At 46.6% G+C, this 57,504-nt stretch overlaps 2 protein-coding genes across 2 annotated transcripts; both read left to right on the forward strand.

Moving 5' to 3' along the window:
• Positions 1–174: 174 nt before the first annotated feature.
• TAPBPL (TAP binding protein like) lies at positions 175–3,915 on the forward strand (the record flags this gene model as incomplete). The annotated part of the gene is made up of 5 exons (XM_067550789.1): positions 175–454; positions 1,184–1,525; positions 1,739–2,068; positions 2,814–2,909; positions 3,406–3,915. Coding segments are annotated over 5 exons (1,089 nt in total), but the record flags the coding sequence as incomplete, so codon positions are not given.
• Positions 3,916–15,712: 11,797 nt separating this feature from the next.
• LOC137154942 (antigen WC1.1-like) lies at positions 15,713–57,024 on the forward strand. Its single transcript, XM_067550786.1, has 16 exons — positions 15,713–15,716; positions 27,320–27,634; positions 35,618–35,932; positions 36,377–36,688; positions 40,132–40,449; positions 43,311–43,439; positions 43,917–44,245; positions 46,336–46,375; positions 46,462–46,776; positions 47,198–47,233; positions 47,325–47,462; positions 53,002–53,097; positions 54,077–54,160; positions 54,865–54,954; positions 55,375–55,527; positions 56,867–57,024. The coding sequence occupies exons 1-16, from the start codon at positions 15,713–15,715 to the stop codon at positions 57,022–57,024; spliced, it is 2,832 nt and encodes a 943-aa protein (XP_067406887.1).
• Positions 57,025–57,504: the final 480 nt, after the last annotated feature.

Here is a 57,504-nt window from a genome sequence, read left to right on the forward strand (position 1 = left end):
CTTCAATAAGCAAGCTGAGAGACCAGTGTTACATGCTCTTGTGTTTATGTAGTTGTAGCCTGACCCCAATTTATACTGCTGAGCCTTGGTGTCTCACCGGATTAGGTCCCTACTGAAACCTGACCTTCTTTTTCCTGTTCCATTCATCACACTCCATGTCTTCCCCTTCTCATTACAGCAACGTCGGTACCCATCCCATATGCGGAATCACTGCTGCATGCAGACTGTGCTGGGGAGGAGGTGACCTGTGAGCTCTCTCCATACAGCCTACACCTGGCAGATGAGGGGCCCAGCCAGGCCTCCTGGTTCATGGGAACCCTGAAGCTGTCCAGTGGGATCAGCATAGCCCTGGTGCTGAAGGTCAGCGGTGACAGGGAGGAAGATGAGAGAGTGGCTGTGCTGCACCCGAGGCTGAAGGTCCCTGTAAGCCATGCGGGGACAGTGCTGACCACAGGTGAAAAAAGCGGAGCATGAGCGGAAAAGACCATAGCGCTGGAATGCAGCTACTACACCAAGGAGCACTAGGGGAGCCAGAGACCCCAGGACTGAAGGCTCTGCACCAAGGAGTGCTAGGGGAACTAGATACCCCAGCAATAGCACCCCACGCTGTAGTCAGGGGATTAAGGGCATCAGAGATAGAAACTGCACATACTGTGAGGGGAAGGTCACCGGCTATGTCAGCAGGGTAGTTAGTCCTGCCCTCCTGGGGGGAGGCTCAAATGTACAGGGCCCTCTGGGCCTCCTGCTGTCTCCAAGACGTAACCCCTGGGCCACCAGTGTGGCCCCATTGGCATTCTGCCCTTCCACTTCTGTACCCTTGACTCCCCAATTCTGGCCCTGCTGTTCCTCCCCACCCCTGTCCCATTATCTGCCACACCACTGTGATCCTTGGCCAGTGCTTTGTCTGCTCTGCAAGAGTTTGCTGTAGCAAGTAGAGCAATGTGCACCTACTCCCCGTACCTGCTAATAGCTCTGCAGCTGGCAGGATGGGGGCTTCCCTGGGGGAGGCACAGCTCACACCCTTCAACCCAGCATGGCCAGTCTGTCCACAGCATGCTGCCTCCAGGGGTGGAGCGTGTTGTGACCCAGTCCCTGTTGTCCTGCCAGGGAAAGTCTTCCATAACCACATATGTCTAACCACATATATCTGTTTGTTTGTCTTTCTCCTTCTCTTTGTTCCTAGTTGAATTCCAGTTGTCATCTCACACTCCTACTTTGCGTGCCCGACTTGGCAGCTCCGTCACTCTGGACTGCAGCTTTGCCTTGGCTCCCAGCTCTCCACTGGTCTCCCTGGAGTGGAGGCTGCAGCACCGAGGCAGTGGGCGTAGAGTGTTCCACTACCAGGCAGGGGGCACGGCCCAAGCAGAACCGCCAACGGGTCACGTGGATGTGGTGCAGCTGCAGGAGACTGGCGATGCATCACTCAGCCTGCATGAAGTGGGTGTGGGGGATGAAGGGACGTACATCTGCTTAGCAGCTACCCCCCAGCACCAGGCCCAGCACATCATCCAGCTGCAGTTGGTCGGTGAGCCAATGGTGCTCTAAGGTTACCTAGTCAGGGAGCAAAAGGGGAGACAGGCCTCATTCACTGGAATCTGACCCTTCCCGGTATCTCTCTGTTCCCCTCCTTACTTCCCCAATCCCACTCAGCGCGGGTGAGGGACTCTCTGTGCTACTCCATCCCCTCAAACACAGTTTCTCACTGGCTGGATTTAATTTCCTGTTTACCCCCCTCCAGAGCCCCCAAGAGTCCGTCTGTTCCCAGAGTTGATGTCACGAGAGGGGGATGGAACCACTACGGTGACCTGTGAGATCTCTGGCTATTACCCCCTGGATGTGTCGGTGAAGTGGACACGGGAGGCCCCTGATGAGAAGGACACGGTCCCCAGCTCCATCTCAGGAACATACTTCTCCAGCCACAGGCAAGCCCAGGATGGCACCTACAGCATCAATTCGTACCTGAGTATCAACACAGCCACAGAACCGGGACCTGTCACTTACAGCTGCCATGTCTCACACCTGGCCCTTGAAGAGCCAATCACAGCTAGCGCGCAGCTCAGGGCACCAGGTAAACAGGGGGAAAGGAGGGTGAGTGCTCCTTACTGCCCCCACCTCCCAGCTTTTGCTTCAACTCTCTGATCTCCGCGCTTCAGCTCTTCCCTCACCGCTGAACTGTGGGGGTACGATAGCCCCACCCCATTTGGAGCATCCTCCCGTTTCTCCAAGTCCCCTTCCTCCCCTCCTCTCCTGGCTTCTCAGTCTCACTTCCTCAGCTCTTACTTCATCCTCGAAAGCCCTTTGTAAAGCATGTTCTCTGCATCATGCAGCTCCATACGCCGTACACTCAAGGGAGCAGAAAGGCAGCACTTGGGCCCTGATCCTGTTAAGCAGACTCCTTATTGGGAACGCAACCATGTCCCATGGACCCCTATACACTGTTGTCCACAAGGGGACCATGTCCTTCTTTGCCTGCACACCCTTCTTTCTCCAGTAGAATCTCAGCAGTGCCCCTGCTCTCTGTGGCACTGGGCTACGCAGTGGGAAGCCAACTCTGCCTGATAGTTCACTCTGCCTCCCCCCGCCACACACACACACACACACACACACACACTTCTTCTCCCAATGGGACCTGATGATACCCTATGGACTGTCACTTCTCCCTAAGGAGATCCTCATCTTTCAGCCAGGAGCCTTCCACATCTCTCCTCCAATAGGATCCCAGCCCTGCCTTGGGCTCTGTGGGAAGAATTTTAGCTCTCTGAAACAGACTCGGGTGAGTATCAGATCGCTGACTCCCCCGCTTTCTCCAACAGAGCAAAAGACATCTAAAGGGCTTGTGGGAGCCTTCATCGCTACGTTCATCTTCCTTGCTGCTCTTGTTGGCCTTACGCTCAGGAGAAGAAAAAGAGGTAAGAGAGTAAAACACTTTAGCCCTCTGCCTAGCCTGAGGTTCCACAGTCAGAGCTGCTCTCCTGTCCTTGCAGTGTGTCTGGCTGAGGGAGGCAGAAACGAGTAGTTTGGAGCACTGCTGGCAATCTAATTACAGTGCTTCCTGTAGGGAGCAGCATAGCTGGAAGCTTCTCACAACCAACTCTCCTGCCTCCTCCCATACAGCAGCCTTGCGGGGAGAAGCCTGGGCTGGAGTATTTGGGAGCTCCCCTCATAGCTAGTGCTCCTACCTCGTTTCCACTGTGCCTCTTTCAGAGAGAAACTGGAAACGGAGTAGCTGGGAGATTTCCATAGCTAGTGCTCCTGCTTCTCTTCTGACAGTGTTTCTTGTTGGGGGTAAAGGAGGCGAGACCTTCTGTTTCCTATCAGCCCTTGGTAGCTGCAGAACAGGGAAGGGAATGACATTTTATGATCGTTTTTGTCCCCCTAAATCTCATTATTTTTCTCTCTTTTCAGTTGATCCAAAATCTGAGGAATCTCTGGAGACTTCAGAGTAAAAGGGACAGTTAACTCAGTTACCCTTATTCCTCTGCCACCTCTGACGGACCCCATCACGGACGGAGACCCAGCCACTCAGAAATTAGCCTTCCATTTTACTTGATAGCGCTACCACCTGTCCCAGGGACCCTCTTGCAGCTCTGTAGGAAGGGATTGAAGGAGCCATGTGACCCTGGAAAGGTGGAGTCAGAGAAAAGGGGGTGTCTCCATCATGTGGTTGTGGGTAATATCCTTAATTTCACTGTAACACTCTTCTCACACTTTCAGGTGCACAGAGCTAGATCCACAAAGGGATGTAGGCATTTTGGGTGCCTAAGTCCAACATTTAGGCACCACTGAGATCCTCAAACCTCTGCTCAGCTGGTGCCTAACTCTGTAGCTGCCTAAATTCCTTAGGCACCTACGTTTCTGCCGGAAAAGTCCCCTAAGCCCTTAATTTCCTGCCTGTGGGCATACGCAAAATCACGTAATTCCTGATGCCACTGAGCTGCTTGGTTCCCGAGCTCATGCATAACTCCTGGTACAACTGTCAAACTAGGCAATACCCTGCCTTTGTCACCTGCAGGGCATGTGTGTGTGTGTGTGTGTGTACATGATGATCACAATGTTATTCTGAATGCTTCTGCAAAGATCACTTTCCTAGTCCGTCATTTTGACCACGTCATCCCTAACTTTCAGTCCCTCCACTGGCTCTCCCTTCTCTATCAAATCAAATATAAGCTGCTTCTATTCACCTTCAACTCCCTTCCTGGCCATTTCCCACCCTACCTATCATCTCTCATTTGCTATTGAACTGTTGATGCTCATTTCTGGTCAGTCTATCATGCCAGCCTCCATTGTCCACTTGTTAAATTTCCACACGAGCATCTTTCTACTTTCTCCCATGCCGTCCAGCACACTTGGGAGGGGCTCCCTGTAAACATCCCCAAAGCATCCACCTTCAAATACCTCGACAAAACTCTCCTTTGCCGTGATGCCTGTAATATATTGCCAATGATTAGAATGCCTATCATCCTCACCAGTATTGTTTCATTGTTTCCTTGTATTCTCCAATCTGTAGTTTCTTGTCTTACAGTTAGATTGTAAGCTCCTTGGGGCAGGAACTGTCTTTTTGTTCTGTTTGTACAGTGCCTCGCACATCGAGCTCCTGGACCACAACTAGGGCTCCTATGTGCTACAATAATGCAACTAATAATATCCAGTAGCCTAGTGGGTAGAGCACTCCCTTGCAATGTGAGAGACCCAGGTTTGTATCCTTGTTCTGCCTGAGTTGGAGCAGGAACTTGCAGTCAGGTCTCCCACATCCCAGGTGAGTGTGCTCCCACTGAGCTGTTGAGTATTCTGGGGTGGTTAGCTCTCAGTCTCTGCTGCTGAAACTGTTCCACTTGATGTAAATAAAATATTTTTGGAGCAGGGAACCTGCGTGTCCCACATCTCAGGGGAGTGCCCTGGCCACTGAGCTACAGAGTCGATCTGCTTTTTCTCCTCTGTCTTGCCCAATGAATATTTAATTATTTATTCGAAGAGGTGTCTCGGCAGGAGAGATTGAGAGCCAGTAAGATCCGTTGTTAATATCTTGCTGAAAAGCTGAGTTTGGGAAGCTCAGGGTGGAGAAGGGCTCATTCTATAACGAGCTCAAACAAGACTTGGCATCCACTGTACTTTGTGCTAATTTGAATTTGGCCTTTGAATAAAACCCCATTGTTATTTTTCTAATATATTGCCACTTTAACTCCAAACACATCTGAATTGGAAGGTCTGGGGGAGGGGGTATAATCTGCCACTACCTCTCAGCAGAGGTGAAATTGCACAGTGACAGATCACAGTAGAGATTTACAGGTTAATATACAATTCTCTTGGTTGTACTTTTCTGCAAAAGTGATAAGGTAAAGAAGAACTATTTCATTCTCAGTCTTGCTCTGGGAAGGGCAATATGGAGTGTAAGCCATAGAAAACAAACTAGGGTGAAGGGAATGTCTCAGTAATGATCCCCAGCCCCATGTGGGTATTTCAACCACAGCACTAGAAAGAAAACTCAGCAAAAAAGACAATGAAATTAGACAGAAAATGTAACCTGATTATTACATTCTTTATGGGCAAACTGAGGACATACCTGACCATTGTATATACTAGGTGCTTTGGAAGGGATTCTTTCCTAAACCCAAGGAAAATTATGAGCAAAATTGATTGGGAGGAAGCATTTAGACAGAAAAATGAAAATTGAGTTGTTTAAGAAGTGTTTACTGGATAGCCAACAAGCCACAATTCCACAATCACTAAAGAGGACAACAAGGCTTAAAAACCCATTATGGTTCAAAGCAGGGTCAGAATGAGCTCTCCCCTGGCATCTAGGGATGAACTGGGGGGGGTGTGTAGGGGGGAAACTTCAGGACCAGATCGTATTTGCATACACCCACCTACTCTGCCTAGGTATTCAGCAGACGCTGAGTTGCCAAAGAGATTAACTGTGGCTGCGTTTGGGTTCAAGCTGTGAACGTGCTTGCGGTATTTTGTTATTTAAAGTGCGGTGTGTCAAGCTAATTGTTTTTCATCTGTATCATATCTGTATGTACGCTGATCATCTGTATGCATGTATGTTATGCTTGGATGCCGAGAAACTTGTTTAAACTCTGTACCTGATCTTTTTTTCCTTTTTTTTTTTTTAAAGTTATCTTGAATAAAAGTTTTTAAATTTGAATGCAGGGGTAATGAAATGTTAACCTTATTGTATGCGTAAAAGGCAGCAGAACTGTGCTTAGCATGCACTGATTGAGCGGGTTCACTCTAAACTCAACCCCACTGGCTAAGCAGGGGGGGATCAAATCCCCCTGAAAGTAGAAGGGTTAGGTATAGATGTTCTTATCTAGTGGTGTAGACTTTGATTTGATTTTCTCCTCTTTAATGTTCAAAGGGAGAGCTGAGTAGACTCAGTTAAGAGTTCTTGTTTCTGTTGAGTGATTACTAGAGCTGAAATCACTGATGAGCAGCTCTAAGCTTTAGACCTGGTGTGGAGACAGTATTGCAATGAAAGAAAAGAGGTAGAAGCAGAGGTTCCTCGCCAGCCGGTGAAATCACTAAAGCAGGGTAAGTGGTGGAACCTCAGAATGGGGCATTGCAGAAGTGTCAGCAAGTGACAAGCAGCAGCGATGACAGCAGCAGAGCTGAGTGGTAGCCAAGATAACAGCAGCAAAGGTGGTAGCAAGTGATCAGTGGCAGAGTACAAGTGATGCAGTGCACAAGTGATCAGTGTGCAGAGTGCAGTGGCAACAGTGAGCCAGTTGCAGAGGCAGCAGCAGCAGCAGCAGAGGCACTGCTTGAGAGTCCCCCTCCCTTTTCAGGGTGGGAGGTGAATCCAGATGAATGCATCTCTGAACTATGGGCCTTCACTGTTCAAGGACAGCCAACTGTGAGTAGAATGCAATGCTGGGAGAGGGGAGTGGTGTGTTAAAGGGACATTTATTTGTCAGACTTTCATGCTGCAAGGTGGGAAACTGAGGCAAAGGACACTGCCCAATGTACTGTCAGGTGAGTTTTGCTTATGGTTACATGCTTTTGAATTGTGGTTGTGGTATTTCCCCAAAGTAATGCTGGGTTCCTTTTAATAGAAGGTGTCTTTTGTTATACACACACTCAGTGTTTGTGAGAGGGAACGTTTTATCTATTAGAGGTGCCATTGGGTGCTACTTAGTTTTATCAGATTGTAAATTGATAAAGAAGATAAAACACATCTGAGAAAAATCCATGGCTGGCAGAACTATGGACAGTAAGGAGGGGTTTTCAAGTATACCAGGAACAAAAGAAATCCTTATAATGGTATAGTCCCATTACTAGATGAAGATAATAAATTGTTAATAAAATGAAACAGAAAATGCAGAACTGTTTAATAAATATTTCTGTTCTATATTTGGAAAGAAGAAGGCTGATGTATTCTGATTGCATGAGGATGATGAACTGCTTTCCTGACCATTAGTAGCTAAGAAGGATATTAAACAGCATCTACTAGGGATAAGTATTCTAAAAGCATCAGGACCAGATAAGAGCCCTAAAAGAGTTGACTGGTGAAATCTAGACGATATCAATAAAACTCGTGCTATACGGACAGATGTAACTGTAACTCCATGACACCCTCTTTATAGTAATTTCATATTGACCATATTTCCTTAGTTTGTTAATGAGAATGTCATGTGGGACTGTGTCAAAAGCCTCACTGAAATCAAGGTATTTCACTTCTACTACTTCCCCCTCCATCCACTAGGCTATTAACACTGTGAAGGAAGGAAATTAGATTAGTTTCACATGATTTGTTCATGACAAATCCATGTCAGCTATTACTTATCACCCTATCATCCTCTAGGTGCTTATAAATTGATTGTAGTAGTGGACCTACACTTCCCCTTGTCTTTCTCTTGCTCCTAATGTATTAATAAAACCTCTTTTTATTGCATGTTATGTCCCTTACTGGGTGTAACTCATTTTTGTCTTAGCCTTTGTGATTTTGTTCCTATATGCTTGTTTTTGTATTCACCTTTAGCAATTTGTTCATGTTTCTACTTTTCGTAGGACTCCTTTTTGATTTTCAGGTCATTAAGAACTCCTGATTCAGCCATACTGGCCACTTTCTATTCTTCCTATCTTTCTTTTGCATTGGGATAGTTCACAGTTGTGCCTTTAATATTGTCCCTTCGAAAACCTTTCAGCTCCCCTCAGTTCCTTTTTCCCTTACATTTTCTTCCCATGGGACGTTATCTATCAGTTCACTGAGTCTGTTAAAGTTTGTTTTTTTGGAAGTCCATTGTCCTTACTCTGCTGCTCTCACTCCTTCTGTTCCTTAGAATCATGAAAGTTATCATTTACTAATCACTTTCACTCATGTTGCCTTCCACCTTCGGATTTGCAACCAATTCCTCCCTGTTAGTCAAAATCAAGTGTAATATGGCTGCTCCCCCTCCGTTACTTCCTCCACATTCTGAAACATGAAGTTATCCCCAACACATTGCAAGAACTTATTGGACATTTTGTGTTTTGTCTTTATTACTTTTTCAACATATGTCTGGGTAACAAAGTCTCCCATTACTAGCAGGTCTTGTGTTTTGAATGTTTTTTCTATTTGCTGTAGAAATACCTCATCCATCTCCTCCTCCTCATTTTGTGGTCTGTTGTAGAACCTTACCATGACATCTGCCCTGTTTTTGCCCCTTTTATCGTCAACTAGAAAGATGCACTTGGTTTGCCTCTCTCCTCCTGGTTCTCAGAACAAGTGTATACATTCTTGATGTACAAAGTGATACCCCCTCCCTTTTTTCCCTGCTTGTCTATTTTTGAATGGGCTATATATCTCTATACCAATATGCTTTAGTTAAAAAAAAGTTTTTGGGCTCAGTATAGGGGAAACTCTGTTCCTAAAGGAAGACAGACACATCACCTAGAATGAAACAAGACTAACATTGTACTGCCACCTGTAAAAGTAAACTGTTGTTTGATGAAGCAGTCATTGAGAACTAAAACGCTGATCTCAAGAATGTAAGACATTGGTTTCACTTGTTTGAGTGTCTTATATTAATTTAGTTTAAGTTGGTAAAACGAGGGTATTGCATCTATTTAATTACATTGGTTTAGGTGGAATTTATGCATGTAGACAGGATCTCAGTTAAATACTTTTCAGAGACTATGTACATCAGCTATAAAAAGATGGTAAATGATCCGTGCTGGGAGCCCGGATTCTCTCCATTCTCTCTTGGCTTCGGAAGAGGAGTGGGGCTAGTGGTTAGAACGCAAGGGCTGACAGCCTGGACACCTGGGTTCTTGCCTGGCTTCAGGAGAGGAGTGGGGCCTAATGGTTAGTGCGAAGGTGTTACTAGATAATCATGCGTCAAGGAAAAACAGAAAGTTTCGAAAGCTAGACCTATGGTTACCAGAATACTTAATTAGTGAGGTACAGTCTGACAGATTTGCATATCTTGAGGCTGGGACAAACATCTCCCACAGGGGATGCATAAATAAGCTTATTGGTCTTTTCCTGAAACACAGATCCCAACACGTCCACCAGAGCAGCAGGGAATGCCTTCTGGATACCTGTTAGCATAGCTGAGGACGACGAGTGTGTGTTGGTGCCCCTGAGTCGTTTTTTCCAAGGGACCCACTAAATCCATGGCAATCCATTCAAACAGGATTTTGATGATGGGGAGGGGCACTAAAGGGGCCCTTAAGTGGGCTGGGGGCTATGTAGCGGGCACTCGGGGCAGCTCACACAATAGCACCGAACCTCTTCATGTACTCCTGGCCAAAAGAACCTCCTCAGGGTCCGGGCCAGGGTTTTTTCTATGCCTAAGTGTCCTCCAAAGAGGTGGCTGTGGGCCAAGTTCAGCACGGCCCTTTGGTGCTCCCAGAGCACCAAGAGCTGAGGCACCGTCTCTGTGTTCACCTCCGTGACCCGATACAGCAAGTCCCCCTTCATCATAAAATACGGCCCCGGACACCAAGTTTTTCCCTCTACAGGCACTCCATCCTTCTCTGCCACTTCTGCTCGGGCATTGTCATATCTTGGGTCCTCGGCCTGATCTCAGCTGAAGTTCTCTCGTACCGGGATTACCTTTCCAAACTCAGGTAGGCCCAGCTCCACCCCTTCCTCTGGGCTGGGGAGACCTGGCTCGGGGCCTACTTTAGGTCCTTCCTCTCCTGGGCAGCTTCTCTAACTGCGGGCTTTAAGCCCTAGGTCAAAATCCTGGTAGCCAGAGCCTTAGCTGCCCTCCTTTCAGCCCTGGTCTTTCGGCCCCTCCCAGGGGTTGGGAATAGATCCTGGGCTATCTTGGAGAATATCGGGGGATGTCTATCGAGCGGAGCTAGCCCAGTAGTTTCAGGGTCCTCCCCTTCGCCCAAGCCCTCCGGGGGAAGTAGGGTTCCAAACCCCAGGAAATCTCTTCCTATGAGGATGGGATACAGGAGCAGGGGAACCACCCCCGCTATCACCCTTGTGACACCTTCCTGAATCTCGATATTTACTGGGATGGTCGGGTAATAGCTAACCACCCCATGGACCCAAGTTACTCCTGTGTGCTTGACCTGTGTCAGTTGGCTACGCTTCACAAATTTCCCTGAAATGAGCGTGATGGCGCTCCCGGAGTCCACCAATGCCAGGGTCTCAATTCCATTTAGCTTTACGGGCCTTGTATATCTATGTAGGGTTAGTGCTACCCCCAGAAGGTGGATTAGGCTGCAGGAGTCTGCCCACTTTCCCAGGTTACAGTGCATGGGCTCCTCCACATTGGGCTGCTATGTGCCCCCACTCTCCACATGCATAGCACTGGTAGGGAGCTCAAGGTACTGCTTTGTCCTTTGAGCTAGGGGGTCTGCCCCTGTTCTCCTTGCCTGAGTGGACCCATCCCTTAGTAGCCTCCAGTGGGCTCTCCGTTTCCCCTCATCTTCCCACCTGGTCTTCCCCGGGCTCTCGGTCCTCCGGACCCCAGGAACTGGGGTTGGTCTTTGACCCGGGGTAAGTCCTCTCTGGCTGGTCAGGAAAGGCCCCTGACCATTACCCGTCTTTCTACTATGGCAACCAATTCATCATAGGAAGAGGGGTCATTCTGACCTACCCAAGCACGGAGGTCTGGTGGTAACCCCCTCATATACCGGTCGATAACGAGAGTTTCTAGGACTTTCTCTGGCCGGTGAATCTCCAGCTGCAGCCACTTCTGTGTGAGGTGGGTGAGATCAAACAGCTGCGACCTCAGGGCCTTGCCTTCCTGGTACCTCCAGTCGTAGTACCTTTGGGCCCGCACAGCCACTGTTACGCCTGATCGAGACAGGATCTCCATTTTCAATTGGTGATAATCAGCTGAAGCTACTGCGGGTAGGTCATAGTAGGCTTTTTGGGCTTCTCCATGCAAAAAGGGGCCAAGGATACCAGCCCACTAGGCCTGGAGCCAAGCCTCACGTGCAGCTATCCTCTCAAAGATAAGGAGGTACGCCTCCACGTCATCCTCGGCAGTCATCTCTTGCAAATAATTGGTGGCCTGTAGTGTTCGCATCCCATCAGGCCCCAGAGTCTGGTAGGTCAGGGTCTTCAACGGGGCCACCACCTCTCACAAGAGGGCTCAATCCTGGTTGATCAGCAACTTGTTGGTCTCTTGCTGGAGCTGCACCGATTCTTGCTGGGTGGCCACGTCTTCCATTATGGCAGAAGGAGATAAAGAAAAACTCCCCTCTCCTTTTTTTTTTTTTTTTTTCTTTTTCTCTCCTCTCTCTCTCAGCCACTGCACCTATTTGGGTGAGGTCACCCCACCTCTATTCCTTCGCTCAGTTGTCTGAGCAACTGGGTCCTCCTTCAGGCCTCTGTGCCTATGACCATTGGCCCTGCCCGGACAGGCTTCTCCTTAACTCCAGTATCTTTCATGTTGTGGTAGCAACAATAATCACTCTAAGGTCTATAGCAGCTCCGCTGTGCTCCTCCTCTCAACTCCTTTCCAGCTGCCCCTATCTGCCTGACAGGGAGGCTTTTAACTGCTGGGGCAAGCTCCTTAATTGGCCTCAGCTGGCCTAATTGACTTGGAGTAACCCCAGCTGAATCACCCAGAGAACGCGGATATGTAGATCCTGGGGCTAATATATATCCCCTCCACTACTCTCCTATAGCGATTAGGTCTGGCCCTGTCACACTAGTCACAGGGACAGAAGAAAAAATCATATCAACCTCCCCCTCCCCACACGCATTCTCTATATGGTGGCAAAGTCCAATACACTTTCTGATTTAAGGTACATTCTAGACTCAGTGCCATTCACGAGAGCTCATTAGCAGGACCCTATGGATATTTTGTGCGTTCTGGCAGTGTGCTGTAGGAGGTTTCAGGACTTCTCCCCACACTTCTGACCCAAGATCAGTCGTATCACAATGTGCAGTCCAGTACAGGACCCCATGGCAGGGCAGTGCTACCACCCTGCCTCAATTACCCCTCTGTCAGTTCCATAAAGTGCTCACACCCCATAGGGGACAGTTAAGGTCCCCTGCATTGGGCACTTATAGTACAGAAATGTATTCCCTTCTTCACCCCCACAGCAGTGCTCCCATAGCTTCTCCCTTCAGCCCTTCCCAGCTACACAGGGGGCAGGGCTTCACCAACCCATGTGGCCCCTTTCTCAGGGTTCCACAGCTACCGCTCACGCCCAGACTTCTGGTCCTGTTGTCTCATCTCCCAGCACAGACTCACTTGCCATCCCCTCCTCCGGCTCCTGCCCCAGCTCCCCTCAGGAAAGGAACTCTGTTGGGCCCTCTCCAGACACTGGGCTCTGAGACCTGCCCCAGGGCTTTCCAGCCCCTACTCCCCACTGACTGGGCAACAGTCCCACCTGGCTGTTTCCTCCTTGCTTGTGGAATTAGCCATGTGACATGGTCACCCCCATTCCCAGTGTGGCCCGTGTCCTGCTCGGGCAACTGCAGGACCTAGGACACCTGTTCTGAAAGGGGCGGCCTTGGAGCAGCTATCAAAGAACTGACATCTCGGGTGAGCTGCACCCAGTCATGGGATTTCGGTGGGAGTGGGGCCCAGCCTGGTGATAATGTGAGAAGCTCCAACCCCTTAGTAAATTTGAGCCCTCTGGCTGGCTGCCTGCCCCACTTGCCTGCCTCCTGGGGCAGAACAGCCCCTCGTAGCTGCTGCAGGGAGGACTTCTCACAGGAGGGAGAAGGAGGACTGTGCCTCTCAGCTCGGGACAGATCCACTCCCTCCTCCCCTACGGCGAGCAACGGAGGGGAGTCACCTGCTTCTCTCCTCCCCCCACCCACAGCACCACCCTAGGTAGAGGCAGAGGCTGGTGAAGAGCCCTTGGAGTTGCCCCCTCATCCTTGAAGGTGGAGGGGGGACCCTGCTGTAGGCCCCAGACTTGGGTGATGGGTAAAGAGCCCCAGGGACTGAGGGGGACCAGAACTGACGGGGTGAGGGGAGCAGAACTGGTGCAAGGACTGGAGGGACAGGATTGATTTGGAGGTTGGGGGCAGAATTTTTTGCTGGGCAGGGAACGGGCAGATGTGGGGGTGAGAGCTCCTGGAGCAGAAGCCAAAATCACCTTTCCCAAGAAATTTGGGAGATGGTAACAGTAACTGTCTCTCACACACTGGGCATGGGCAGCGGCAGTGCAACAGTCAAAAAACATACCAAAAACCCAACAAAGTCTCGTTTTTCATTTTTACTCGTGTTTTTTTGGATCAAGTTTGTGATTGTGGGGGAACTGACTCATGCTATTTGATCTCTTGAAGTGTGCCGGATTGAAACAGGGTTGGCTGACCCTGCACCACACCTCCCCGAAGGGGACAGATTGCCCTGTCCCGAGCAGGAATTTGAAAATCCGGCTCCTGGTTCTGAGTGTCTCTTTTATGTGAAGGATCCAGAGGATCCCACCAAGGATCAGACGTGGATTGAACAACAAGGAGAGCCCCAGTGACAACAGTAAATACGGTGACATCGGGCGTGTTTGTATGAATGAGGAGAGAATGTTTGTTTAAAACCCCAACAGACACTTATAGAGGCCAGAGCCCTCACACAGCAGCTCCGCCTCGCACACAAGAAAGAACGGTCACTTACCTTGTAGTATCTGTGGTTCTTTGGCACGTCCTGTCCGTGTGGATCCCACTGTCGGTGCCAGGGCCCCATGCGTGCAAGTTCTGAACTTTCTAGCAAGCTGTGTCCATTGCCAGCCCCCTTCTTCAATTATCAGCCAGTTCTTCAATTCTCTGACCTGTGTTGTGTTTACTCAGGGCCAGGGGCTGCAGTGAGCTGTACTGGCTCTTTCACGGTGAGCCATTGATGAGGACTGTATTTAAGGCAGAGCTGGTGTAGTTGCTTCATGGTTCCCAGCCTTTACTGCTCTCTGGACGGATGGGCGAACTTCCTGTGCTGACTCAGGGTTCTTGGCACTCACCAGGCTGGAGTTTGGCTGGGGAAAGAGCCTGTTGTTCATTGCCAGGGAGCTCACCCTGTAGCAGTTTGGCCTTCATGAAGTGGGGGTGGCAAAGTGTGAGAGTTGCCTGTGTTTGAGCTGTTTCCTACAAGGCCACCTTTCTGTTTGGCACCACAACTGCTGTGCTGGGCTGATTTAAAATTCCATGCTAAACTCCTCTGGGTTAGGCCTGTTCTGACACACACCTACACACGGCTCCTTCAGGCTGGATTTTACCTTTGATTTCCCCTCTCCCCCACTACGCTGGCTATGTTGTTTTTCTGGTTAACTTGCTGCTGTCTTCCGGGAAGTTCATGTCACATAGTCAGCATGCTGCTCTTCGCAGTACAGAAGAGATGGGATTCAACTGTGCTGACTGTAAGGGAGATTCTCAATTCAGCTGGATGGAAATGGACAGGACCCTGGGGTTCTCTCTAGCTCCCAGGATAACTATCGTAGCCTGTGCTGTGTAGTTACTACACAAGGCAGCCCTAACACTGGCCTGGATGGAGAATCCTGCAGTGGGTTGCTAACTACACTGTGGTATCAGTGATAGTCAATCAGCAAGGATTAAGAACAAGCTCTAACAGGGTGAACAACAAAGCCTCTGAGACTCTGCTGCCACTGATGGTCACATCTGAAGAAGGAAGTTCCATGACATACTCCTCTCACCAATGTACCACTGCCGTTCCCACTCAGTTCAGGAAGACTTGAGCACTCTAGGTACAACAGAAGGAGCAAAGGTTGCCTTCGTTCAGATACAGCTGACCCCAGTGGTAACATCCTAGCGGTGTGGTTTTAGTGGCATGGCTACAGTTGGCTACACAGCTTTGTGGGGTTCAATTTTAGAGGTTTATTTTTTACACGTTTGTTTTCTTAATTAGTTAATCAAATGAGGAGCATTCAAGGCTCCACATTTATTTTTCTAATAAGACAGAATCATTTTTCATACTGTTCTGCCCTACGCCAAGGAGGGCGGTTACATGATGATCTGAGACTGAAGGAAACGTGACATCAGAAGCGGACTCGTCCCTCATATATGGTCACAACCAGAGCTTTAGAATTGTATTGGGTGTTTTAGCTGCGTGAAGTTTTAGATAAACCCTCTGATAATGTCTAAAAAGGTGAATGTTGTTTCCATTGGTTCCTTCTGGCAGCTGGTGCCAGCCTCTGAATCTATATATTTCCCTTCCACCGCTTTGTTGTCACTTGTCAGACACAGAGAAGCCCTGGCAGAGTATCTCAGTTCAGTGGCAGGAGAGAACAACAAGTCCGGCTGGCCATGAAGGGACATCTCTTCACTCAGCTGCTTTGGTTACTCCTCTTTCTTCAGGACACTATGGGTAAGTGCCTGCTTTATTGCACTTTAACTGGGTAGAAAAGAACTAGGAGGAGGGTTCTGAATCCACTAGAAATGGAGTTTTAATTCTGAAGTCAATGAAACAAAGGACAGGAAGGCAATTGAGTTGAAGTAAATTTGTGTTTCTGATTATCTCCTGTAGATAATTCTGAGGGACGAGGTTTATATATTTAAAATAATCATAGATTTGATCCAGTCCCAGACTGTGTGTACTTTATAAAATACCCCATTCTTGTAGCGCTGTGAGTGCACCATTGGTTTTAGTGAACTAATGGCTTCAGTGCTTAGAAATTCCTGAGAAACAAACTAAGCACAAGAAAAGCAAAGTGGGTTTCAGTACTGTGATTTCCAGCCTCATCTTCCTGTCCAGCTCCGTGCCTGTGTATGGAAGCTGTGAATAATTCCAGATATATGGTCCATACAATTTAAAATAACACTGCTGCTCTGTGCATTTCCAACATGCCAAGCCAACTTCATCAGGATTTGAATGATCCACTTGTTAGGACATTGAACTGTCCAGTAGCAGCTTGTTTCTGTGAGTTGCTGCAGTCTGTGATGCTGCTTTTCTGTAGCTGAAGTATGAACGGGTGAAGCTGAAGATGAAAGTCAGATTTTAGAAACCTCAAATATTTTGCCAGAGGCAAACTGTGGTATCACAGCTGGTATATACAGATCTCAGATAGTGCAGCAACGTCTCAGTGACTGGGAGTGTAGTTGCTGGGAATTCCAGAGCAAGATTATTTTATGGAGCAGCTAATGTGGGGTTTGTATCTGAACTGCCCAGGAAATTCAAATTCAATTAGTTGGAGTTTGATCTCATGATAAAACTGACTTATAAGAGGGATACAGCAGAGAATGCCACTGGGATTCCTGGGTAAGCAGGCTGATATGGCATGGGCAATGCTTCATCAGAAATCATGGGGCCCTATTCTCCCCACAGAGTTGGAGTGACTCCCTTTAGCTATAATGGGCGTCTTTTTTACCCTACAGAGAAAGGAGGCAGCTGTGGTTTCCAGTGATGAAGCCAGGTCTACAATCATCATCACACTTGTGTCTAGTTAAAAGTTCATACTCCAACAGATCATGAGCAGGTGGCACTGGTGATGTCACATTTGTACTATTATATCTACTTTTGGGTCCCCCACTACAGGAGGGATGTGATCAAATTGGAGAGAGTCCAGCGGAGGGCAACAAAAATGATTAGGGGGCTAGATCAAATGATGTATGAGGAGAGGCTGGGGGAACTGGGCTTGTTTAGTCTTCAGAAGAGAAGAATGAGGAGGGATTTGATACTGGCCTTCAACTACCTGAAGTAGGGTTCCAGGGAGGATGGAGCTAGGCTGTTCTCAGTGGTGGCAGATTGCAGAACAAGAAGCAATGGTCTCAAGTTGCAGTGGGAAGGTCTAGCTGGGATATTAGGAAAAACTTTTTCACTTGGAGGTTGGTGAAGCACTGGAATGGTTACCTAGGCAGGTGGTGGAGTTTCCGTCCTTAGAGGTTTTTAAGGCCCGTCTTCACAAAACCCTTGCTGGGATGATTTAGTTGGTGTTGATCCTGCTTGGAGCAGGGGGTTGGATTAGATGACCTTCTGAAGTCCTTCCATCCCTAATCTTCTAAGATTCTGTGATTCTATGTGTATGAACTTGAATGAAATAGCAGCTTAGAAAAGCTCCTGAGTTCTCTGCCACCCTCCCTCAGTAAGGGTACTTTCCAAATCTACAAATTACCATCTACATGTGAGCCAGATTTTGACTCCCTCACTGATGGTGGGTAGTCCCTTCCTCCATGAATAGCCGCACTGAGTTCAATGGGACCATGTGTGGAGGTAGGTGCTGCTCAGTATGAGGAAGGATGTCAGAATCTGGCCATATCTGTCTAAACACAATCCTGCATCAGATAGCATCGACCTAATATAGATGAATGTTATTGGGGATGCTTACCCTTATTGTACAGAGTACCCTAGAAAAGCCTGTGTAGTAAGAATCCCGAGCAGATTAACACACTGAAAACATAAAATGCTGAAGGGCTTTAAAATTCAAGCACGTAAGAGCTAAAGTGACTCAGCTATGAGCCAGTTTCCTTTGTGTGTTTGTGTGAAGGAGTGGTGGGACAGGCAGAGTGAGTGGAAGAGAGGTTGTGGGCTGTGTTGGGGGTGGGAAATAGGGAGAAGTGGTAGGCAAGTCTTGGATTGGTTGTTTGAGAATATTTGTATTTTACTAGATCCTGGGAGGAGGGAAGGAAGCAAGTGGCTGCCTCCTTATCTTGGGGTTGATTAATGTGATATTTCCAAATATATATGGCATGGAGATTTAACAGCAACAGAGTACTTTGACTGCTTAGGGAAAAGAAATAAATGCATTGCTCGGATTTCCAGCATGTGGTTTCTAGGTAATTCCTGGATCACAAATTTATAGAAGTTTGTAGGAGAGCAGAGAGTACACCACAACATGGGGATTGCTGGCTAGAGGCTGATTGGGTTGAGAGAGATGGTCTGTGATGGCATCAAGTTTGCCCGCTTTGCAGCATCTAACCATTGACAAAAGAGATTGTGATCTATCAGACATTGTGGTGATTCACATGGGCAGAAATGATCTTGGTCTTTTTCCTGGTGTACACCTCATATGTTGTGTGGGCCGCATCAGAGATTTGTGTCCAGGAGCTGTGGTATTTTTCTCTGATTTGGTTGAGCATCTGCATCTTTATTACAGCATCAATATGAAAGCTAAATATTAATGAATGTTGGAAGAACATTAATCAGGGAATTGGAGCGTTCATGGCTGACCCATGACCAAATGGCTGACATGGCAACATTCAGGGGGGATATCTCCATGCTCCCTCCTGGGTAGCCGAAGGCCCATGGCCTGCCCTCCACCAGGAGTGCGCTGGAGACTGGCCAATGCATCTCTGCTATGCCCTGACTGTCCAATCAGGGAGCAATGGGGTGTCACGTGCTCTCTCTGCAGCCCAATCAGAGGGCAGCACTCTCAGGGCCCTAAATCAATCTCTTCTCCGGTTTCCGTGGAGATGGCAGGGATGGCCTGGCCATGAAGCTGCAACTCCTGGGCATCAGGCACTACCAGGCAACCCAGCTGGTAAGTTCCCTGCTGGGTTACGCAGAATCTGTATATGCCGGGCCACAAAGCGCAGCACTGCACCACCCCGCACAAGACCCTCCCAGCCTCATGTCCCCCACCCCCAGTGTTACGCGGAGTCCCCCACACCCGCCTCATGCCCAGCCCCCAAGCAGTCCCCAGAACTCCCCACCCCAGCCTTGTCCCCCTGCCCCTGAGTGTTTCTGGAAATCACAGATAGGAGGTATATATATATATATATACATCCAAGGGTAAGAAACAACAATGGGGAGGGCAAGTGCTAACAAAGTCAGTTCAGTTAGAGTAGATGAGGCCTGTTCACAACCGTTGATTAGAGGGTGAGAATGTGTGAACAGTGACAATTTCTTCTTGTAATGAGATAACCATTTCAAGTCCCTATTCAGACCCAGTCTGATTGTGTCAAGTTTGCATATGAGTTCCAGCTCTGCAGTTTCTTGCTGAAGTTTTTTGTAGAAGTATGGCAACTTTCAAGTCAGCTACAGAGTGTCCTGGGAGATTGAAGTGCTCTCCTACTGGCTTATGGATGTTACCATTTTTTATGTCTGATTTGTGTCCATTTATTCTTTTGCGTAGTGACAGTCCGGTTTGGCCAATGTACATGGCAGAGGGGGATTGCTGGCACATGATGGCATATATTACATTAGTAGATGTGCAGGTTAATGAGCTCCTTATGGTGTGACTGATGTGGTTCGGACCTGTGATGCTGTCGCTAGAGTCGATGTGCGGGCAGAGTTGGCAACGGGGTTTGTTGCAGGGATAGGTTCCTGGATTAGTGTTCTTGTTGTATGGTGTATGGTTGCTGGTGAGTATTTGCTTCAGGTTCCTATCCTATCTGTGATTTCCACTTCATGCATCTGATGAAGTGGGTTGCAGCCCACGAAAGCTTATGCCCGCAGAAATGTGTTAGTCTTTAAGGTGCTACAGGACTCTCGTTGTTTTTCCTGTAAACTGGAATCATATATCTCAAAAATGATTCTGTCCCTGATTAAGGAATCATGCAGGTCTCCAAAGTTACACCTGTATGCCAGAGTTCTCAGCTCCATAACAAAGTTTCTATCCCTTCTTCTTCTTCTTGGTTTCACATTCAAAAAACCCCAGTAAGTCTCTCATTATGTCTGGGCTTGCAAAGGGGATGATATGAAGCACCACAGAAAAATATTTAAATAAATTCAAATAAGTATTTTTTTCCCAAGTCTGATACATGCATTCCCATAGAGAGGGGAAGGGTCAGAAGAGACACCAACTTAATTAACCTGACTCAGGGTGAGAGAATCAATCTCCTCAACAAGAGGGACATTGAGGTAAGTCCAGAGCTCCTATACTCCCCATAATAGTCACTGTGCTCTGGGTAGAGGGGTTCAGCTACCTCCAGGCTTGGTTGCCTACCCTCACTATGAGCTGGGCTGCATCCAATAAGCCCTCACTTAGTAACTGTGTGCTCCCGGATTGGTTAGAAGAGCCAACAGATCACCATTTAAACCCTGTAGCAAGAGCAGCTCAGTGACTGCTTAATACGTCCCATACCTGCAGCTGTGCCAGACCTCCTTCCTATTCCATCCTTACTCCAACCCCTGTCTGCTCTGCTGCAGCCTTAGTCCCTGCCTGCCTCTGAACTCCTCATTCCTGCCTCCTGGCTGTGACCACTGGCTTGCCTCCTGACCACAACTCCAGCCCCACCTGTTGGTTTTGCACCTTGGTGTGTGACAGGGAGTGGTTTTCGCCATCAGATAGCAATGGCTATGCAAATCACAGGTGACTGGGAGGAGAGTCTAAGGAAGTGGAGATCAAAGTAACCTTGGAAATGCTTGACTTGCAGACAGGAGGGTGGAGGAACTTCCCAGGGGTACTGAGGGAGAATAATCCTTGTGTAAGGGACAAGTGTGAGAGGAGCCAAAGTCACTGGGCTTTGCTAAAGGTTAACATGGGATTTCTTACCAAAACTGTTTCTTTTCTTTTATTTCTTACCAAAACTGTTTCTTTACTCTGATTTTCTGTGTCTCTAATCAATCTTGTTTTAAGAAAATCTGTTGTTGGGGTAATTTCCTGCCCTTTGTGCTCAAGAGACAGGAGTCACTCAGCCCTTAGGGGAGAGGAGTTTCTGAAGTCTAGCCCACCCCACCCCGACTCAGTCTCAGGCCACAGGCAGGGAGAGGAGTGTCCTCCCCCATGGAGCAGTCTGGCAGAGTTCAGAGGTCAGGTGCATACAAGGGGAAAATCCAAAGGACAACAGTGTGTGGTGCAGGTGACACCCCTCTCTGTAACCCCTGATGGGACACATTTACAGATCTGAAGCTAGTGGATCAGGGTCTGGGGGAGAGGGGAGCTGAGGTGAGAAGGAAGATGAGCTCGGTGGGCACTGAGGGGGCAGCAGCACTTTGTGGGGGTGGGAGGAGGACTAAGAAGATATGGCTGGTTCTCCTTTACAGGTGGTTGCACATGCTGGAAGGAGCTGGTCTTCAATAGGATGTGGGGCATGTTTTCCAGGGAGTTGGTGGGGAGAAGGATCAAAGGATGGGAAGTGGGCTGCTGAGGGAGGGGAAGGAGCCTGTCAGGGAACTGCTGCTCTGAATACCTTGTGCTTCTTCCCCAGTGACAGGCCTGACTGCTGGAGCAGGGAGTAAACCCCAGGTCCCCTCAGAAATACTGTCCAGGCCTGAGAGATTATTAACAGCCATGGCTCTGTGCTCTCTGTAACTCTGCTCTCTGTCTGTTCAAAGGTGCAATTGAGCTGAGGCTGGTGAATGGAGGAACACGCTGTGCCGGGAGAGTGGAGGTTAAATACCAGGATCAGTGGGGGACGGCGTGTGGTAGTAACTGGAACATGGAAGGTGCTGTGGTGGTTTGTAAGCAGCTGGGATGTGGCTCTGCTCTGAGTGCCCTTAACAGAGCTCATTTTGGAAAAGGAACTGGAAAGACTTGGCTGTTTCGAGTTGAGTGTAGTGGTGACGAGTCTGCTCTCTGGGACTGCAATCATCCCGGATTGGGTAAATTCAACTGTGATCATGCGTATGACGTCGGAGTGATCTGTTCAGGTAAGACGAAAGAAAAGGGACTGAACTCAAAGTGTGTGACAATCCCGGTGGCTCTGAGCTGGATCGTGCCCTGCACTGAGGTCAGAGTGGAGCTGACCAGTCTTTCCTGAGCTCCCCGGGCAAACTGGAGATGAGCAGGTTGCACCATCCTCTGGGCTGCAGCCGGGGCAGTTGTTGGGGGTGAGGGTGGACGGCCCCATTAGCAGAGCTGTGCTGGTGTATGCCAGGGTACAACAGCCCAGTGTCTCGCCAGCCCAGCAACAGCAGCTGTGACCCTGCCTGTGGTGCACAGGTGCAGTGATACAGCAGGTCCAAGGGTCTCACTCTGGGCTTGATGCTGGGTTTCCCGTGTAAAGTGAGCCCTGCAGCCGCAGTGTCTCTGATGATCCCCTTGTAAGTGGCTGAGCTGCACCATCCTTATTCTCCAGCGTTTTTATACCAGAAATGCACAAGTTCAGACAGGAGCTCATTTCCATGATGGGTGGAGCCAAAAGCAGGAGCCTGGCAGCCACACCCCCATTCCCGCTGGGTCTGTTCTTGTCTCTGTGGCATTAACTCTGGGATTGTAAATCCTGAATTTGTGGGCTGGTCACTGCGGCTTGGGGAACATGGAGATATCCAGAGGTTACAAAGGAACTCAACTGGCTGTCTGGGAATTAGGCACAAGCATTTAAAAGGCAAATATTCAATAAATGAGGAGTGGAAACCTACCTGTCTGAGGAACCTCACTCGGATATAGATCCCACTCCAGTGTACCTCATTTTGAGACATGCAATTCGTGGTTCCAAAGCGACTGATGAGACACGTAAGTTGAGTGTCCACTCATATTTATTATTTAAAATCATTTACATCAGGAATAAAGAATAATTTCCCAGAGGTTATTTTTGTGTCCTTCATTTTGGATCTTTGTCACAAACTGCATCCCAAGTTTGGCCTTTGGCAGTTTCTGAGCTCTTCTCCCAGGCCACAGCCACTGTATAGTTGCCCAGAGTCTGTGCTAGGGCAACATTCACATGTATTGGCCTGCAAAATGACTCTTTCTCCCTCCTGACAAGTAGGATGTTAAAAGACCAACTTTACCAATCAATAATCAACTAAGCTGTTTTGCTCCTTTCCCTCTCTCCCACCTGTCTTGTCTGCACAGCCCCTCTGTGGCTTTCCCACTCTGCACTACACAAACCCTGTATGGCCAGTTATCCATATTGCCCCAAGGCAAATACATCACAATTCCCATAGTCTACATGCCAGGCAGCAGTCTTGTACACCAAGGCAATACAGGGAGAGGAGCATGAAAATGGATGTATCTCACCAAGGGAGGATATGCCAACAGGGAGCATGACATAAATAGGTATGTTATCAAGTAGAAACCCTATACACAGCTTTCTACTTTTGTTTAGAGCCACTTCATGTCTTGGTAAGTTGTGTGAATGGTTCTGTGTTCAAAATGTGCACTGTACTTCAAGAATGAATTTGTCTAACTTTAATTTCCAGCCATTGGATCATATTATATCATTGTCTGTTAGATTGAAGAGCAAATATTTGTTCAATCTTGTAGATTGTGATTAATTTATCTCATAACATTCTACTTGGTAAGCTAAATAGATTGAGCTCCTTTTGTCTGTCACTCAAAGGCATGTTTTCCAATCCTTTAGTCATTCTTATGGCTCTTCTTTAAATCTTCTCCAATTTATCAACATCATTATTGAACTGTGGACAGCAGAACTGGACACATCACTCCAGCAGCAATCACACCAGTGCCAAACTCAGAGGTAGTATAACCTCACTATTCCTACTTCTGATTCACCTGTTTGTATATCCAAGGGATTGCATTAGCCCTTTTAGCCACAGTGTCTCACTGGAAGCTCCTATTCAACTGATTATCCACCATAATGCCCATGTCTTTTTCAGTCACCCCTTCCCAGGGGAGAGTCCTCCATTTTATAAGTGTGGCCCACTGTCCTTTTTCGTATAAGCATGACTTTATAGTGGCCATATTGAAATGCCTGTTGTTTGGTTGTGCCCAGGTTACCAAGCAATCTTGATCAGTCTGAATCAATGACTTGTCCTCTTCCTTATTTACCTTTTCCCTAATCTTTGTGTCACCTTTAAACATTATCAATGATGACTTGTCATTGATAAAAATGCCAAATATCAAAGGGCCAAGAATCAGTCCCTGTGGAACCTCACTAGAAACACACCCATTCAATGATGGGTCTGCATTTATAGTCATATTTTGAGACAACCAGTTAGCCAGTTTTTAATCTATTTAATGTGTGGCGTGCTGATTTTGTGTCATTCTATTTTTTTAAGCAAAATATCATGAGGTACCAACTCAAACACCTCAGAGAAGTTTAAGTGTATTGCATCAACATTATTACCTTTATCAACCAAGCCTATAATCTCATCAAAAACAGAGAGCAGGATCTATTTTCCATTAATCCATATTGATGTCATTTATTATATTACCTTCCTTTAGTATTTTTTATTAATCGAGTCCCTTATCAGCCATACCATTATTTTGCTTGGCATCAAAGTCAGGCTAACAGGCTTATACCCAGGTCACCCCATTTACCCTATTTAAATATTGGCACAGCATTAGCTTTGTTCAAGTCCTCTGGAACGTCCCCAGTGCTCCAAGATGTATTGAAATTCAACAGTAATGGTCCAGCAATTGCCTCAGCTCCCTGTTTTAAATTTTTTGCATGCAAGTTATCTGGATCTGCTGAAATGTCTGATTTCAGCAGCTGATGTTTAACATCCTTCTGAGTTACAGTTGGAATGGAAAGCGTTTCATCATCATCATATGATATGACATCTTCCCAAATATAGAACAGAAATATGTATTAAAAATGTCTGTCTTTTCTTCATTATTGACAGTTCTACCATTTCTATGTAGTAATGGATCAACACTATTCTTGGAATTCATTTTATTTCTAATATACTTAAAAACTTCCTCCTTGTTGTCCTTATCTCTGCTGGCCACAAATTTCTCCTGTATCTTTTTCTTTCATATATATTTTTTCTACAATTCCTAGCTTCTAATTTATACTAATTATAATCCACTTCCCCTTTTTCCATTTGTTATATTTAATTTTATTGATGCTTTCACTTCCCCTCTAAACCAGGCTGATTTTTTTTAAATCAATGAAGCTTTCTTTCTCAATTGTGGCCTTTTGGGCATCTAGTAAAATGTTCTTAAACAGTTCCCAATTATCATTCACATTTTTCTTTTAAAATATTTCCTGCCAGCTGATTTGGCTCATGATTGTTTTCAGCTTTTTGAAAAGCACCCAAGTGTATATATTCATAGATTCCAAGGCCAGAAGGGGCCATTGTGGTCATTTAGTCTCAGCTCCTGTGTAACACAGACCATAGAACTTCCCCCAAATAATTCCTAGAATAGATCTTTCAGGAAAAACATTCCATCTTGATTTTAAAATGGTCAATGATGGAGAATGCACCACAAAATTAAATTCTTCCAAATGGTTAAAAATGAAAGCCTTATTTCCAGTCTGAATTTGTCTAGCTTCAACTTCCAGCCATTGGACTGTGTTATACCTTTCTGTGCTAGATAGAAGAGCCCATTATTAAATATTTGTTCCCCATGTAGGTATTTATTGACTGTGACCAAGTCACCCCTTAACCATCTCTTTGTTAAGCAAAATAGATTGAGCTTCTTGAGTCTATCACTATAAGGCATGTTTTCTAATCCTTTAATCATTCTTGTGGCTCTTCCAATATATCAACATCTTTCCTGAATAGTATGCACCAGAACTGGACACAGTATTCTAGCTGTTGTCGCACTAGTGCCAAATACAGAGGTAAAATAACCTCTCTACTTCTACTTGAGAGTCCCTTGTTTATGCATTCCAGGATTGCATTAGCAATTTTGGCCACACAGTCACACTGGGAGCTCATGTGCAGCTGATTATCCACCACAACTCCCAAAACTTTTTCAGAGTTACTGCTTCTCAGGATAGTGCTCTCCCTCCTGTAAGCGTGGTCTGCATTCTTTGGTCCTAGATGTGTACATTTACATTCAGCCATATTAAAATGCATGTTGTTTGCTTGCACCCTATTTACCACACGATCCAGATCACTCAGAATCACTGACCTATCTTCTTCATGATTTACCACACCCCCAATTTTTGTGTCATCTGCCAACTTTACCAGTGATGATTTTATATTTTCTTCCATGTCATTGATAAAAATGTTAAATAGAATAGTACCAAGAACCAAACCTTACAGGGCCCACTGGAAACACACCCACTTGATAACAATTCCCCATTTACAATTACATTTTGAGATCTATCAGTTAGCCAGTTTTTAATCCATTTAATGTGTGCATGTTAATTTTATATTGCCTGAAATTTTTAATTAAAATGTTGTGTGGTAACAAATCAAACACCTTAGAGAAGTTTAAGTATATTATGCCAACACTACTACCTTTGTCTGCCAAACTCGTAATCTCATCAAAAAAAGATATCAAGTTAGTTAGTCTTCCATAAGCCCATGTGGATTCGCAATAGTGATTTTACTCTCCAGTAATTCTTTAATAATAGTGTCGTATATCAGCTGCTCCATTATCTTGCCAGGGATTAATGTAAGGCTGATAGGCCTCTAATTAGCCTGGTCATCCCTTTTGCCCTTTTTAAAAACTGGCACACCATTAGCTTTCTTTCAGTCTTCTGGAACTTACCCAATTGTCCAAGACTTATTGAAAGTCAACATTAACAATCTAGCGAGCTCCATAGTCAGCTCTTTAAAAACTCTTGGGTGAAAGTTATTTGGCCCTACTGATTTAAAAATGTCTAAATTTCTATTTAACATCCTCCAGAGATACTAGTGGAATGGAAGGAGTTTTATCATTATCATATGATGAGATTATGTCATCCATTTTTCCCCAAATACAGAACAGATATGGAGATCTCTGTATCTTCCACTTGAGCCAAAGTGCACACAGGTGCTTAGGCCTGTCCATTGTTCCTGTATGCATACCTTTTCAGGGTGTGTAATCACAGTTTTGTGTTTGTCTGCATCCATTCAATCCATGTGAGACACACATTTGGGGATATGACATAGCAGAGTTTCATATCTGTACATATGTATGACATTGCAGGAAACATGCTGCCATAACAATAATGTTCAATATGTCATGAGCATTCCAAAAACACCTTACATGGCATACTCTGCATCAGACAATACACAGTTACACTATAAGGATGAACGTGAATGATACACAAATCACACCATAAGAGTTTACATGGGGTACAGCGTGTCATACACAGGAACTGGCATAGGGGGTAAAGTGCTACCCTATTTAAAAATGTTTCTTCTGTTGGGAGAAGAAGGTGCCCTTCATTTTGTCCATGTGAAGGACTTGGGGAGGTTATGGAATGTAATGTAACTAGCATGCACTGATGAATGTATTGACTCTCTAGGTCGCATTGAGGTCCGGTTGATTGGAGGGGCCACTGCTTGCTCAGGACGTGTTGAAGTAAAACAAGGGAAAACATGGGAGACAGTCTGTGACTCACAGTTGGATTTCAACGCTGCTACTGTTATCTGCAATGAATTAGGGTGTGGCCCGGCCGTAGCCACCGTGGGAGCAGCTCACTTTGGAGAAGGCCATGGTCTGATCTGGAAGGAAAAGTTCCAGTGTGTGGGGAATGAGTCTCTCCTTGAGAAATGTCCCAGGATGTCCCATTCTGAAGAAAGATGCTCCCATGCTCATGATGTCAGCGTATTGTGCTCAGGTAAGAATTCAAACTGATGACTTTATCATGTCACATATCATATCGTAACTGGGCTACTCAGTTTCTTTCTCCCACATCACATATTCGTCCAGTGAACCCACATCCAAAAGCTTTTGCATGTTTCCATGTTGTTCCAAAGGATTCCTGTCTGCCACAAAGGGTAGCTGCACTCTCCCTCCACCCAGGGAAAGCCAAGAAGGGATGGAGGCAAACCTCATTATCTCTGTCACATTCCTCACTCTACTTCAAGTTTTTCCAATGAATGGGAACAATTCTATTCACTTTTATACTACTATAAGGATAGGTCTGAGCAAAGCTCTGATTCCCCTTATTTTCTGTTAGGGATACATGTTCTGCACTGCTGAACACTCTCCTCCCTTATAGCTTCTTCTCACAGAAAACAATCTGACATGTTCACTATCCACGTGTGCTCTTCCTTTGATGATGGAGAGTGATTAATTGCCTTATATGATGAGATGCCTTCTATGATTGCCTTCTATGATGAGATGATTTGGCTCTGTGGATGTAGGGAAGGCAGTGGATGTAATATACCTTGACTTTAGCAAAGCTTTTGTTACTGTCTCCCACAGTATTCTTATCAGCAAGTTAAAGAAGTATGGGTTGAATGAATGGATTATAAGATGGATAGAAAGCTGGCTAGATAATCGGGCTCAATGGGTAGTGATCAATGGCTCGATGTCTAGTTGGCAGCTGATAGCAAGCGGAGTGCCCCAGTGGTCGGTGCTGGGGTCTGTTTTGTTCAACATCTTCATTAATGACCTGGAGGACTGGATGGATTGCACCCTCAGCAAGTTTGCAGATGACACTAAGCTGGGGAGGATTGGCAGATACACTGGAGGGCAGGAATAGGATAGAAAGTGACTTAGACACATTAGAGGATTGGGCCAAAAGAAATCTGATGAGGTTCAACAAGGATAAGTGCAGAGTCTTGCACCTAGAGCGGAAGAATCCCTGCACTGCTACAGACTGGGGATGGACTCGCTAGGCAGCAGTTCAGCAGAAAAGGACTTGGGGGTTATAATGGACAAAAAGCTGGCTATGAGTCAACAGTGTGCCCTTATTCCCAAGAAGGATAATGGCATATTGGCTGCATTAGTAGAAGCATTGCCAGCAGATCAAAGAAAGTGATTATTTTTGTCTATTCAGCAATTGTGAGGCATCATTTGGAGTACTGTGTCCAGTTTTGGGCCTTCCACTATGGAAAGGATGTGGACAAATTGGAAAGAGTCCAGTGGAAGACAACAAAAATTATTAGGGGGCTAGAGCACATGACTTAAGAGGAGAGGCTGAGGGAACTAGGCTTGTTTAGTCTGCAGAAGAAAGAATGAAGGGGGATTTGATAGCAGCCTTCACCTTCCTGAGAGGTTGGAACTAGGCTCTTCTCAGTGGTAGTACATGGCAAAACTAGGAGCAATGGTCTCAAGTTGCAGTGGGGCAGGTCTAGGTTGGATAGTTGGAAAAGCCTTTTCACTAGGAGGTTGGTGAAGCACTGGAATGGGTTACCTAGGGAGATGGTGGAATCTCCATCCTTAGACGTTTCTAAGGTGCAGCTTGAGAAAGCCCAGGCTGGGATGATTTAGTTGGGGTTGGTCCTGCTTTGAGCAAGAAGTTGGACTATATTGCCTCCTGGGGTCCCTTCCAGCCTTAATCTTCTTTGACTCTGTTTCTTTCAATGCATTCTGAGGAATGCACCTTGATCTCTGATCATTACACACAATGACCATTTGCTCTGAAATTAGAACTTTTCTGTTAAAGTTCTTCTTTTGAATTCCACAAGGCTGCTTTTTCATTTGATGGGTTATTTAGTGATAGGGTATACACATAGTAAATGTTTGCTATTATATTATTTTGGGATACAGGAAAGTGAAAAGAAATCAGTGTGTTACGAGGTGTGGGAGGGGCTGAGACCAGCACCTGCATGGCAGAGAAAAGTAGCATGCCCTCAAGTCAATGGCGGGAGGACAAACCCCTGTTACTGAAGTAAGTACATGTAATGAGGCATAAAAGACAGAAATAGTTACAAGAAAATTAGAGATAAAAGGCTTCCTAGTGAATAATTTAGCAAACAATACTTGATTCAAGGTAAAATCCTGATCACATCTTTCCAACAGCATTACTGACCGAAATCTTTAGGACAGGACCCCTCCTCCAAAATCGAATGGATGTTTCTTTTGTCTTCTTAGCGGTAAGGAGGGAGCTGGACAAAGAGACAAATCTTGGGGGTATTTTTGCCCCTCACTTTTATAGTCCAGTCACCCATTGAAATGCATCTCCATAAGAGTGTCCTTTTGATAAAATTATTTCCAGCTAATGCAAAGAGACAAGGAGTCTGATGGTGAAAGACTTTTTATGCTGTTTTTACTTGCCAAAGAATGGCCACTTGATGGCCCTTAGATTGAAGACACCTGGCAGGGTGGTCAACTTTTTTTGAGAAACAGGTTTACACACTTCCCAGTCTTGTCTGCTAAACACACTTTAGTTACTATTTCAGCATATGTTCATAACTTTATGTATTATGGTGCAAAATGCATTTCACCATGATATTATTGACCAGCAACCTATTAGTTTTCCAATGATACCTTACGAGGCATATTTAGTACAAAGATTGTTACAGTGGTCTATAGGATGTGAATACAGGAGCGCATTCTATCCCAATCCTCTTTAGCGATTGGTCCATGTTTCAACTTTTTGTAGGATTTCTTTTTGATTTTCAGGTCATTAAAGAGCTTCTGATAGAGTCATATTGGTCTCTATCTTTCTTCACATGAGGACAATTTGCAATTGGGTCTTTAATATTGTCTCCTTGAGAAACTGCAGGCTCTCTTGACTTCCTTTTTTCCTTTAGATTTTCTTCCCATGGGACCTTACCTACCAGTTCACTGTGTTTGTTAAAGTCTGCTTTTTTGAAGTGCATTGTCCTTATACTGCTACTCTCACACCTTCTTTTTCTTAGAATCATGAAAGCTATCATTTCCAGGTCACTTTCACCCAAGTTGCCTTCCACCTTCAGATTTACTACCAATTAGCCCCTGTTGGTCAAAATCAAATCTCAAATGTCTGTCTCCCTGGATACTTCCTCCACTTTCTGAAACAAAAAGTTATCCCTAGTACATTCCAAGAATTGATTGGACATTTTGTGTTTTGCCATATTACTTTCCCAGCAGATGTCTGGGTAGATTAAAGTCCCCTGTTACTACCAGTTGTTTTAAAAGGTAATATTTATGTTATTTGTTCTAGAAATGTCTCATCCATCACCTCTTCCTGATTTGATGGTCTATAGTAGATCCTTACCATGATGTCACTCTTATTTTGTACCCCTTTTACCTTTACCCAGAGATTTTCATCTGGTCTACCTCTCACCTCCTTCTGGATCTCAGACATGCCCAAGGTCATTCAGTAGGCCAGTGGCAGAGCTAGCAATAGTCCCAGTCGAGTGGTCTTTCCAATAGGCCTCACAGTTGCTATGTGATTCCTCATAGCTCTTCCACTTCTTGTACATTTTATGATAATGGAATGGGGGTAATGGTTGTTGTGTAGTTGCTACCAGGGCCTGCAAAGGGGTAGGGCTCCCGTGGATTGTAGCACACACATGAAAGGGGAGAATTCATGGATGACACACCCTCATCTTAAATCCCCAAATTCCTCTGCTACCCCACATAGTGTCCAGCCCCTTCTGTCTTTTTCCCTCCCACTTCCCCAGTCCTAACCTCCTCCTTCTTGCCTGACCCCGTCTCCCCAACCATTCTTTTCTTCCCTTTCATCCATTGCTCATTATATTCCTCCCCATGATAAACCTATCCCTGGCTGCAGAACCAAGCCCCTCTTCCCCTGTTATCACCTAATCTTGCAACCCTCCCAGTGAGCATTCATATTTGGAAATGTTTGCACTTCATTCTTAGATTTCTGCCCAGGGTGGGTTTCAGACTTCAAAGCTGCAAGCTGAGAGAGGTGGTTATGTGGCTCATTCATTTCAATGAGGTGTTCTGATTTGAAAGAGAATATGCCTGGGAGATTAATTCAGCCTGAAACAATATTCCTGAGATGTCTGAACTGCTCCATTCCTGTCAATGGGTGTTCCCTTCCCCTCTCCCCAGTTCTGGAGAGTTTTTTATATGTGTGTCAAGGATGCCCATTCTCAGCTCCTCATTCCTGTCCCAGCAGTTTGACCCTGTTGCATGCTCTGAGCATCCCTGTTCTAAGCTCCCCACACACAGGATTGCAGGGCTTCCCCAGATCCTGGCTCACATGGGTGGGGGAGGGAGATGGGCCCAGACTCCTCCAAAGGCTGGCTTACATGAGGGGGCCAGGGAAGGGACTCACATGCTCATAGATGCATTGCCCCCCCGCCAGATCCTGGCACCCCCACAGGGTCAGGGAGTGTGGCTTAAGCACCACGAGGTGGGACAGGGACCCCTAGATCCCAGCTCATGTGTGGGGTAAGAGTGGGACTCGAACAGCTCCAGAAAGGCAAGTCCTCTCCAGAACCTGGTCATGGCACATACATACAGGAGGGGAATGTGAGGCTGACAGATGCCCCTGCTCCTATTCTTCCCCATTCCCGCTATCACTAACTCTCATGAGCCCCTCTCCAGTATCGTACTCCTCCCCTTCACTTCCTCTCCACTAGTCCTTCTTTGGGACACTCTGTGTCTGAAAGCAACACTCCAGAAACCCATATTCACCACTACCATATAATTTTATGTTCTGTACAAAATATGCTTTGTGAGGTATCATTTTAAAGTCTTGATCTGCTAAACATTAATATCCTGGTGAATTGTGCTATCATTGTATGTGAAGTTATGAAATATTGTTGTATATGCTACTAGAACATGTTGTGAGTTGGGAAACTCCCACAATCAGCCTTCCAAACACAACAATGAAGTGGCCAGACAGCATAAATAGCTCACTAACACCAGCAAGGAGACAATCTATTATACCAGAGATGGTATACAATGGAGACTTCACAGACAGAAGCATGTAGGCAATGACCATTCCTTGTCCAATGGGTGTGGCAACCCCAGTCAGGAGCACTGATTGTTCCAGCAAGCTGGAACAAACAATAAAAGAATGGGAGTGACATCAGCACTTGGCCTCACTCCCCCACAAATCAACAGCTGAAGGAACATCTGGTCAAAAGGACTTCAAAAGGGGGAGAGGAATCCCAGGCAGGGAAGGCAGTCTTCACCTGCATTTATGGAACTGCTTGTACCAACTAACAAGGGTGAGACATTGCTAATTCCAATCCTGTATAGTAATATAGAATTTAGTCTGAAAACTTACTTTTATTTCTTTCATAGCTACCTTTAGTCTCTTTACACTTACCACTTATAATCACTTAAAAATCTATTCTTCTGTAGTTAATAAATCTGTTTTATAATTTTACCTAAGTGTGTCTTGAATTGAAGTTTTTAGAATATATTAGTTCAGTAAAAAAAAAGCTGGTGCATGCCTTCCCCACATTGACTCATAGACTATAAGATCAGAAGGGACCATTATGATCATCTCATCTGACCTCCTGCACAATGCAAGCCACCGAACCTCACACACCCACTCTTGTAATAGACCCCTAACCTAAGACTGAGTTACTGCAGTCCTCTAATCATAGTTTAAAAACTTCAAGGTACAGAGAATGCACCAGCAAGTGACCCATGCTCCATGCTGTAAAGGAAGGCAAAAACCCCCCAGGGCCTCTGCCAATCTGCTCTGGAAGAAAATTCCTTACCAACCCCAAATACTGCGATCAGCTCAACCTTGAGCATGTGGACAAGACTCACCAGCCAGACACCCGGAAAGAATTCTCGGTAGTAACTCAGAACCCACCCCATCTATCATCCCATCACAGGCCATTGGGCATATTTACCACTAGTAGTCAATGATCAATTAATTGCCAAATTAGGCTGTCCCATCATACCATCCCCTCCATAAACTTATCAAGCTTAGTCTTGAAGCCAGCTAGGTTTCTTGCCCCCACTGCTCCCCTTGGAAGCCATAGATGGGGGTGCAGACTAATTAATGAGTTTGCACTGCACAGAACTCTGTTCAGTTCAAGATGATGTACTCCTATAAGTTAAAGCTTGGAAAACTGGAGTGAATTGCCTGATGCCTGTATCCATGCCTGTTTGTTCATCTCCAACTGAGCATTGGTGGGAAGCCCACCTCAATCTGGTTAGTTAAGGGTGCCCAGTGGTTCCTTTGCTTCCAGGCTGCACCCTGGGGGGTTGCAACTCCTTAACACCCCCACCTCTCCATCACCTGAACTCCCAACCTCTCTCCCACTGTTTCTATCTACTCTTCCACCACCCTCCTCTCCCAGTGAGCATTTGCTTGTGTAGTTTATTTTCTTTTCAACAATTAGTTTCAATGCCTTCTGAATATTCTATGTACACAGATTACATAGATTACATTGCCAAAAAATAAAAAAATCCCCCTTAAGAGAGGCAGGTTGGAGGAGTACACTGGTGTTTTTTTTAACTTATTTTTTTCCCCAGGCTGGTGCTCAACTTCAGTGACCACTATTTACCCTCAAAGCCACCCACATCTCACAGCTTACTGGTAGTTGTCCAGTTAGTCCTTTACACAGCACATGCTCAGTATAATACATTAGGCGCATGAGTAGGTGAGCAAACTTCTCAAGCTCCTCACTGGAGAGACAAACTCTTTTTGAAATAACATTTTAATTTGAATTCTCTCAAAGGGCTGGTAGACTCCATACATTCTGTTGGGGGTAACACCTGAGTGTCTGAAATCCTGGTGCAATGATCTGAGCCCTGGGTTGATCTCTTTCCCTGAGCAAAACTAAATCGCTAGAATTTGTCAATTTTAAGACAAGTTGCCTTTTATTCTGGGAGCTGTATTTAGGGACCTTCTTGGTCAAATGACCCCAAATTTGGATCCCTTATAGAACCCTGCACTCCATTGTGATACACCAAATATCAAGGCAACCCAAGTAGCCATGTAGATTTTAGAGCACTTAGAATAGTTAAACTTTAAACTAGGGATGTAAGGGGCTAAGCGTTTAAATGTTTAAACAGTAAGCAGCTATCTTACCATTTATTAATTAGTTTAAACGGTGTCCCAGGGAGGGAAGGAGGCACCGAGCCCAGTGCCACTCTGCCCGTGTGAGAGCTGGCCACCTGCAGCTCTGCATGCTGTGTGGGGAGAGTCATGCTGGTAACTCTAGCTCATTGGAGAGGAGACAAGCCCAGCACGGCTTCCCCATGCATGCAGCGCCATAGCTGGGCAGCTCCCGCTCAGCCCAGCATAAAAGCTGCCCAGCTGTGGTTCAGTAAGTGCACACCTGGGGGGACCTGCGCTGGGCTTGAAAGATGCCCAGCTAGCTCCCCCCACACTGCTCCTTTAACCATTTAAACATTCTGTTTTTAGAACGTTTACATGGATTAATAATTCAAGCAATTTTACATCCTTTTTTTAAACAAAAAACGGTCTTAACCTAATTATTGCAGAGCTGTCACTGGGCTATATCACCACTCTCTAGTGCTTTCCCATCAGATCTCTGAGTTCTACTGTTCGGATTCAGTGAGCTCCCAATAAGCTAGGACACAATAGCCATGATATGTAAGAACGCCAGTTTTTTCTCATGACGTTTGTGTGATGTCCTCCAGACTCCTAAGGAGCACTTTGGAACCATCCAAGCAGAGGCTGGTCCCTCCCGCCCCCGAGACAATCCATCCCAGACGTGACACAGAGCCCAGCGCGGTCCATGCTAAGGCAGAGTTTGGTGGCTGCTGTGTGACCCCTCCCACAGGGCAGACATGGGCAATAACGCCTGTACTGTCAGAGCCTGATTATCACATCTGAGCATCCTGAATTAGCAAAGTGCCCAGTATACTAGGAAATAATTATTAATTACTTATCCCAGGTCACTGGGGCTCCTTCATCACATCTCTGGAGATCACTGTGTAAGAGAAATGCCCCTCTAATCCCCCTTCTCCTTATTCTCAGGGTACGGCGGGTACAGGCTGGCAAACGGCAGCACAGGCTGTTCGGGGAGAGTGCAGCTTCGCCATGGAGGCGCCTGGGGAACCTTCTGTGACTCCCAGTGGGATTTACAGGCTGCCCACACCCTCTGCCAGCAGTTTGACTGTGGATTCACCTTGTCGATGCCAGCAGGGCAGCTCTTCGGGACAGGAGATGGGCCTGTTTGGAACGGCACGATTGGCTGTGAGAGGAACAAATCCCGCCTGAGGGACTGTCCTGTTACTGCGCTGGGAGCAACTGAGTGTCCCCCCGGGAGCGAAGCCAACGTGGTGTGTTCAGGTGAGCCGCAGTGGGAAAGAAAAGGATTGGGGGACATCTTCCACCAGATCTACACAGTGTGTAAATTGGCCAAGCTCCATTGATCTCAGTGAGGCTATGCTGATTTACACCAGGCAGGGATCTGGCCCATAAATTGGCATCCTCTCCCTGCCCCAGCCAAGTGGACTGGAACTGATCCCTCTGTGAAATGCTTGTGGTGCCTTGAGTATGAAATGTACCCAGGAAACCCAATTCTGAGCTCTTGTCCTCCCCCACCACACACACACACACTAAGCAGCATGGATCGAGTATCACTTTGTGTATGTGCTGGCGGAGGAAAGCCCCCCAGAGTAACTGGTAGCATTGAACAACAAGAACAAGCTCTTCCTGTTTCCCACTCCCTCCTTCTCATTGCATTAACACTGATCACCCACCAACTCAGCACCTACTTTCCCTTGTGTTCAGGGTGCCTGGGCGGCAGGTTAGTGAACGGCACCGAGTGCTCCGGGAGAGTGGAGATCCGACACAGAGACACATGGGGAAGCCTCTGTGATTCCCACTGGGATTTGCAAGATGCCAACGTCCTCTGCCATCAGCTGAACTGTGGATACTCTGAGTCGATACAGGGAGGAGCCTGGTTTGGGGAAGGGAGCGGAACCATATGGAGCGACGCTTTTCATTGTGAAGGGACAGAATCCTGTCTGTGGAATTGTTCTCACAGAGCCCTGGGCAACCCAGCCTGCTCCCCCAGAGACACGGCCAGTGTTATTTGCTCAGGTCAGTTTATTATATGCATGTATATGTTAGTTACAGTGCAGTGTGTATTGCCTGGACTTGGATCTTCATGAGTAGTCCCCTTGACTACAATACTCAGATAAGTAGCAGTATCAGACTGTTGCTCTCTTTGTACCAGTTGCCCAGAACAGAGACCCCCTGGTGCAGTGAGTAGGGTGGTGGGGTCGATCTGAGCACTACGACACAGTGCACTGGGGAGAGTGGCTCTGTGCTATAAGACTGAGGTTTGTAATTCACAGATTCTTTTCAATCCCAGCAGGGCTGACACAGCCCTTCAGCAGATTGAGGTTCGTGTGTCAGAGCCACCTATGCACAGAGATCTCTTCCAAGCCGTGGGGCCATTACCGTACCATTACACTTTCTAGGTGTTTGTCCGTGTGTTCCTGGCCGAAGTGGCCCCTCTTGTCCACCCTGGGTTATGTGCTGGTGGGCTGCAGTCCTCCGCTGCATAGACTGCTCAGTGTGTTGTAGGTTTATGGATAATTAATATCCTACAGCACTTCGTACAAATAGCCATTTCTTTGACAAAGATCCTGGTTTTCACAAAATTGTTCAGATGGTTCAAGAGCTCTGCTCCTTAACCAGCTGGGAACTTTCACAGAGATCCTGCTCTTAGTGAAAGCAGCCGGAGCTTTGATAAAGGTCCTTCTCTACAATGAAACATCAATACTGCAGGGCTCCTTTTTCCTCCAGGCTTCCCCAAAGATTTTCCTCTATTCATCTTCAAAGGTTTTCCCATGCCACCCTGGAGAACAGCAGTAGCTAATAGATGGCGTTTTATCTATTGGCTACCCACAGTGGCTTAGGCCCAGATTTTCACAGGTATTTAGGTGTTGCTGCTCTCAGCATTGCAATGCCTAACTGGTTTTGGAGCTTCAGACTCATTTTCAAAAAGTATTTAGGCACCTAGCAGCCTTAATCAATGGGATCCATAGGATTCACATCCCTGCGCAGCATAGCTACGCCAACCTAACCCCCAGGGTGGACACCGCTAAATCAGTGGAAGAATTCTTCCCTTGACCTAGCTACCACCACTTGGAGAGGTAGATTACTTACAGTGATAGTAAAACCCCTTCTGTGGCTGTGGGAAGCATCTGCAGTACGTCACTACAGCGGCATAGCTGCAGCGCTGTAGCGGTGTCACTGCAGCTCCTGTAGTACAGGCATGGCCTTAGTAAAACAAACATGTCATGCACACACAGAAAACACTCTCAATAGTGTTTGGAATACTATGAGTAACTTTTAAACATAAGCTGGTAGACCCTAAATCTACTGGTTTTCCTTCTAAGGACTGTCCCCTTTTGTTTCTGTTACAAACATTCAAATATAAGGCTTCAGTTTAACATGTTCTTTACTTCAGCACACAGATCAAAACACATTCCTCACTGATCTTCTCCGAGAGATGAGTTCTCTGTGTGGTCGTACTGTGTAGTATGTGTCACCTGGATTCTTCAGAGCTTGAGAAATGGGAGCATCTCAGTCATTTCATACATTTCAGGACTCGGTCAGCAACCAAACAGTCTGGGGATCTCCACAGTTCTCAGCCGTCCAGCCCTTGGTTAATAGCTGACTGGGTCTCAGTTGTTGGTGAAACAGAAATCTGTAGCTTGTATTCAAAGTGGTGCTAAGGTTGGGATCAGCATCTATAATATCCACTTCCTGGATTTCTGTAAGGTTCTCACTATATAGAGCAGGATTTTCTTCCCATAATCCCAGCTAAATCAGGCAAGAATTCACAAATCCTCCCCTCACTAAGTGCTGTCCCATTCTCTCTCTCTTTAACTGAGACAGAATCCCAGTTTTGAGCAGTTGGCTGATAGCTAAATGTGGTATTTAGGGATAATAAATACACCCTCCCAGCTTTCCCTTTAGATCCATACAAGACATCGCCATAGACCAAATATTATCTTAATGAAGGGCTTCCCTAGAAAATAAAGCTGGCATAATACTGACCTGTATCCACAGTGGCACAGGGATTGGGATCCAGCCCTCACAGCAGACATAGCTCTCAGTCCTGCATCTTTCAGCTGCTGAGTCCACAGGGCTGTCATTGACTCCTGTATTTATAACCTTCCCCTGCTTGCACTCTGATTAGCTCAGCCCTCAGGGGGTGACTAGGGGCTGACCTGCCAGATGGATTGCCCACAGTGAAACAGAAGCACAGAATATCCAGTAAAATCCATGTCTTCTCCCCACTGCGTCTTTCCCTTCCTGTCAGAGAAACAAAGTCAAATGCTGTAGCACAGAGCATGTGGGTCACACTGACATGGAGATTCTGGGCTGTAAATGAGGGGAAATTACACCCGGTCTGATTCTCACTAACCCTCAGGGCTCATTTGCATCTGCTCAGCATAAAGAAGCCTTAATGTGAGAATCAGACCAGACATAACCTTAATAGAAAACAGAGGAGTTGAATCCTGGTCTTATGTGCAACATTAATCCCATCTTTAACAACGGACTCGCTACAGTCCCTGTATGTATATCCTTATAACTGCTTATATATTTAGGAAGTTTTAACTGATTTACAAATCATGTTTTGGGAGCACTTTGGCTCCTTTGGAATGCAAGGTGCTGTATGCACTGTATAAATCTCCAGTGACAGTAATCACCTGAAAGGGTCTTGGCTTCTCCCACAAGGAACTTCAGCAACTTCATGTGTTTAGAAAAAAATCGGACTTTCTTCCTCAATGTCCAGAGGTTGCTCACCCCTCCAAGCATCAGCTTCAGCCAAGCTGATAGCTAGAGTTCATGGGAAAAGTAACTCAAGTTTCCAGAATTGCAGAGATGGCCTGCAAAAACCTGCGAGGTGCAGAAAAGCCTTTATTGTGTTGGCTCCTTATGAGTTTGGAGCTGACGTGGTGATTTCAGGTCGCCACTGTACATTGAACAGAGACAAACAGGACAGGGGTTTTCTGACAGTGCTGGATCTCGGAATAGAAACAGGGCAGTGGAGAGCTTGGTGCGTTCATTTCAGGGGAATACCCAGACTCCTGTTGTAAATCAGAGCTATCTCATAGCGCTGCCGCTATCAGTGTGTTGTGAAAACACTGCGCACATTTGCACAGGGTGCGTTGGTAATCAGGGACCTGATCTGCCAGGTGCTCCTGAGCACCCTCTACTCATATGGTCTCCACAGGGAAGTGAGAGCATGCCACATCGCACAGGAGGGGCCCAGCTCCCCCAGGATCTGGCCTCCAAGCTGGGGAACCCTTTCCCACAATCACCCCCTGCATTAGGACACCTGTCTGAGTAGAAAGACAAATGAAGCAACTGATCGAGGCTGTTCCCTGTATCACTGCACAGCGATGAGGGTTACCTTACAGTTGGCACAGAAACGTGTGTTTCACTTCACACCTGTGCATTATTTCTAATACACCACCAGCAGACAGTGCTATTCAGTGTATTTCCTGTCTTTGTGAGCCCAGGTCGTTCGGAGACGCTCAGATTGTTGAATGGAAAGAGCCGGTGCGATGGGACAGTCGAGTTTTCCCTCCGTGGTGTGTGGGGCAGAGTGCTGGATGACCAGTGGGACATGAACGACGCCAGCGTGGTGTGCAGGCAGCTCCAGTGCGGAGTTGCTGAGAAAGCTTATAACCCCCCTAAGTCTGAGCGAGGAACGGGCCCCATGGGGCTGAGAAGGGTCCAGTGTGCAGGAAATGAGACTCGTCTGACTCTCTGCAACATCTCCACGGCTGAGACAGCCCAGGCAGGAATTGCTGAGGACGTCGGTGTCGTTTGTTCAGGTGACTTAGTGTAAAAATCTTACAAGCGTCCTTTCCTTGTTCAATAGGAACATGACCCAGCCCAGGATCTGCATCCACCCCACCTTGTGCTGAGATCTCATCAGTCCTTGAAAAGATGCGGATCCCAGGTTCAAACTTTCACCCATTAATAGTAAACATAATGTACTACATACAAAATAGCATAGCCGTGTTACAGGGATTATGCAGAGCAGCAATGTCTCTCTCTTTTTATACTTTTATATATTGGAGCTGATCAAAAAAATTTCATCAAAACTTATTTCTGATGAAAAATCTTCACAGTAAGATTACAGATTTTCACAGAAAGTCTGTTTCCATTGAAAATATTCAAATTTGTGTAGAAGAAACACAAATTTATTGGCAGAAAAGGAAACATATTCTTGGATAGTTAAATATTTTGTTGGGAAAAAGAATGAATTTCCGAAGCAGATCTAGTGTTTGTAGTGGCTTCTTAATGTTAAAGTCTTGAAAAATGTGCTGACTCGAATCAGAAAACAATAATAAGAAAAGGAAGTCATATGCAGCCTGTTTTGATCAAGAGTGCTAGGGATAGTGGCTCTGGGCTAGATCCCCAACGGAACCTGCGCGTTACAAGGCCTGACTCCTTCGTACCTTACCACCCAATGGAATCACCAGCCCTGAGTTATGCACCCAGCTCCCTGTACAATGCCTGGGAGAGTTAGACCCCCAGTAGCCAGCAAGCTGAACAGGGAACCACCTAAACTTGCCAGCAATGAAATGCCAAGGAAGGGGGTGGGGCTTAGGGCCTAAATACAAAAATTTATTCAGGTGCCTAACAGTCACTGATCTGAGCCTCCGTCCCCTGACACCCAGGCTGGAGGCAGGAACCTATCTCTGATAGGGAATCTCTGCCATGAACGCACTCCTGGAGCTAGTCATGTAGGCCAGTACAGCTCTCTCCTCTCCCCATTTTACCCATAACCCAGTGACTGAGGCACTCACCTGGGATGTGGGAATCCTACTTTCAAATCTCTGCTCTGCCTTATCTGGAGCAGGAACCGGAACACAGGTGAGTGCCCTAATTACTAGACTATAGGGCAGGGGTGGCCAAACAGCGGCTCGCGAGCCACAGGCAGCTCTTGTACAGTTAAAATGCGGCTCTCAGAGCCCCCTACACACCCCCATTATCCTCCTACCAAACTGGGTGAGGGGAAGTTGGGGCTTCAGGCCTGCGGTGGGGTGGTGGGGCTCGGGGCTTCTGCCAGTGGAGAGGGGGGTTTCAGCAGGAACAGGGCAGAAGTCCTGAGCCCCGGCAGGCTCCTCCCTGCAGGGCAGAAGGTCCACGAGCCCCACCCTCCCTGCAGGACAGAAGCCCTGACCCCCATCACCCCACCACAGGGCTGAAGCTCTGAGCCCTGGCAGGCATGCTCTGGCCCTCGCACTCTGAAGATTGTCATATGCGGCTCAGAGGGTCAGTACGTTTGACCACCCCTGCTATAGGGTGTTCTGGGCTGGGTCTCTCCTGTTGGAAATGTTCTACTTTGTACAAATAATTAGTCATTCAATCAGAGAACAATCAAAAGTCTGACTCTAGCAGGTGGTCAGGACGCTTGCCCGGGATGTGGGAAAGTCAAGTCCCTGCTTCAGTAAATATTTAACGATTTATACATGACGCATTTATAAAAAGGCAGCTAGGCACCTACGTACCTTTGTGGATCTAACCCTCTGCCACTGAGGAAATACCTCAAAGCTGCTGTTATAATGTGACGCTCTTATGGCCTCGTCTTGTAACTGCAATTTTCCTTCATTTAAAGGAAAAAATAAAAAAAAACAAAAACAAAGGATTCTGTGACGGGGTTTTTCATTGTTCTTGGCTCTACATGACTTTTGTACAAGATAATTCTAATGTTCTTTTTGCTAGGATACTATTTACTTTAAGACTCCACAATAAAAGTAAACATAGGGCCCTAACACTGGTACCATTCAAGTAACAGAATTTTTAGTATGTCCCTATATGGGACGCTGTAAGGTTACTGCACTGAAACCATTGTTCGGCACATTCCAACTACAGGGTAACTACAGCACGTTAGGAACCCCTTCCTGCTCCCACAGTGTCAGTGGAAGCTTCATTGATTTCAGCAGGAATAGAATTGAGCCCTAAATGCCTAGGACTTCATTGTAGTCACATGCATCCAATTTGCCGTTCTTTCTCTTTATTTCTAAAATCAATTGGTACCAAGTCTGCTTTTCTCTAATCCTCTAGTACCTCCCCAATTCTTTAACAATTGCAAAGAATATTTGTTTTTTGGCAAATTCATTGGCTAATAATTCCTTGAACAACTTAACGCCTATCATTTAAGAGCTGTTTGAACATATTCAAAATTTCCAGTTAGGGCTGATTCTGCAAAACCTCATTTTCACAAGTAGCTCTGACCCACGTGACAAGGATTGCTTGGATGAGTAAGGAATTCAGCATTGGGCTCTTACACTCACTGGGTGTTGATGAATACTGTTCTCTAAAAACAGTCCTCAGTTCCTTACTCAACGGGCATCTCTCCTTTTCTGTGTGTCTTCTTAAAGACAGGTTTTTAAAAGTATTTCAGTATCTCAATCACTGTAGCATCATCACTGATTTGCATGGAAGTTGTTCAGTTATCATTTTACTGCACATTAACAGCTGGGCTCTCTCCCTGCAGGGAGCAGGCAGATCAGACTGGTGGATAGGGCAGGTCGCTGTGCCGGGAGAGTGGAGATTTATTACAATGGCACCTGGGGAACAGTCTGTGATGATTCCTGGGACCTGACAGACTCCAACGTCGTTTGCAAACAACTGGGATGTGGACACGCCATCAATGCAACTGTCTCTGCTCATTATGGGCCAGGATCTGGGCCGATCTGGCTGGATGATGTGAACTGCTCTGGGAATGAATCAGATCTCTGGGCCTGTCCTTCCAGTGGCTGGGGCCAGCACAACTGCAGACACAAAGAAGACGCGGGAGTTCTCTGCTCAGGTCTGGCCTGTGAATGCTCCTGTGAACCAGTTACCAGGGGATGTAATGGAGGATGCAGACATTTGAGGAGAGAGTGGAGAATGATAGAGACTCTCTCTCACTGTCTCTGCGTCTCTCCTACCTACCTACCTACCGAGGCCCTGATTTAGAACGTCCCCATTTCCCATCAGATCCTCCCAGGGGTATTGGAGACATCACAGCATTTCTCTGGGGTTGGGAGGGGCTGTCACTGCTGTATTGCAGGTCTCACTGTGTGTGTAACTGCTGGGAAATGGGGACTTTCCAGAGGTGACCATTGTATTTCTAATGGGCCTGTGCTGTCCAGAAGAGTCGGATTCTTGGAGTGATCCTCTCTGGCACTTGCTTTTGCCAAATAATGCATAGGGTTGTTAGCGATCACTGAGATATCGGTTGTGTCACCCACGTTACTTTCAGAATCAGAGAATTTAAATTGCACTTTTGCACATTTCCTCCTAGAGTTCACAGATGTGAGGCTGGTGAGCGACAGTGACTGCGCTGGGCGGCTGGAGGTTTTCTACAATGGGACATGGGGCAGCGTTTGCTCCAATCAGATGTCTAGTGTTACTCCAGCAATTGTCTGCAAACAGCTGAACTGTGGGGATGGAGGGCAGATTGCAAGAGACTCTGAATATGGACCAGGATCTGGTCCCACGTGGTTGGACCACGTTACATGCCATGAGCAGCACAGCTCCCTTTGGCAGTGCCCATCAGACCTGTGGAAACCGCAATCATGTGATGACCGCGTCGAAGAGACCCATATTTCTTGCAGTGGTAATTCTGAAACTGTCTGTCCATATGCACACACGCACCCTCAGCACATTTAACTCATTGAAAAGTTCTGATAGATATTTTGCATGTATTTACTTTTCAGTACAGACAGTTTTACATGTGCAGCAGTGACACAGACACATTTTTGTTGTCCATTCTAGGAGTGAGAATATGGCCCATGGAAAACAATCATAGGAGGTAATTATTTGTACAATGGTACACAGTGCAGTCGCCTAGGGAGAGCCCACAAATTCCTTCCATTAAGCGAGTGTCGTTTGGGAATCTCTGTGTCTATCCTTTTGGGGTGAACAACCAGAGATGGGCCCAATGTCAGTGACCAGGAGCTGGGTGGTGGTGGCAAGTGGTTAGAGCAGGAGCTGGTAATCTGGAATCAGAGCCAAGGGTCAGAGCTGGAGTCAGATGTCAGGAATCGGAGCCCAGGGTTAGGACTGGGTTACCAGGAACAAGGCAAGGCGGGGTAAGGATGGTGTCAAGGCAAGAGCAGGGCTGGGAACAAGGCAGGAGCACAAGGTATCGTACCTGTGGGCAAGTGCTTTACGCAGTCGTTGAATGACTGTTGCACCTGCTGGGCTTAAGAGCTGGACTGCTGATCCTTCACACCAACCAGGCGGGGGGGACCCTACTACAGGCCAGCTGTGCTTCTTTGGATGCCTGGAGACTGGCTCTGCTGCAGCCTGTGTAATCTGACACCCAGGCTATGAAATCTGGGTCAGGATCAGAAATCCCAAAAGTGTGTCTGTGTGTAGATGTGATGGGGATGCTCTACTCACCACATGTATGGCGCCTCCTCCTGGCCATTCTGGGGAATAGCTCACCAGGTCGACATCTCTCCCCACGGTTGCAAGACATCCCTCCCCCTCTGTCTCTTTCTCTGCTACCCCACTCTCTCTCTCTCTCTCTCTCTCTCTCTCTCTCTCTCTCTCTCTCTCTCTCTCTCTCTAGGTGTTGCAGTGGCCACTTTGTGACTCAGCCCTCCGGCTGAACAAGGCAGGAGCATGAGCTATTGCAGCTGTGGGCAAATGCTTTGAGCAACCATTGAACAGCTGCTTCAGTTGCTGGGCTTCAAAGCTGGATCTCCCCATCTCTGTCTGCAGTCCCTCTCACACTCTAAGAGCTGCTGCGGTCTCTTTGTGACTCAGCCCTATGGCTAGGTCACTATCATGGTTTCCCTTTTCGGGAGGAGGGGATGTCTCTTCTCCCAAACAGGCTCAGGCAGTCTTCCTATGCACTGTCCCGCTGGTGCTACTTCCCCAGGCCCGCCCTCTATTCTAGGTTCCAACTCAGGGACCCTCTAGTCAGCAGCCAAGGTCTGTTCCACCCTGTACTTGGTTGCATTTCCCTGAGTCCTTTTCTAACCTTCTGGCTCTCCCTTCCTTCTCTGCATCTGCCAGCTTCACTGCTCCCTTCTCTCAGGGAGCAATTGCAACCTACACATCTCTGCAGCCTCCAAACATTTCTCCCTCTTCCCAGGGAGTGACTATAGCGTTTCCCAGGCCCCTCTGTTGTCAGCTACCTGGCTTCTATAGATTATGCCTGTTCCTGCACAGGTGAACTTCTTCTAATTAAGGCTTCTCTTTGTCTAATTCGCCCTAGCTTGCTGCACAATAGTGTAATTGATCCCTCTGACCTGCCTGAAGCATTTCAGGGCAAGTGTGGGGGGACACCCCATCCCAGTAGGTGAGAGTTTGTTTCAGATCTATAGTTCCATTTCGGTCCTAGTTCTAGTAACACTATTTCTTGTCTCTGGATCCCCACAATAATATGGGTGAGTTTCAGCTGAGAAATCTCTTTACCTTCAAACCTTCTGTGAAGGGACATGGGGAAGATGGAACAGACTCAGATACCCACAAACATGCACAACACCAGAGAGCTGCATAAAGATTTCAACATCCGTAGTAACAGCTGAGTAATAAATCCATTAACCATTAAACAAACTGGAGTTTAGATTTAAGTGTATAAAATTGATGAAATTTGGGGGTTTAATATTCAGCTATCCCTACTTTTTCCTACATCACCATGCTGCTTAGTCCATTCACATCAGCATTTTGTCTTCTCAGGAAAAAAAACAAAACCAAAACCATCTCAGACCCCATTTGTTGAATGCCCGAACTCTACGAGCTGCACAGGTATCTCTGCTTCCCTGTATCTCCTTCTTGGTCCCTAAGGACTTTCCCAGCTGTCCCAGTGACATGTGAGGTTTCTGCATTTCCAGACAAGGAGAAGTTGCGTGTTGTGGAAGGAGAGGACAGCTGCTCGGGGAGAGTGGAGGTCTGGCGCCATGGCTCTTGGGGAACAGTTTGTGATGACTCCTGGGACCTGGCGGACGCTAACGTTGTGTGTAAACAACTGGGCTGTGGATCTGCCGTATCTGCCCTGGGCGAGGCTGCATTCGGCGAGGGGACTGGTCCCATCTGGGTGGAGAAGGTGAACTGCAAAGGGACAGAGTCATCTCTCTGGGACTGTCCTGCCACGCCCTGGGGTGAGAGCAACTGTGGTCATAAGGAAGATGCTGCCGTGAATTGCTCGGGTGAGTGACAGGGGATGTTTCTGCCACGTGCTGTAATTATCTGGGAGGAGGATGGAGCTGCCTGCCCCTCACTACCCACTTGGTCACAAACCAGCCCCTCCCATCCCCTGTGTGCAGGAGCATCATAGATGCTGTGGGGTGGAACCTTTGTGGGGCCAGATTGGCTAAGCCATCACCCTGCATGGCCCCTGCATCCATCCCAGGCCCCTGTACTGGTTTGTTACTAGAGCCCTCAACACCAGGGACTTGGGCCCTAAATCACTAACATACAGACCCTGTGCTGCTGGGAGGGAGTGTGTGGGAATCAGAACTCCTAGTGTCTGGAGCCCTCAGGGACTCTCAGAGGGGACGTCCTCCCTGGTAACAAACACGGCACCTGCTGTTCACTCTGGTCTCCAACTCTCCTCCCTTCCCTGTGCAGGTGTGACAGAGACGACAGCATCACCGACTACCACAGGTAAAACATCCCCCTCCTCCCTTCCCTGTGCAGGTGTGACACTGCCTCTCACAGAATAATCTCTCCCTGTTGCATGTTCATTTCCATCCAGCTCCCCTGCGTCGCCCTCCGACCGACAGTGGGAGAGTCACGGTGCCCATGGTCGTCTGCATTATCCTGGGGGCCCTGCTCTGCTTCGTCTTAATTGTTCTGGGTGTGCAGGTGCGAAGCGCCAGGTCACAGCGCAGAGGTGGGTCCTGATGCCTGTCACTATGCACAATGTCTCTGCAATGGCCTGGCAGCTCTGTGATGGAAGGCTAAACTGTCCTAGAATGCTTCGCCCCGAGTGGCGCTGTGTGTAACTATTTATGTTAGCTAACCTCAGCCAGGCCTGGCCGAGCATTAAGGGCTCTGATAGTGAACGCACCTGGTGTGTATGTCTGGGAAGGAAGCGCTGTAGCAAGTCCATATCTGGTACAGAAGCCTGACCTAGCCTTGCAACCTATTGTGTACAAGGTGTAGGGATTTCCTTACTCCCTCACAGCCCCTGAATTTCCCCAGCACCGCCCCCCTCTCACCAGTGGTTAACTAGTTACATCACAGGGTTGACAATTTAGTCTGTGGTTGGACATTTGAATTGAAATTGAACCATTAACACACACTTTAAAAGTCTATTCAGTATATGATAAAATACTTGTATCTGAGCAAGCATAATGGGTTTGAAAAGCCTGGACAAAGACTATCTCCCTGTCACCGCTGTTGTTTATTTATGACAATGGCAGTGCATTCGTTATGGTGAGGTTGGCCATTCTAATGATTTCAAATGATGATTCGTAAGCAAGGTCTGAATGAGCTCTCCCCTGACAGCTAGTGATGAGCCGGGGCGCAGGATGGGGAGAGGGGAAGAGGTGTCAGGACCAGACTGTGGTTACATGAACACACCCACTCTGCCTAGGAATCCAGCAGCCAGAGCTGCGTTGCCCAAGAGATCCATTCTGGCTGGTGCTGGGTTACAAATCACTTTAGTGTTGAATGTGGGGCCATGAAATGTTTTCTCAGTGCAGTTTTGTGTGAGTAAAGCGCAGCAGAACCGTACTTAGCCTGTCCTGATTGAGGGGGTCACCCACAGTGATTAATTTGTGCTGAGCCCTAGCACCTCTAGCCTTGGCAGTTCATGGGTTTGCCACGGCAGTTATGAAAGTGAAAATTTGCGTAAGTCCCAGCACCTAATTTCTTGAGCCCCAGCACCAATTTCATTATAAATGAAGCACTTGTCACCCTCAGCTGATCTGCACATGCGAGGCAGGGGCAGTTTGCATGCCAGATCCCTGTGGAGAGAGACAGAGGGGGTGGGGACAGGTGTTTTGCTTGATGATGTGGCTCTGCCTTAGAGTCACAGACACCATTTGCCCTGCCCCTCTCCCTTGCTCAACGATAGAGCTGATTAGGCTCCACAGAGAGTCTTTTGTTTTCTTAAGTGACCCATAGAGCTGAAATCACAGATAATCAGATCTTAGACCTGTTGTGGGACACTGTTTCTGAGGAAGAGACTGCCCAGCCTGCACTAGCAGTGAGCTTCCCCCACTGAGAGCTGAAATCACGGAGAGCTGGGTGGAACCTCAAGAGACTCGCAGCGGTCATAGTGGAAGGTGGCAGCAGAAGATTATGGCGCAGAGCCATCAGCGACAGAGCAAGCAGCCTTTAGAGTGTAGAGTAGCTGGTGGAATAAGCCTGGTGTCTTTTCCACCCCACCCCTCAAGGTGGGAGGTGAATTCACAAGAAAGCATCTCTGAACTCTGGGTCTCTATTAACCAAGGTCAACAACTATGGGGGGTGTAGTGGAGGGAGAATGGAAGGCACATTAAGGAACATTTCTTTGTTGGACTATGTTTTAATGACTTTGCTCCAGAATGCTAGATTTCTGACTGAGAAACTTACATAAATATACATTTCCTAGTGGGCCAGGATTTTAAAAGTGCATTATTTGCCAAGGTGCTTATCTCACATCATCGCTATCTCAAGAGGTTGTTATATTTGGGAGTTTCTGTACTAAATAAGTTTATTATTATATTATAATAAATTATATATATATATATATATATATATATATATATATAAATTATTATAATTAATTGTCACAAATGAACATAAAATGGCCATATTGGGTCAGACCAATGTTCCATCTATCCCAGTATCTTGTTTTCCGACGATGGACAATGCCAGGTGCTTCAAAGGTAATGAACAGAAGAGTCAAGCACTGAGTGATCCATCCCCTGTAGTCCACTCCCAGCTTCTGGCAAACAGAACATGGTGTTACATCTCTGCCAATCCTAGCTAACAGCCATTGATGGACGTATCCTCCATGAATGTATCTAGTTTGTTTTTTTTAACCCTGTTATGGTTTTGGCTTCCACAGCATCCCCTGGCAAAAAGTTCAACATGTTGACGATGCATTGTGTGAAGAAGTACTTCCTTTTCTATGTTTTAAACTTGCTGCCTATTAATTTCCTTGGGTGACCCCTAGTTCTTGTGTTATGTGAAGGAGTAAATAACATTTCCTTGTTCACTTTCTCCACGCCAGTCAAGATGTTATAGACCTCTCTCATATCCCTTCTTAGTTGTCTCTTTTCTAAGATGAAACGTCCCAGTCTTTTTAATCGCTCCTCATATGAAAGCTGTTCCATACCCCTACTCATTTATGTTGCTCTTTTCTGTACCTTTTCCAATCTCAATATATCTTTTTTGAGATAGAACAACCAGAAGAGCATGCAGTATTCAAGATGTGGGCATGCCATGAATTTATATAGAAAAAGTGGAGGAGCTTGGTTTGCCAGACCGACCAACGTAGCCAATGCTGACAACATACATGAAAAGGCTGTAAAATACCAAGCCCCTGGACTTCACTGACGAGCAGAAAACCTTATAAGCCAGTCACTGTCAAAGCCAATTTTAGAAGTACTTAATGAGGCTGTTAAGAATGCTGGAGACACAACACAGTTTATGTGAACAAACACGGTTGTCACATCATACTTTCTATTTAAGCAAGAGATACTGCACACTGCAAACTGGAGGCCAATGGTGAGTGAGTGCATTGTCACTTGTTAATCCTGAAATTGTACACTAGTTCCGGATAAGACTGGCAAATGCTCACTTATCTTTCTGCAAGAAACTCAGCTGACTGGTTAGAAGCATATGGTGTAAGAGAGTAAGACTCAGCAGCAGAAAAAGTGAAGAACTCTCTGACAAAATTCAAAAACTGTGCATACATGGCAGATGATGCACCAATGCAAATGGGAATCAAGTATTAAGTCATTGTGTACATTACATTGATGTCAGTGGTAGGCAAATAGATGCATTTCTAGATGCTCAGGTTTCAGAAGACACATCAGCTGCAGCTATGACAAACCACATCTTAGAAGAGTTAAATGCTTGTAAAGTGAACCCCAAACAGTCGGCTGCTTGTGCATTTGATGGAGCTGCAAACTTCTCTGGATGATATAGTAGACTACAAGATTTGTTCAGAGAAAAGAGTAACCCTAATTACTCCTATACCGCCCAAAAGGACTAAACATCTTGGAAAAAATAGAAGATACACTGGGACTGAAGTTCAAATTAGTCCAAACTGGGAAAACCCGATAGCTTTCTCATGAGCGATCCTTGGCTGTTGTGTGAAAATTACTGCAACCGCTATTACTGGCTTTGGAAAGTATCTACCGAGATGGGATGGATCTAAGTAGTGAGGCCGGTGGATTACTTTTGCTACTAAGTTCAGGGAAGATTCTCTCCATTCTCTCTCTTGTAAGTCTACTGTTGAAACCACTTGGGTCGTAAAACAATGCCATCCAGGCATCTGCTACAACAGTAGTAGACCTTTGTCCAGCAATAGAAGCTACACTTGGATCAATCAGAGAGATATCCCTCGAAAACATACTGGAGGGAGCAAAGACTTCAGTCCAGAAGTTGACTAATGCTGTCACTTATATTGAATCCTTAAGTGAAGAGGACAAGAAATGTTTGTTAAGCCAGCTGAAAAAGTACACAGACTTGATTCTTACAAATCTACAGCAGCGACTTCTGGATTCTATCAACCTCTGTGTAGGTTTTAAAGACGTCTGTCTTTTAAAACACTGACAGTTGAGTGGAGTGAGACACTATCTGCAATGAGACTGCTAAGTGTTCAGGATACAAAAGAGAATTTGAACACAGCGTGGAATGTCATAGGATGAATGAATGAAGATTTGACTTCAACATCTTCTGTCTCACTAGTGGTTTGACTGAATCTTTGTGCTATATTTCCTGGGATGAAAGAAGTAGGAATTCATCTTTTGCTATTCCCAGTCAAAACAGCTACAACTGAGCATTCTTTTTCTTCATTGAACAGAATTTTGTGTTGTGAAAAAAGTTGCCTTCTGCCTGATCATGATCATCTCACGAAGGACTGGAAGTACCAAACACACAAGAAGCCACCAAAGGTGAACGCACTGAATTCGAGAAGTTCATTAACAGAGTTGTACAAAGTTACAACAAGAAACCAAGATGGATGGAGATGTAGTGCTTCATAGTGGGCTTGAGTCACCAACTTTAATTTGTGTGAAGATTTTAAAATAGGTGTGAAATCTAATAAAAGGTCACAAAACATTTTTCAGTTTTGACTGTGATGCCATACAGCTCACCTTCACCCTCACAGGCCCACCCCTCATCAGCCCTCAGCCCCCTGTAAATTCGAACACCCCACCTAATTTCAGTTCCTGGGTAAAAGAATAGGCATTGTGCTTTTTTCTTAGCTAGTATCTTCATCCATGGTCTGGACATGGAAATTAACAGCACAGCCGTGACATTTGCAGATGACTCTGATTTGGGAGTAGTTGAGACCACTGGGGAGGACAGAGAAATTATACAGAGGGGAAATAATATGGTCAGTAAAATAACATGTTGAGATTCCATTTAGAAAAGTTCAAGAAAACCTATGTGAGGGATAGATCCTGAGAAGAGAGGTTTGGTGGGAGGGAAGGAAGAAGGAAGGAGAAATGTTGGAAAAGAGCTTGAGTGATAATGGACAAAGAGATCAGAAAATTCTACTAATCCCTGGCATTTAGGGTATGTTTACCTTGCACTTGGAGGTGTTATTGCACCACCTATAGACATATCTAAGCTGGCCTTTGCCTAACTAGGTGAAAGCTAGCTGGCGTAACAATAGCAGTGTAGTCGCATCAGCATGGGTGTGGGCATGGGCAACCACTGGAGTAAGCACCCAGAGTCCTGGGTAAGGTTGTACATGGAAGGCTAGGCTGTGCTGCTGTGTCTGCAGCCACAGCTACCCAGCTAGCTAGTTCAACGCTAGGTGAGGTGGGTTTACTCATGCTGCGATCACACCTCCATGTTGCAGTGTAGACGTACCCGTATGTAGCCAGCACTTTCCATTTTTAAATCACTGCACAAACATTAGCTAGTTATTTCCCACACAGTCTCTAACTATTTTGCCCATAGGTGTAGGCACCAGGATGGGAGAGGAATGATTTTGGGTGGTACTAGGAGTAATAGTGTAAAGATATCAAGGGAATATAAAGGCTGAGTATCAAGAGAAACGTAATGACAGTGAAATAGCCAATGGAACAAACATGAAAGAGACGTGGTCCCCGTCACCTGGGACGTTCAAATCTAGACTGGACAGAGCAGTGGAATGTGCTGTAGGCATCACTCCTCCACTCGCCCCAGGGGGAGGGGATGGATGATCTAACAGGTTTTCCCACCTCTTGTATCTCTGTCTTAGCCCTGCTTTTTGTTTTCAGAGTCCAGAAGATCCCTGGATCCATTCTTGGAGGCTGTGTACGAGGAGATTGATTATAATCTGATGAGAGAGAAGCAGAAGATGTTTGGTCGCTCAGGTCTGTGTGTGTCATTCCTAACAGGGAATAAATCTCTGATGTATTTTCCACCCTAAAGCCCTGATCCAGAGCAAATCTCCGCAGCCTTCAGCCCTGTGAGTGCTGGATGGCTGCAGGTGCTGGGTCTGCCAGTTACTGGACTCAAATGAATGACTTTCCTCCCTAGCAGACTCTACTAGCCCCATTCTCAGGATACTCATGCCCATCTGTCCATCCTGCAGACTTGCCGTGTAATGCATTATGGGTCAGGAAAATGACTGTCTATTTACTGCATTTTAACTCAATGTCAATCAGTTGGGAAGATGCTGCTCTCAATTTCAGACATTGTCGGGCTCGCTGAGCATGGTCAGTGAATCTCCCTGAGGCTACTTCCAAGAGCTATATTCTTCTATTTGCTGTTAGTGGGAGTAGATCACAGGCTCTGACCCTGGGAGGGGCATGGCCTAATCTGGTAACAAGGTAGATGATGGGGAGCAATTTGCTTTACAAAGGGGGAGACAAGTCTGCCCTGCGGGGATCTGGAGCTTCCATAGACCAGTAGCTCCAGTAGTGATTTTCTGCTGGATCAGGCATGAACTAGCAACATTCAGGAAAAGGCAATAAACTCCCCCTCTCTAAGCAGAGTCTTGCACCCTGAGTGAGAAACAAAACAAGCTTCCCAATTAATGAGAAGGATCTAAATGAAACCAACAGCATTCAGAGCATCCCATGGAAAAGGGCTCACTCAGTGCCTTCCTCAGCTCATGGGGCAATATGGCTGATCCCAGCATCTTCCCAGGCTGATTTTATCCACCCCAAGCCATTTTTCTCTTGGAAAGTCTGTGTCAGCCTCTCACCACTCATCGCTGTGAATTCAGCATCATATCTAGAAGGAACAATTCACTCAGACCGTAAATCCTGCGGCAGGACCTGGAAGTGTCAGCCCTCAGCCAGTTTCTCTGCTCTCACTGTGATGACATCCTGTTTCTCATCTCTCCAGTCTCCTATTCAGATGATTCAGTGACAAATCTGCGGTATTATACCGGGGACAGCGAGGGGGAAAACGATCCAGAATCAGAACAAGGTAACAAGAGAGGGGGTGGATACAAGGACAGACACCCACCTCTGGGTGGGGAATTTAATTGCCACATCAAAGATTTCTGTCCAATCTCTTGATGGAAATGTGATCAAATCCTGACCTTTTCTGTATGTGGTTGATGGTGCTGTGTCCAAGGGAGGAGCTGCAGGGAACAGGACAGGAAAATATTTACATGGCATGAAAGAATCTGACTTTCACAGCTGGCACCTATCACTAAACAACCCCTGATCTGTGCCCATCATCTTAGCCCCCTGCCTCCCTGCCATGAGCATGTAGCTCAAGTCACAGTCTAGCCCGTATAAGGTCAGAGACTTTAAACCATGTCTTTATAGAGTTCAGTTGGATTCACAAGGGTCGGCTCTGGTGCGGAAACTATTATCTTCCAACGTGTCAACAGATAGCTTAATACGGGCTTCTGATCTCATGGAAAGGCATGACAAAGTTGCTATTTGATGTAGTGGGGCAGGGCTGGGCCCCAGTTATTTATGAGGAGCTAAAGGTGGCAGAATTCCTGTTCCCCAGAATGTCCATGACTGCCCCCTTTCCTCTAAGCCGCTCTGTGACTTCTCTGCAACCTCTCTGATAATCAGCCCAAACTCCAAGGCAAAAGACCTTTAATGGGGAACTGGAAACCTGCTGGGGAAATGGGCATATTCAGGGAAAGCTGAGTGTGGTGTTTGCTGTTCCAGAAGGCGCTCCCCTTGCGGGGTCTCAGTTGGATTACGCTAACGTGGAGGAACCTGCATCGAGTGACATCCGCCGGGCTCCAAACGGCCAAGGTGGGCAGTGAATCCACCTCTTGAAAGCAACATCACCCCTTAGCTACTGCTGCTGCCCCCCTCCATTTTCTTCTCTGCCTTTTGGTCCTGAACTCAGGGCTGGGGAGAATTAACCAGACTAACTTGGATGGAAGCAGGGAGGGGCATTTGGCAATGAATGGCTTCCCCTGTTGTTCCGTTAAGGAGCCATATCTTTGTGTTTTCCATCTTTCCTTTTTGCGTCCAAACAGCCTCCTTGATTTGACTCTCTGCAGTCTGGCAGGACAATATCAAACAGGTAGACTGCGCAGTATGTGGTGTTCATCAGAAATATAACATAATACACAGAACTCCCTCGTTCTCTGCACCTGGCATGTAGTTTATTTCTCTAGTCAGTGGAAAGCCTCATCTCATTACTATTAATTCCCATCTTTATTTCAGAGGCCCCTGCCCTACCTGGAGATGCCCCAGGCGACGGTTATGATGATGCCAGGGACATTTCTGACCCTGAAGATGACCCTGGATCTGGGAAGAGTGCTCAGGGAGTCTCTGGGGCCAATGTGGACAGTGACAGAAACAGGGGTTCACAGACAGGTGAGTGGGGAAATGCAATGTTGTCAATTCACAGAATATTTCGCTAGTCTCTGTGTTTGTTTTTTTAATAAATGTCTCAGTTCTTGGAGTTTAACCTAAAGCCTCAGAAACCACATGACACTAATGACAAAAGAATCCACAATTAAAATAAGACCTCATGATTTTTAAGTTAAATTCAGTATATTTGAGGCATGTCTTCTGATTTTTCTGAGCACTTGGGTTTGGCAATGCTGGGAACGTCCGTGTGTCCCAGTGACTGCTCCACAGTCTCCCTCTCGGAACATGGGCGGCACAGCAAGGAAGCAGCACTGTCCAAAGAAACGATTGTGAGGCGTTTCCACTCCCTGTCTTTGTCCGTGGACACATTGGAGAGAGAAATTCCAGAAGGGGTTGTTTGTTGTGCTTGTGTATTGGGATGTCCACTGTGGACAACTGAGCTGGGTGAGCCTCTCCCAGAGGTCACTGTCACTGCACTGAAATACAGCTATTGGTAAACTACCCCTCCCAGCTCTATCCCCACCCTGTCCGCTGCTAAACAGAGTTAAATGGACTTAAACCAAGACAGAGAGAGAGGTGCGTAGATAAGGCCTTGATCCTGCAAACACTAGAGCCCATCTGTCATTCTGCACACACAGGTAGTCTCACTGGGACTGTCCACATCAGCAAAGTTACACGCAACCATTGGCAGGATTTTCCCTGGGAAGATGTCAGCGCCCTGGATGGTAACAGGAAGAGCAGGGCCCTGTTGTGGGGGTCAGTTAAAGGCCTGGCATCAGGTTTGAAATCACTCCCTTCAGTATGTAAATATCCCAGCTAGCATAGGATCAGAGGTGGGGTCAAAGGCTGAGCTACTTTTGCACCTCAGAGGAAATTGGGTGGGCTGAAATGTGCATTTCTTTTGTCTTGATGGAAATAACCTGCAAATGTGCATTGTGTGGGCAGGTGAAATTTATGATGTCCAGGCATGTCCATTGGGATCAGGGCTTCACCCTGCCCAAGCCACCAGATTTCTGGTACTGTGTGGTCCCTTAGGGATTATATCAGCCATCAGGAGTTACAGGAGCCCCTGCTTGCCCATCAGGGAGTTGTCACCAGCTCACTGCCATCCCCACACTCCTCCTGCACCAGGCAGGTCTCAGGACAGAGAGAATCTGCTCCACGTTTTCTTTTTGGAACCGAGCGAGAGAATGGATTAAATTTGTCAGGGGCCCACTCGGAGGAACTGGAAGAGGAGTCTAATTCACAGCCCTTACTGTAGGTTGCCCATCCATGTTATGTGAGTGTACATGGGAGGAGAATGGATACATTGACTGTAATGTGCATGCTTTGCTCTTTTCAGGATGCAGTCTGCACTCCCTAAGAAGTGAAGGGGCCTCTAGGGCTGAACAGGACACTTTGTCCTTGCCTTCTCAAGACCCGGGTTATGACGACGTCGAAGATGGCATCTCTGGTGACATCAATATAAGAACAGCTGAGTTCAGATCAAATATCTTGTGAGGATGTAAATGCTGTATGATTAGAATCTTCCTCTCCCAAATGCTCATTGGGGCATGGGGGCATCAGAGAAAGTCACTGCTTGGGAACTCTTCAATTAGCTTTTTTATTGCAATTTGGTTTATATGCAAGTAATATAAGTGTCAGATGGAGTTGTGATTTCCCCTGTAATTTCCCATTGATCAGATTGTCTGTCACTTCCCTGCTTTTTTGTTCCTAATGTTTCTTCCTCACAAATTATTGCTTTACCGCAGCAGCCATTACCTCAGCAATTACTTCCTTGTCGTCTTATCTCAGCAGATTCAAACTGCATTCACTCCTCATTCATACTTACTAAAAATCATTACATTCTTATCCCATTACATTGGTACATTATCTTATACTTACTAACATAATAAAATCCTTATACCTACACCAATTCTATTAATACCAATTTTACAAAAAGAAAAGAAAAGAAATCTTATTTGCCCTCTCATTGCCCCA

This window comes from Emydura macquarii, unplaced genomic scaffold (genome assembly GCF_026122565.2).
Source record: "Emydura macquarii macquarii isolate MOO-44397 ecotype Brisbane River unplaced genomic scaffold, CSIRO-AGI_Emac_v2 contig_1343, whole genome shotgun sequence".
In the NCBI taxonomy this organism is placed as follows: Eukaryota; Metazoa; Chordata; order Testudines; family Chelidae; genus Emydura; species Emydura macquarii.

Bases quoted from the DNA above. Each gene is read 5' to 3' on its own strand.
- LOC137154942 (XM_067550786.1), top strand. The intron at 36,689-40,131 runs GTCAGTTTATTA...TTGTGAGCCCAG, and splicing joins GGCCAGTGTTATTTGCTCAG to GTCGTTCGGAGACGCTCAGA. The intron at 43,440-43,916 runs GTCTGGCCTGTG...ATTTCCTCCTAG, and splicing joins CGCGGGAGTTCTCTGCTCAG to AGTTCACAGATGTGAGGCTG.